Here is a 72,089-nt window from a genome sequence, read left to right on the forward strand (position 1 = left end):
CATATCAGTTAGTTTTGCTGCACCTCCTGATAGGATTGTCTTGACAATGTAGGGTCCAGACCAATTAGGTCTAAATTTTCCCCTTGGGTGTAGAACATTTTTCCTTAGTGCTTTTAATACCAAATCTCCTACTTTGATATTTCTTGTCGTGACCTTCTTATTAAAATGCCTAGCCATACGAGTTTGGTAACACTGAGTGTAATGTAGAGCTTCTAGTCGTTTCTCATCGAGTAGAATCAATTCTTTGTATCTTGCCCTAGTCCATTCGACTTCATCGAGTTTACTCTCTAACGCGATGCGTAGAGATGGTATTTCTAGTTCGACAGGTTGTACGACATCCATTCCATATACCAGGGAAAATGGCGTATTTCCTGTTGATGTACGGATTGACGTGCGATAACCCCACAATGAGAGGTGAAGCTTGTCAGGCCAATCCTTATAATTTTCTGTCATTTTCTCGATGTTAGTCTTTAGATTTTTATTAGCTGCCTCGACTGCTCCGTTTGCTTGAAGTCTATAAGGGGAAGAATGTTGGTGTTGAATACCGTATTTTTTAGCAAATCTTCACATTCGGCTTGAAAGTGAGTTCCATTGTCACTTATCATTTCATGTGGGACTCCATATCGACAAATAATATTTCTTTCGATAAAGAGTGCTACATATTTTGCAGTGAGTTTAGCGTACGATTGCGCTTCGACCCACTTTGTAAAGTAATCGATTGCTACTAGAATAAATTCGTAGCCTCCTGTTCCTGGGGAAGTGATTTTGCCAATGATGTCAATTCCCCATGTAGAGAATGGCCATGGCGATGTGTAGGTGTAGAGCAAAGATGGAGGGACATGTTGTAAATTGGCATAAATTTGGCACTTAGGGCATCTTTTCACGTATTGATGGCAATCCCTATTCATTGCAGTCCAATAATATCCTTCTCGCATTATTTTCTGGACTAACATTTTGTCGTTTACATGAGTGCCACAGATTCCTTCGTGAACTATTCTCATTACTCTTCGTGCATCCATCTTTCCTACACATAAGAGAGCTCGACCTTTAGGTACCCTTTTATGTAGCTCTTTGTCTATGAGTACATATTGAGAAGCCAAAAGTCTTAATGCTCGCTTTGCTCTTTTGTCAGCATGAGGAGGGTATTCTCCATTGGTGACATAATTGAGTATGTCCGTGTACCACGGTTCTTCTTCTTCTTCTTCTTCTTCTTCTTCTTCTTCGCCTTGGACTAAGTCGTCGTCTTCTATAGCCTGGATGTATGCTGGTTTGTGCCTTTTTTCAATAGTTATAGGCATTTTCTCGATTTCCATGGGAATCCTAACCATTGAGGCTAATCTTGCCAAGGCATCAGCAAATTGGTTTTCCTCTCTAGGTAGATATGTGTATTCTACCTTCTCTAACTGATCGGTAAGAGTTTCCAGATAGGTTTGGTAAGGGGCTAGGCTTTCACTCCTTACTTTCCACCTTTTAGATATCTGATTGATGATCAAAGAAGAGTCTCCGAATATCCTTAATTTCTTTACTCCCAATGCCAAAGCTGTTTCAAGGCCTACCACGCATGCTTCATATTCAGCAGCATTGTTGGTAACGTCGAAATCAAGCTTTATGGAGATTGGAACATGCTCCTCTTTAGGTGATACTAGTAGTACTCCAACGCCACATCCCTTTTGGTTTGAGGCTCCGTCGAAGTACAAGGTCCAAGTATCATCTTCAGTGACCATTAAGTCTTCATCTGGAAATTCATTGTCTTGTATTTCTATTGGAAAATCTGCTAGGAAGTCTGACACCACGGATCCTTTAATAGCTTTTTGTGGCATAAACCTTACATCAAACTGAGCTAGATTGACTATCCATCTTGATATGCGTCCATTGAGTGTAGATTTCTCGAACAGATACTTGAGTGGATCTAATCGGGAGACTACGAAAACGGTATGCACCAACATGTAATGTCTTAACTTAGTTGTGGCCCACACCAAGGCGATGCACAATTTCTCGAGCGGTGTATAGCGTGTTTCGTATTCGAGCATCTTTTTACTTAGGTAGTAAATTACGTTCTCTTTGCCTTCTATTTCTTGTGCTAGCATGGCTCCCATTGTCTCTTTGGTAACCGTCAAATATAACCTAAGAGGTATTCCGGGGAGTGCTGGTGCTAATACGGGAGGATTTGCGAGATAGGCTTTGATTTTTTCAAAGGCTTTTTGACACTCGTCATCCCATATTACTGGTACATTCTTTTTGAGCTTCTTGAAGATTGGTTCACATATTGTTGTCAGTTTTGATATGAACCTACTTATGTATTGCAACCGGCCAATAAATCCTCGAATCTGTTTCTCAGTCTTGGGCGGTGGCATTGACATGATTGCTTTAATCTTGGTTGGATCCACCTTTTATTCCTCTAGAGCTTATGACGTATCCCAAGAGTTTGCCTGAGGTGACTCCGAAAGCACATTTTGATGGATTCAACCTCATGTTATACTTTCTTAGCCTTTCGAAAAATTTCCTTAAGGCTACTTGATGGCCTGGACGGTCTTTTGATTTTACAATCATGTCATCGACATATACCTCGACTTCTTTGTGCATCATGTCACGGAGTAAGGCAGTTGCTGCACGTTGGTAAGTAGCACCCGCGTTTTTCAACCCGAATGGCATTACCGTATAGCAGTAAGTGCCCCATGGTGTTATAAAGGTTGTCTTCTCCATGTCTTCTTCTGCCATGAGAATCTGGTTGTACCCTGCGTATCCATCCATAAACGAAAGAAGCGCGTGGTTTGCCGTGTTATCTACCAGAATATCGATGTGTGGCAAAGGGAAGTCGTCCTTTGGACTTGCCTTATTTAGATCTCGATAATCGACACACATCCTTACCCTTCCGTCTTTCTTCGGAACTGGGACGACGTTGGCGAACCATTCGGGGTATTTGGATACCTTGATGAAACCTGCAGTTATTTGTTTTTGAACTTCTTCTTTTATTTTAAATGCTACGTCGGGTTTCATTCGACGTAACTTTTGTTTTACAGGTTTCATTCCTGGAATTAGTGGTATAGTGTGTTGAGCTATTTCTCTATTAATGCCTGGCATATCTTCATATGACCAAGCAAATACATCGATAAATTCTTTAAGTAAGTTGATTAAATCGGTTCTTTCTTGCTTATTCCATGTTAATCCGATTTTAACTTCTCTTTTATTAGTTGATTCATTCGAGATATCAACCGTTTCAGTTTCTTCAATTACCCGTGTTTTCTTTTCGAGTGTTTCCATTGCTTTAATAATTTCTTTGTCTTTTTCATCGTTAGCTAAGCAATGCTCGTCATCTTGGGTTAGGGAGGAACACAAGAAGTAAGGAGAATGAGAAATATTATTATACTCTGATATCATTACATCAAAGAGTGATATGTCTTCAAGGACTGGATCACTAACTATCTTAGGAGAAGAAATAAGAGGGGGAGGTGCTACTACTAAATATTTAGAAGACTCTAAAGGGAAAGACTCTGACTCGGACTCTGACTCAGACGACTCTTCAAACATCGGTCCCTGTCCTGTCATGATTGATATCTTCCGTCCGCTTGGAGTAGTCACTTTGATAGTCTTGCTCCACCCTTGTAGTGATCCTTCAGCATGAGTAATTAGCTTCGAGGGGTCGAAGCTTTCACTTTGTAGGACCGTTTGAATGAGCGAGGAGTTATCTTCTTCATAAGTTGGCTCATTCTTTTCTCGCCCAAACAGTAATCCCATGACGTTAAAGTCAAAGCATGGGGGTGCTTTCTCCTTATAGACGGGAGTTAGGATTTCATCAGTGAAGTAGCAATCCAAGAAAATCTTGAATCCTGGTTGTCTTATGCCGTTTACAACAAATGGCTCGGGAAATTCATGGCATGGATAGTCCTCTCCTTCTTTTATAAACTGACCATTAATCGTAAGAGGGTACTGGTCCATGGAAATTGCTTTCTTTTGAATGCGAGCTTCCCTACGTGCCTTCAACTTTTCCTGGGCTCGCTTGAGATCTTTCCGAGTCGGTTCAAAACCAAGTCCGAAAGTATCTAACTTAGGGAGGCCAGGTGAATCTAGTGGTTTTGCCATTCCTTTCTTCTTTCCTAAAGTCATCCCAGGAAAGTGTCCTTGTTTCTTCAGCATGGCATTGACAATTATGTTGGAATGGGGGTCATGGCAAAGAGATGTCCTTTAATCCTCCTAGATTAAGGAGACTTCTTCGTTAAAGCCCCATATGTCTTCGTCATCTTCGTCATGCTCCACATTGATAATTGGATTCTCTATGGATTTGATTCTCATAGGCGAAGCATCTATAGTGATTGGAATTCCTCCAACTATAGCCTTCACTTGTTGGTGGAGAGATGAAGGGACGGCCTTTAGATCATGAAGCCAAGGGCGTCCCAACAATAAGTTGAATGAAGCTTTGATGTCCACTACTTGGAAAGTAGTAGCATGTTCTATTGCTCCTGCCGTTATATTTAGAGTAATTTCGAGAGCTTGACGACGGGTATTATCGTAGGCTCTTATTCCTTGTGTGGACGGAGTTAAATCTTCATCCCTTATGCCGAGAATCCTCGCAGTTCTAAGTGGACAGACATTGATAGCCGATCCATTGTCTACAAGAGTCATAGGAACATTCATCCTTTTGCAGACTACCGTGAGGTTTAATTCTTTGTAATGTTTGTCACCTTCTGGGGGTAAATCTTTGTTAGAAAAGGTGATCAAATTAATCGGACTAGGAAGGTCACTTGTGAGGAAGTTGGCTAGTCCCTCAGGAGTAGTGTCAGAATCTATCCCGATTTTATCCAAGGCATTCATTACAGCCAACCTATGTTCTCGAGATGTTGCCAGAAGTTTCCACACATTCATATCAACTTTTGTCTTCTTAAACTGTTTAACAATGTCATTGTCTTCGATGATAGGTATGGGAACTTGATGTGCGGTTGGCATAGGTTGTGTTGAAACGGGAGGTTGCATTCTCCCAGATCTTGTGAGGACATCTATTGATGAATCTTCGTCAGCTCAAATGTCATCTGTGGTGTATGATACAGAATGTGAAGGTCCTACTATGTCCTTTAGATAGACATCTTCTTCATCACTGTCCCAAACTCCATTAATGGTTGTATCCTCTTATTGTTGAACTTGGACCAGTTTCTTTTCATCAATCATTTTATGTACCAAATCCTTGAATTTGAAACAGTTTTCTATAGTGTGACCCCCTGATTGATGATACTGGCAGTAATATCTATCTGTCCTTTTTAATGACTCAAATGGTCTCGGTTCGAGAGGTTTGACCTCGCCACTCTCGGAGAGCATTTCGAACATTTGCGCATATGGGATCCCAATTGGAGTATAGATTCTATTGCTCTTCTTGGGTTTTTCAGTGACTTGTAAGGGAAAGTGCTTTGCCTCATAAGCCGTTCTCACTGGTGTGAATTCTCTTTTAGGTTCTTATTTTGGAAGTGGAAGCTCATCATATTTCTTGTGGAGTTCGTTCATAACTTTGAGAGCTTCGCGTAGTAGTTGCGATGCCTCTTTCATAGACAACGTGAGCAATTGTATATCTTCCTTATTTGCCGGTTCTGGAAGGATTATCCTTGACATCGAAAAAGATCTCCTCTTCTTTTTCTATGGCGTTGATTTCTTTGACAGGTTTAATGAGAGATGAGGGGTCAATCTCGTTTTCTTCATCGGAGATAGCTAGGGTATGAGCTAGAGGTGCATTGTCGATTCTTGGCTTCTTACTGGCAGGGGGCAACGACAGTTTGTTATTGTCGATTAGGTCTTGGATAGCTTCCTTAAGCTTCCAACAGCTTTCAGTGGAATGGCCCCTACCTTGGTGATACTTGCAGTGTGCATTGGGGTTCCAGTTAACCGACCTCTTCTCAACTGGTGGGTCCCCAAATGGTCCAATAGGAGTTATAAGACCTTTTGCATTTAATCGATCAAATGCGGTGTCATAACTCATGCCAATAGGAGTGAAGTTCCTCCTAAATGGTTTCTTCTGTCCTTGGTTGTTCATGGCAAGAACTTCTCCTAAATTAAAGGTGCTAACATTATTTGAGTGGGCGGTTTTGGAAGAAGAAGGATTGTCGTTCTTCTTTCCTTTACAGCCACTGTTGGAGTTATTGTTGGCAGCTTTTGACTTAGCCAAGTCATCTTCAATATTGATCCCAATGTCATAAACGGCCTTGAAAGTATGGAGATTATTTTGATATTTAAGATGCTTGGAATAGTTTTCTTGGAGATTCTTGATAAACAGTCTCACAGACTCTTTTTCACTTGGCACCTCAATCATCTTAGCTGAGGTTTCTCTCCACTTGTTAAAGAAAGAGGTGAAGCCTTCATTCTCTTTCTGCTTGAGGATTTCAAGTTCTCTATGGTCAGTCTCGACTTGAATGTTGCACTTGTACCTATCAACGAAAGCATTTGCTATAGACTCCCAGGTAGAGGTCTTTTCTTTCTCGAGAGAAAAGAACCATTGTTGGCAAACGGTCTCGAGAGATAGTGAGAAAAGAGAAGGGAAGACCTTCTTATAGATACCCTTGATACTCATTATTGTTTCAAATGCTCTTAAATGGAAGTAAGGGTTGTCAATTGCTCTGAATTTTGGGATGTCGTTGGCGTTGAACTTCTGCGGAAGAAGATCCTTGTCCACCGAGACCCCTTGTGATGTAAGCTCTTGAAACTTGTAGTCGCTGGACAACTTGCTTAAACTCTCTTGCATGAGGTCCATTTGTTGTTGCTTCACGGGATCGTCGATCCTAAGTGCGAGAAGTTTCAGTGTCTCAGTCACAGTAGCCAGTTGGTTCTTAAGATCATTGACTTCTTCTTGAGTTGCCATTATAACCCTAGCTTTCCTCTTGCGAGCTATAGGTTTGTCGAAAAGTTGGACTTGTACAAAGAGGTTATCTTTGATTAATCGTCCTTCCTTTCTTGACCACGCGCTGTAAATTAAACCATTTTGCATTTTAATTACTTGACTCGAATCATCTCGACTTTATGGTTTATTTTAAGGGAAAAAAGAAAAAGAAAAGGGTGCATAATTTTGGCAAAAATAATGTACATATTTTTAAGGAACTAAGTATTATTATCTTTATTGGAGGATTAATATCCGAATTACCCCCTAAAAATGACGGAAAAACGCGCGCACAAGACTCTCTTAATCATGGTCAAAGTATGTGTATTGGTGTGTGCGTTGAGTGTAAGTGACATGCTTGGACTGTTGTGTAATACCATGGGACTTAGTGCCTAAACTCGATCATTGATTCCATTAAACATTATTGACAGCAAAATTAACTGAATTAAACAGAAAACTGGTTAATTAGACCCTAGGTGATGACTCGACCAATAATCCGAACTATCGGCCAAGCGACAGGACTGGCGTCACACTGTGGAGCTTGGCGCCAGACAACATAGCTGTCGTCAAGCGCTACACTCCATAGGGTGGCGCTACAGCTCAGACCTTGGCGCCAATATTTGAGCTTCAGTCTGGGACTGATTTCGGTGTTATTAGTCAACTGGGGTATGCCTAAAGTCGTACTAGGTCAATTCTGATTAAAATATTAGACTTTTTTGACTAAAATTAATTAATTAATTAATTAATTAATTAATTAGGCAAAGTTCTTTAAGTCATTAATTGATTTAGTCTCAACACAAGTCAACAAACGGTTAAGAGAAACATAGAATATATATGCACAACAAATAATGCACAATTAGTCAAGTAGGCACAACATGATGCAATGAGTTCGCAACCTAACCATGGCTCTAGTTCTCTAAAGTTCGGGATATGGTTTAGTCAATAGAGGGTCCATGTTTAATTGTCCGGATGCACCGCGCGGAAGCCTAACCGTGAAGGGTTGGCGCGAGTGGATGGGACACCGCGAGTTCTTAGAAAAAAACTCGCTTCCATGGTTTGGTGAATTCAACATCTCGGATGTACCCTTTGTTGCACGGAGCGTTCAATCGGGTAGATGTAGCATGAATTCCCAGAGGGTTATATCCATATGTAGAACACATATGGGTTTCAGAAAAGTGAGAAAAAAAAATTCAATCAGGAAGTAGGATCGAGCAAACAATACGAAAAACCGGTCGAAATTAGAACGCATATTTCTGGCTCGGTATTGGGGGAAATTGGCGCCAGCAATCAGAGACTGGCGCCAGCTTTTAACTATAGCGCCTGGCGCCAATACTGGTGTCTGGCGCTACGGCTAAAAGTCTGGCGCCAAGCTCTGGCCCCTGACGCTACTTCCCACATGCCTTAGCAGCTTTCTGTGCTCGATAAAATTTTCCAATTTCGCGCGTAGTTATTTCAGTCCTAGTTGTGAAAGATATTTCTCAAATTTCCTAGGTGTAAAATCCTATGTTTTTAACTCATTACAGATTGTCTTTCCAATGAGATATTTTTTATGCATATGACAATAATGTTAATCAAAATTACGCACATGAAATACTTAGAACTTTTCGAGTCTCATCCACTCATTCTAAATCATTGCCGAAACAAATTCAGGAATTAAAATAGAAATCTTCCCCAGTGGAGTCGCCAAAAACTGTAGGGAATAATTTCAAGCCTTTAAAATCCCACTAGCTTGAACCCCACTGTGGTCATACACTAAAGCACGGTGGCGTCCAAAAGGGAAGAAGATAGAGCAAAAGAGTCGCCAACAAGTTTTTTAGGAACTTGTAAACCGTTCACGAGGTGAAGGTTACACCCCTTAACGATCCAAGAGATCGTCAACTCCATAAGGTCATGAACCAAATAAGGGTTCCGGGATGAAGGTACAAATCCAACCTAAAAGAGATTAAACCTGCCCTAATAATAGGCCTTTTCTTTATTCTGATCGTATTCATGTGCGCTTTCTAATTAACATGCAATCAATAGGATTAACCCTAAACCTGTTTATCTATGTTGGTTGAATTTAATGCACAAATGAACTATTATTGGCGATCACTTGAATTATAATCAAATTAACCATAAACAAGATTATTAAATATCTTATTAAGCGTGATTACAAGTACCAAATTCCCTTTAAACATGCATAAAAGGTGTGATCAAGCAATAATTATAAATAAGAATCAAGCAACATAATAAATAATCATTATCATGACAATAAAATTATAATCAAAATAAAAATAATAATTTTCATGATCATGTTCATATTAATATTAAAGCATATTAAAAATAGCAAGATCCTAGGCATGATACTAACAAGATTAATAACAAACCCTAGCATGTCACTAAGCAATAAAAATCAAATCTTTAACCCTAACATGATACTAACAATCATAAATATTAAGAAGAACATAGGAAGCATCATAACAATCATATTAAATATTAAAAATACCCTAGACATGATACTAGGAATATCATAATGACAATATAAACATGATTTCTACATCATAATATCAATAAATCAATTAAAGCACTTACTTTGATGCCTCGTACCTCTTTCTAATAACAAAATACACACGTTAGTAACTTCAAGGAAAATAATAAACAAAACAATTAAATTAAATAATTGAAATAGAGATTTGAGACCAAACCCTCAGAAATTAAAACCTTTCACGGCTAGGGCGAAGGCAACTTCGAATATGGCTAGGTGTTTCTAGATCTTGTGAATGCGGAATTTTGTATGAAAAGAAAAGGTTTACAAAGAAAGAATTGAATGTTTTAAGAGAGATGAATGATTTAGAGAATGCTAAAGAAATAATGATTGTTGATGATTGAAAACGATTGGTGAGAATTGATGAATGATAGATGTAGATGATTGGTGAAAACGGAGTTTTTAATACGATATTTATAGAGAAAATCAGCCAAAAAGATAAATTAACAAAACAGAGTATGACGCTCAGAAAACAGGGCTGGCGCCAACCCTAGCTAGCTGGCGCCAGGCGCCAATGGCTAGCGCCAGGCGCCTGGCCTGGTTCCAGGCGCCAAGGCCTGGGGTTAGGCGCCAAACCTGATTCCAACGCGTTTTTAAAAATCCGATAAGTTTACCGTACTGGAGGATAAAAATAATATAATTTCCTCAAAAATGCTATTTGATTTTAATTAAAACTCTGAAAAGTCAATTTATCAATGCTAATTGGATTAGGAATGAATAGAACCTTCTAGAAGATTCTAGAAGACTAAAACCATTCCTAATTGCATTAGGAATGATAAATCATATTAGACCCTCCCCTAGATCATTGGGCCATATATAAAGCTCAAACCGGGCCCAGTTTGGTGAATTGGCCATAACTTCCTCAATATTCATCGGAATTGGGCTTATAATATATCGTTGGAAAGGTCTTTGCAAGCCCCATCCAACTACACTACTATTGGACCCATATCATGGACCAACCAAACTGGATTGACTGTTTTCTTAAAATAAGTTTTCAAAAACAGAGAGAAGAGAAAAGAAAATAAAACTTTCCGCAATCCGTCCTTAACGACGAAAAGTACAAAATAATATAAAAGTAATATGCAGTACGTTGTGGGGCCCACTTAAGCTCCTGATTTTATAAAATTTTGCAAATCAGGCTGATTGCCTGGGTTTAGCTCAACAAATTATAGTCGTTTAAGAGATTTTAGTCACAAAAATTATGTGACATCTAAAGTTGTGATAAGTGTCATTTTTTAACTTGTGCTTGTTTTTAAGTTGTGACTATTTACCATTGGTGCTTTTGGTCGCTGCTTTGGCATTTTGCTCCAAACAATCACTTTTTTTTTCTTTCTTTTTCTTTTGTTTTCTTGTTTACTTTCTGGCTCGTGGGCCGAGGCTTGCTTTCCTTTCCATAGAAAGGAAATGGTGGTTTCCTAATGATGACAGGATCCTTTTAGCAAACCTAACATCCATGAGGAAACTAAAAAGAAAACAAAAAGAGAGCAAAAAGAATAGATATCCTCTAAGAAAATAAGAAGAGAGCAAAAAGAATAGATATCCTCTTGAATGCTGGTGCTCTAGAGATGTGATTATGTATTTAGTAAACAATAATATTAGTGACAACTCTTGTGTTTAGATTAAAAAAAAAAAGGGATTATTCGTCGTAATCACTTATGTACTTGCACTAATTAAAGTGATATTAAAAGAATCGATAAAATAACATAAATGGTACGACTTTGAATAAATTCCAAATTCCAACTAAAAAGCAAATACTAAACTGTTTATAAACCACCTTCTACATCTTTAAGAGCATCAACTAAGCAAAGTATAGAGAGAGAAACAGACGCTCTAAGCTACTGATAGAGAGAGAATGGGCGGTTTACTGTCATCGCTTTTCGGCGCCGGCGAGGCGGTTGCGTCGGAGTCTACGCCGGAGGATTCATCGGAATCTCGAGTTCTTTCTTTCCACTCTACCAATCGATGGCAGCTTCACTACAATTCATTTAAAGATTCCGATAAATTGGTTCGATAATTTCTAATCCTTTTTTTTTTTTTTTTTTTGAATTTTGTTTATTTTTGTTGATGGAAATTTTTTGATCGGTGATTTGGAAAATGGAAATTCAGTTGGTGGTGGATTTTGCGGCGTCTTGGTGTGGACCGTGCAAGTTTATTGAGCCGGCGGTGAAGGCCATTGCTAACAAGTATCCTGATGTTGAATTTGCCAAAATCGATGTTGATGAATTGCCGGTAATTCTCTCCGATTTGCTTTATTTTGATGAATTTGTTCTATTAATTATGATTTTGTGTGATTTTTTATTTTTATTTTTATTTGTAAAGTGTTTCAGTGTTGTGATTAATTGCTGAGTGATATTAAATTGTTGTGCACTGTATAAGTATAAAAGTGTGGAATTGTATTAGCTTTTAGTACTCGTTTGATTTTAGGGATCATAAAACAAGAGAATTGTGAGTTTGTTTCGGTGTTATGGTAATGAAACAAGAGAATTGTGAGTTTGGTTCGGTGTTACAGTAATAAAACAAGAGAATTGTGAGCTTGGTTCGGTGTTGTGGTAATGAAACAAGAGAATTGTGAGCCTGGACGCCTGGTTCGGTGTTATGGTAATGAAACAAGGAGTTGTAAGACTTGTAACGGACTAAATCAGAGGCGAAGATAGAGGGGGCTGGTGGAGGTCTGGCCTCCAAGGCCCAGCTCCATGTAAAATTAATTATACTGTTAATAATTCTCAAGGTTTCGAGGTATCAATGTCTGCTTACTTTGACTATTTGTGCATCATGCTCATTTTTGTTTTGATCATGCTGTAAAGTATTGAAAATGGTGTCGGGGGTGGCTGTTATGACCAGCTTGCACCAAAAAGATGATGTCTTATGAATGGCTGAATTATGTTATGGTTTGCTTATGGATATGGATATAAAATTATAAATAGAAATTTATACATGAACTAAATACAGCTCACGGCATCTTATGCCCTAGATAAATTTTAATGGGCATTGATGTTTATGTAGGTTGAATTTTATAATTTAACGTGAATGGGTATTGATGTATTCATCTGTCATTTTGAAGTAGAGTTGATAGTCTGGAATTCTGGATATATGCTCTGTTAGGGAGTAGGAACTAGAGTTATGTACTGTATTTCCAGTAATAATCCCTTGTGTTTACCCTCTGTATTTGATTAGACTAGAAGATTGGAATTAAAAAGGGTTAAAAGAATTATTATGAATTAATAAACAGTTTTTTTGTGTTTCCTTCCGACTTATGTTTTCCTGTCATTTCTATAGAATCACCATTAAAGGATGTAGGATGCCACTGATTGAGATATGTTGAAGTAAAAAGAAAGGATTATGTTAAAATATTTTTAAGTTTGTGTTGCAAGTCATTCAAGTGATATCTAGGGGTATCCAGGTTTGCCTAATAAGTCTTGAAAAGAAACTGCTACTTGATTAAACAAATTTGAGGGAAATTTATCATCTATTATGAAGCTGAGATTGGGTGAGATTTGAGGATAATTTTTCTCATCAAAACAGACTATGAATCTAGGGGTTTACTGATATATTGGCACTGGACTGTTTAGGGCTGAGTTTAAAGTGGTCTCCATATTGGAGAAATTGTTTTTGTAAGTTTGAGAAGGTTCTGCTTTTATGATGGTTTATTGGTAACCTTAGAATAATCCATGGTGGCTGAAATATTTTGAGTTTGAACCTCAAGGTCATGAAAAAACTTGTCCACGAACAATTACAAAGATATATGGTCGGCCTTTCGTCCCTTGCAAAAGCTTGTACTTCGTATATAGTTTATTTGATTCTGGTCTCTCCCTAAGGTTTAATCTGAAGCAAGTTATTGAATTTGTATTGCTTGGAACCTTCTTTGTGGCATGAATGTGAGTACATGGGACTATGGGAGGCCTTAACTACATGGACTAAGGTTCAACGACTGTAAAGTTGGGAGAGTAGGCATGCATCTGTTTTATAAAAGAAAGAAACCTTAAGTAATGAAATTTATATCACAGCCAAGACCATTTTAGAAGCGACCATATAATACATCAAGTGAAGTGCTGAATCAACCAAGTATTTCAATTTAGGAATGCACCTAATATAGCCATTTGTACCACAAATCCTTTCTGTAGCAATAACGTGGGTGTAAGGGATGCTTTAATTGTGAAGCCAACATAAGTACATTGGCTGTAATTCTGGGAGAGTAAGCATACTGGAAACTCGACTGTCTACTGTCTAGTACATTAACTGAAGTGTATAGTTAATTATTTGAACTAAGAATGCACCAACACAAAAAGTCATCATGTCTTTTAAATCATATTGGTTATCCAGGGGATCTTAAAGAACATTCCTTGTATTCACAGGATGTGTGGAAATTTTGTAAGAATTTTTGCAGCCATTGCAGGCGGATCTGAATTGACTTCAGGCATACCTTTCTCTATAATTTTGCTGCTTTTGATATAGAAAGAATGCTGTTCTTTTTTATATCCGTATTATTGTTATTTCTACAATCTTGAGGTAACAAAGGAGCCATTGTTCTTTCACGAGTTTCACGTATAAAAAACGTAGGCTAATTTAACAGCCAGGCAAGTGCAAGGAATGGTATAGGCATTATAAAATGTTAATTTCTATTTGTGTTGTGGTGCACTGGTGCTTGTATACACAGTTTACCTATCAGCCTATCACATTTTTTTGTATACCCATTTAAAAAAGTCCACAATGATCAGTTATGGTTCTATAATTTTAATTCACGATTAAAAATCCATGATAGGTTGTTTGAACATTTAGCACCAAAACTAGTCATTTTGTAAATACATGGTGAGCTTTTGTTGTACTTATATTCCTTGGAATTCTTTGTAGGATATAGGTTTTATGTGCTCAGTTTGTATATCTTTTTCACTTGGTAGAAAAGTAGCCATAGAGAGTGCTATGTAGTGTTTTGATTTCAAGTATCTTGACTTTTTTTAGCATATAGAAAGTGCTATGTAGTGCTTTGGTTTCAACTCTTGTTTGCACTTTGTTTTTTTTGAAATGGTAATCGACAATTATGCTTTTGCCCTTTTACATAAATCTTCTAAATTTAATTTGGATCATGCTTGAACTTTCTTCCCTATTGCGCTCTCACCCTTTTCCTATCCCCTTCATTTTGGACTTCTTTACCTGATTAAGATATTTGGTCAGACCTGAATGCTATTCTTTTTTGCATTGTATATTCATGGTATTTATTCTCTGTTTGGGTGGTGGCAACTTGTATTCTTTTGAGTACCTGTTTATGAAATCTGGTTTATCACCAAGCACTAAGTAGTACCCCTTGCATTCAGAATTTTACATTATGGATTTTTTACAGTTGGTCTATTTCTATTCATATTAACTTGGTCAAAGTAGTGCATAGTGGAAAATCTAATTTTGTAACCTGTTAATTGATAAACTTTCTAATTCTGGACAGAGGGGGTTTATTTTATATTGTCACCTGTGAAGGAGAATTTGGGGGAAAAAAAATTAATATGCTGTTTTGAGAAATGATCTAAACTGATGTTAAGAACTAAGAAAAGAAATTTTTCACCATAGTACAAAAAAGAAATGAAGCAATATCTTATAAATTCAGGAGTATCACCATCAATTCTTGGCTTGGTAATGCATAGAGTGTACTAGTCTGTTATTTAGCACAATTGTAGACCTTTTACATTTTGCTAAATTTGGAAACGTATCCTGGAGGGATTAATGGCCATTCTAATTGTGAAGATTTATTTGGACTAAAGATTGGGAAACCATCAATGTACTTCGTATGATGATTTATGTATATGTTCTATATTGAAATTGTTTAAAATGGTACTGAAACCCAATTTTTCCTCTATAGGATGTGGCCAGGGAATTCGAGGTGCAAGCAATGCCAACATTCATCTTTCTTAAAAAGGGAAAGGTGGTGGACAAGGTGGTTGGTGCCAAAAAGGATGAACTTGAGCAAAAGATTGCAAAGTGTGTGTCCTCGTAATTAATGTTCTAGTAACTGGCATTAGGTGCTGCCCCTGAGGCATATGTACTTGGCCACTTGGGAGATTGCTAAAGTTGTTTTCTTCAGTATGATGGTGTTCTTACGATTATGCGCATTTTGTCAATATGTTTACATCCTTTGATACACCAGCATGTTATTGATTATGCAACTGTTATCCATACGTTTGAAATGTTATTGATTGTGCTCTTTCTCGTGAAATTCTGTCCATATGTTTGTTCATTTTTATCGTTCTTGCGCCATTCAGCTGGTTGATTCAATTCTAGGTATTTCATCTTTTCTTTGTGCGCGTTGTATTAGATGATATGTTTGCATTCATGCAGCCAGCAAGACATAGTTGTTTTGGGTTGATGATCGCATGCCTTTGTGTGTGTGTGTGTGTGTTTTTGGGGTCTGGCTCTAATTGTTCGTGCATTCGTGAACTCCCCAAAGGCGTCCATTGAATTCTTTATTTCTAACTTGGATGTATAATGCAGTTATAATTGTATGATATATTTTTTAATCACACGAACCTGAAATCCGCACAGCACACAACATTTTATAGAGCTGTCTGTGCTTGCTTATTAATTTACTTTCTCAGGGGAAAAAATTCTACTTCGTATTTAACTTAAATTTGGTACATGTAATCAGTATTGTTCATTTGTTTTTGCAACTGCAAATATAAGATGGCTATTCTACATGTCTTCTGAAGGAGTAATTTTGAATTGAGAGGCAGATATACAAAGGGTGTCTTTCCAATTGTGTTGCATATTAGCATTTGTAATTCCCCTCAAACAAAATTCAGTAAATAGCGACAGCCAGGACGGTTCGAAAGAATAGTAGAACACCTAAGAATTAAGAAAACAATTAAGTGTGATAATAATGATAATGATATGGTTCCTGAAAGCCATAGTATCACAAAATCCTTTTAAATATTCGGACTAATTTACATCACAAATATCACCACTTACCAGCTGATTATATGGCACATAAACTATTTACATTATAGTAGTAAACCAGCATTTGTTACATAGTAATTACTAGAATGAAGCAGAAAATAGTAGTGTAACCACTGTCCACTGGTACATTGCCACCAACAGATGCCATATTGATTCTTCCACAAAGGCTTTGCAATCTGGCTTTGACTGTTGTATTCTGCTTCTTGTCAATATTATAAAGCCACACGGCCCACACCAGATTATGTACAAAGAAGGGAAACTGAATCATCCAACTATAACCTATTCATACTGTGTATGCCTGCTGAATTGTATCAATATCAAGACCCTTCAGCTTAATCACCGACTCCACATGTCCTTTCAGAGTATGCAGCTCACGAAGCCTGACACAAATGAGGGAAAAATCATTCACGAATTTTGTACCAAGGCAAAGCAACTCTTTGTAGGAGAAGAGAAAGGTTCTACTCTGATCACAAGAATAATTTCCCATGCTAGGAAGGATTCGAGGTGATGATATTGAGGCTTGTTTGGACCTAAGTGACTTAAAATGGTACTATCTTCGTCCCTAAAAATATGCCACAATTAATTTTGGGTCTATTTTACAGAGTGAAGGACTAGGAGTCTAGGACAATAGTTATCTTTCAATATTTATAAAAATCAGAGTATGCATCACCATCAATCTCTTAATATTAAAAAGTTCAAAATTTTAACTCACAATGAGTAGAAAAGAAAAAATAAAATCATTGCCTACAATTTTGTTAGACTATCTAGTTTAAGTGATTAGTAAACATGCAGCGATGGACAGATAATGGCTTAGAACTTCAGACGGACAAGAAAGACATGCACAACTGCACATATTGTTACATAGCAGTTCTAACTAACTGGTTGGGGATCAGTGGCGGACTTGGGCTTAGACCTGGTGGGTCAAGTGACTCACCAGGCCCAAAAAAAAATTTTAAGTTAATTTTAAAAAAAAAAAAAAAAAAAAAAAAAATCAGTTTTCCCAAATTCACGAATTCAGTATTTCAGTTCATGGCCTTCAATCCTTCATGCCCTAGCCAATTCGCCTCTTCCCTAATTCCCTTCAAGGCTTCAATCCTTCGCCATCATCAATCACCTATTCACCTCCATAATCGCCTCCTCCAGTCCTCCTCTTCGCAGTTCGCAACTCGCAACTTCGCAAGTAAGCATCTTCCTCACTCCTCAGTTAGTCAGTTCCTCTTCGCAGACTCGCAGTTCGTGCCTTCGACCCTTCGTCTTCCTCTTCGCATAAATTCAGGTGAGGTTAGTCTTCCTCTTCGTCTTCCTCAGTTAGTCTTCATCTAAATTTGTTTAATTGTTGATAACTTGATAACTTGATTGTCTTGATAATTGCTTGATTGCTTCGCTAATCGCTAGACGCCCAGTGGCCCTAGACGCTGCCTAGACGCCTACTGAGTACTGATTATTGTTAATTGTTAATTTTGTTATATATTGTTGTGATTTTGTGAATTGTTCAATGAAATTCTGAATGGTGAATTTGTGAAATGTTTGACACTTTAGTTCCTCTTCGTCTTCCTCAGTTCCTCTTCGCATAAATTAATTAATTAACTTAGTCTTCATCTAAATTTGTTTAATTGTTGATAATTGATATTACTTGTTAGTTATGAATTAGTAATACTAAATTTGATTCTTTGAACCCTAAATCCCTAATTGTTCAATAATCAACTCAATTGTTCAATAATCAACTCAATTTCAATAATCCCTAATTGTTGTGATTTTGTGAATTGTTCAATGAAATTCTGAATGGTGAATTTGTGAAATGTTTGACAATTGACACTTTACATACTTGTTCAAGCTGTGATGCTGTGATGCTGGCCTGCTGCCCTGTGAGCTTGTGATTTCAAGCTGTGAAATGGTGAATTTGTTAATTGTTCAAGCTGTGATACTGCCTGCTGGCCTGCTGCTCGCCTAGTCGGCAGTCGCCTGCTGCCCTGCTCCACTGCTCGAGAGTCGAGAGCGTGCTCTGCGCTCACCGCTCTTCGCTTCGTCGCTTCTTCTAAAGTCTAATCTCCTATTCTCATTTTGCTAGTAAGTTGATTTCTAATTTTTAGTTTAAAATTCTAATCTTCAATTTAATCAAGTCTAATTAGTTAATTCTATTAAACTTTGGTTGATTTGTTAGTTGTTCACTTCAAGTCTTCAATCACTTGTTTGTTTGGTAAACTTTGAACCTTTTGTTAATGAGTAATGACCTTAATGTAATAATGTTGTTGGGTTTTAGATGAAGTTTGAACCTTTTTGACCATGTGAATATGTGATTATGTGAATTGTGGTTTGTTTGGTAAAATGATCTTTGTAAATAATTTTTCTGGGGAATTTTGCTTGCTTTAGTTGATTATTTATTCAAATTTCAGAATGAAGAGAAAACGCACTCCAAATGAACTGCAAAACATTACTAGCTTCTTTGCTAAAAAGAATCCTACTTCAACTTCTCTTCCACATCCCACACAAAATGAACAAACTATATCTCCACCTCAACAGAGTGAACAAACTATATGTCCACCTCAAGAAAGTGAACAACATTCATCTCCATCTAATTATTCCACTCAAAATTCCCCTCAAAATGAACAAGGCCAATGTTCTCCTAATGCCCCAATCTTTGGTGAAAGATTAAGTGAACATGAATTTGCTAATCTTCCACAAGATCCAGGAAAGAGGATACTTGATTATCGATTGTGAACATGAATTTGCTAATCTTCCACATACATTTGGTTGTATTTTGTACTGTTTTGAATATTTGGATGTATTTTTTAGTACTATTATTTGGTTGTTCGGTAAATTTTTTTTTTTAGATACTTGATTATCGATTGTGACTCACCAGTCGGAAATTCCTGGGTCCGCCACTGTTGGGGATAGGTTTTTTGTAATAAAGACTAACCTTGCAATTTCAGCTCGTCTCTTTGCCTCTTCGGCCATTTGGTTAAGCTCTGAAACACGGCTTCGGTCAGTAAACATCTTGGTTTCAGGTGGATGGAGCCCATGAAGTGTCCTTTGAGCATGAGCCCATTTGAGTTCCCTTGCTTCTTTACCAAAGTCCTTTTGTCTTGTGAAGGCAATCTGCAAAATCCAGATTAAGGTTTTTAATCACCCCTTTACTTTTTCATTCTATTTTATAGCAACTTTGAGATGGGCTGCAGTCTTACTCTTTGCTCAAGTAGAAGATCCCATGCCTTCCCGCTGAGAGCATACCGGGTAGCAAACTTGATAATATCAAGGGGAAAGTAGAAGACAAGGTTGTAAAGCCATATTACACCAGCCCAACCCCATCCAATTCCCTCTATTGCAGCAAAACCCCAATTTGCATACACAGCAATCAGGGTTGCGATCTGTGAACCAGAAAATATAATAATAATAATAATAATAATAATAATAATAATAATAATAATAATAATAATAATAATAATAATAATAATAATAATAATAATAATAATAATAATAATAATAATAAATAAATAAATAAATAAATAAATGAATAAACAACATGAATAATAATAATAAATAAATGAATAAACAACATGAAGAGGAGAGAGACAAGACTCTAAGCTTGTTGCTAAGAAAAAGTGGCTCAATTACCAGCTGAGCAATGATAAAAGCTGATACTAGCAGCAGACCAGGGCGCTCAACAAATGACCAGCTTCTAGACCGAGTGACAAATATTAGGGCCTGACTAATGATGCTGACTTGTAGGTATATCGCTGAGGCAAGCTTTCTGTAGTCATCATGAGCTGTTTTTTCAAGAGTTGGCACTCCAAATGTGCGCTGCATAAGCAAATGGACAAAAATAATCATGTTAGCTTAAAAAATATCCAAGAGGGAGAGGAGGAGGAGGGAGGTTCTAAATTTAAAGTGTCAAGTCATGTAAATGGAAAAATAAGAGATGTGGGGACTTTGTGAGATAAAAGGATCTTTATTGAGAGAGATATGCTCCAAGTTTAGGAAAAAAAACACAAAAACAAAAAGGGCAAGAATGCTGAATTGAGCCTTCGAAACGCAAGAATACTCCCTCAGAGATCAAGTTACTAAGATTTTATAAGAAAAGTCATGCAGAACTGCAGTCTGCAGAAGTAAAGAAATAAAAAGTTTTGGTATCAGTAAACTGAGTGTTTATTTCCAGAAATCACATTAGATTCCTTTATTCATTCATGACTGAAGTTCTCATCAGGAATGATAAAAAAGATTAATATAAGAGAGAGTAGGCTTTTTGGGAAGGTGATGCTTGGAAAAACATCAGAATCAACATATATTGGAATAATCTACCGTTTTGCACATGCAACATATACATAGCAAGAAGACTAAGGATATCGGAACTCTTGACCAAAACTGGTAACTGAACAAACCAAACAAGCACAGAGCGCATTCAGCGCAAAACAGATTTGCATGTCTCATATAGCTGAATAAAATTTGAAAAGAATATACAACATACAAAATTTTAGAAGATTCAGAAGGAATGAAGGTGAAGATAGATCTATATGATCTGATAATGTCTTACAGGGAAAAAGTCGGTTTTATATGCAGCCCAGAAGAAAATGACAGTCATCATTGCTAAGTAACTGCCAAGAACAATTCCAGTGGTAAATATTTCCGACAACTTCCAACTATCTGGCTGGGGGGAAGGTTTCACCCGATCTTTTGATATCGTCATGATTGTACCTGAACATTCCAAAAGGCATGAACCATATAATATCCTTCAACTTGGTTAATGGTAGCATATACTCTAATATAATAAAACAATCTCTTTAGTATTGAGGCTCAAGAGAAGGGGGGGAAAAACTGTTTTTTTTTTTTACTCTGGCCTATTAATTTTCACCGAAGCACTGTTCTACAAATCTATACTCCAACATTGCAAAGTACACAATAACAACTGAACATAATTATCTGTCACCAGCAATATCTGAAAATAGACAAAGAACAATAGTGTGCAAGAGTGGCTAAGCGTAGGAATAATATAGATGAAAGTACTTTAAGTTAGAAAATTAGCAGCATAATAATGAAGAATTAAATATTCAGTTTTTCAAACATTCGGGCAAAATACCATGAAAGTACTATAAGCAAACGTTTAAAAACATTTGCTGTTTACAAATATCCAAATATTCAACATCATACTTGATAGTTGTACGAATAATCATACTCAGTATTATACAGGAATGTTAGATTGCTAATGATAAACATGAAACTCGTGAAGAACAGCAATTAACAGCGTATAATTACCAACGAATGTCATGGGAGAGAACTACTAACCATCATTAAGGATTGCAATGATCAGTACCATGAAGGGTGGGAAGTCAAATTTCCATATGAGAGCCAGTAGCATGAACCCTAACTGAGAAAGGATCCAAAGAGATTATATAAGAAAAATAGATAAACATGCAGACCATAAAAAGCTGATTTAGTACTAGCATCAAAGAAAAAGAAAAGGAAAATTAAGGGAAAAAAAGGTATAGCAATTATCCAAAACTATACCAAAGATAAAAAGCTTACCACTATACGGATGGTAATAGAAACTGCATAGATCTGCAATAAAGAATGGCATGCACTTGATTAATTGTTGACATCATAAAATGACAAAGGTCACACATTCATGGATCCTAGAGGTTTGACAACCAATTTGGCAATCTTACCATACCTTACGGAATAAATGAGGAACCACAATTTTTCTATGCACGCAAGTACAAAAAACAATTCACTCTTAAGTTTGGAGCCCAGCTGCATGTTGCTAGGATCCAATGATGATAAATTGGTTTGACAATTACAACATCGATTAGTTACTACTTCATATTTCATCTTCCAAAAGGAGGCTTACCGTGTAATTCTTCATCCTCTGGAAAATGGCCCTACTTGTCAAGACTGCACTTATGATGACACTAAGCCCGGGTTCTGTCAAGACAATGTCAGAAGCACTGCGAGCTGCATCAGTTGCATCTGCAACAGCTATGCCTATGTCAGCTTTTTTAAGAGCGGGAGCATCATTTACTCCATCACCCGTCATTCCACATATATGTTTTCTTGCTTGCAAGCGTTTCACAATCTCATATTTATGCTCTGCAGGAAGAGATGTAAGTATCAGTCATCAGTGTATCATCTATAAGGAGACAAAATAAATGTGGTAACAGAAATACAGAAGCAGAGCAAGATCTGTGAAGTAATAAATTATCCTACAATCCTACATAGTACAATGACTTCATCTTATTTATCTTCTATAATGAAGTTCAAGGCTTCAAGCACTTTATTTCTAGCCTAAAACAATCAGCCATTCAAGTCTTCGTTTAGGTTACAGGCTGCTATCATACATGAGAATATTGATAAAAACAAGTTTTATCCACTTCTGATGTCAACTCACTCAGTTCACTCAGGAAACCATTTTAATAAATAAATAAATAAATAAATAAAAAATAAACAAAATGTATTGATAAAAGATGTAGCTCCAAGTACTTGTAGAAGTACATTTCATGTACATTACTCTGTCTAGTCTGGATGGAAACTCAATCCAGCATGAGGGAGCAGCAAAGATAAACATACCAGGAAAAACACCAGCAAAACCATCTGCTTTCTCGATCAACTCATCAACAGGTAAAGCTACAAGAGACTCATCCTTCTCCTGTCCTAGGAGTGCTGCAGAAGGATACATATTGGTACCCATTCCCAGACGACGCCCTGTTTCCTTGGCAATTGCCAATTGGTCACCTAGCATGATCATATGGAAAGATCAATAAATGGTAATACAGTCTAGACACCAGCATAATAAGAAAATTCCTCATCCATGAGAGAACTTCTTCTTGCTAAGACATACCAGGTGTACTCATTAAATAAGAGAAAAAATTTAATTGACACTAGTCTAACATATCACATATAATTGGAACAACAAAAGGAAATCAGGAGCAAGAATATTACATTTTAATCATCACAGACAGTCTACAACTTCAGATTTCACAGGACACATCTCTTTTTCAGTAATACTTGTATATGAAGTAGCTCTCCACATTTACTATCAATAGAGTTGAATACAGTACCAAAAGCCAAGCTAGGTAAACTGTGACCTCTAATTGCGATTTTGTGAAGTAACAAGAAGGTGACTGCTAAAGTTTACTAATTTGCTCACATCAGTGATAAAAAGCAAATGTGATATGTATAAAGGACAGTGAAAGGAAGGTATGCACCTGTAATCATTTTTACACTAACCCCAAGGTCTAGTGCCCTCCCTATTGTTTCTGCACTATCATGTCGTGGTGGGTCAAATAGAGGAAGGAGGCCAATAAACTGCCATGGACCTCCAGAGCTTTCCTTTTTACCATCAGGAACCTCCTGCATAAACATCTCAGACATACACCTCAATACATGTTCCAATAGAAAGAAGTCAGGACAAAATTAAAAAAAAATATAATAAAAAAAAAGGAGGAAAGAGAAAGAAGACATAAAGGAAATACATATAGGCAGAGAACAATGGTTACCTGGTATGCCACAGCAAGAGACCTTAATCCTCGCTCTGCATACTTATCAATCACTGCATGAACTCTGCGCTCTATCTCCGATTTATTATAAGCAAGATTTAAGATCTAGCAATAAGCCAAATTGTGAATATAAACGCATCAAACTTATTGAAAATAGAGAAAAAGGGTAAAATTTGATAATACCTGTTCTGGTGCACCTTTGCTAACCCTATGCATTTTCCCATCACTGTCAATGTATGTCAGAGCTGTACGCTTATCAGTTGGATTAAAAGGAAGGAAGTGAACTTCTTGAATGCCTAGGCGAGCCTTTTCATTGGGGAAAGAGTATAATGAGAGCAGGACAAAATAAGGTGAAAAACTGAAAAACCATGTTTCTTAATATTACTTAGATTACCTCCTTTGGATCAGCTAATGTCCCAACTATAGCAGCATCAATTGCATCTTGGTTTTCCATTCGAGAGGCTCGAGCAGCCATCAATACCATTGTATCTGCATCAATTCCTTTGACGAAAACCTGCAGTAATATTCAAGTTTAAATGGTGCTAATAACCTAATATTGTTTAATCTGGGGGAAAAACTAAAACAAGCAATTTAAAAGCAAACCAAACCTCAACAAGGTTCTTGTCAACAGACAATTTATTTAATGTCAGAGTTCCAGTTTTGTCACTGCAAAGTACATCCATGCCTGCCATTTCCTCTATAGCTGTCATTCTCTTCGTTATTGCACCCTAACGGATACAGAAATATAGCTCAGAGCCAATCAATCGAAGCCTTAATCCTATAGCTTAGAGTCTAGAATATAAGAAAACAAAATTAATTTACAACCATAACCTTTGAACTAAAATGTTACTGCTACTTGTAACCAACCTGCTCGGCTAAACGATGAGAACCTATAGCCATGGTAACAGACAAAACTGTTGGCATAGCAATAGGAATTCCACCAATGAGAAGCACCAATAAGTTATCAATTCCTACACGATATTGACGGTGTTGAATTGGGTACATAACTATGATCTCCACCAGCATTCCCACAGCAATAGAACAAATACAGAAGTTTCCTATAGCAGTCAAGACCTACAATAAAACCCAATAATATTAGACATGCAAATACAACTAAGATACCTCATCCTACTACGGTATCTGGGGGGCTTCAACACTCAATTGATAGAAAGGAATACAACAAAATCAACCAAAAAAAAAAAAGTAAAACACAATGTATAACATGTACAGTCTAATCATGCATAAGAAAGAAACCTTGAAACTCAAGAATCTAATGCACAAGACAGAAACTGGCCAATGATATCAGAACTGGTAAGCAAACTTGTAGCCTTGTAGGACCTGAGGCCCTGAGTAACTGGTATCCTTAATGAAACTCCTACTCAGTTCTTCGATAGCTTCTAGCCTCTTATCTCAACAAACTTATGAGAGTTGCCACATAGAAAGGGCATAACTGAATTCAATTGTAAAACAACTTTAACAACTAGATTATCATTACTTGTACACTTAAGACCTTAAATCTCTATAATACAAGCCAGCTCTTGATGATTTTTGTGTTAACATGGCCCTTATAGGTATTTTATGATATTTGAAGCATGCATTGTGTGCAGACCTAGTACATTAATCCAGGAGTAAAGTATAAGGCATGTAAATTTTTATACATCTAAAACTGCATTTAAATTATTCACTTATTTATACTTTTGGAACTCTAATATATCCGCTAACAAAATACAAGTTTGAAGAACATGTGGAATTGTGGACACATTAAACAAAGTAAATCACAGATTAAAACAGTGACACAAAATATGCAAGAATTACGATGAGTGATTTTATCAACATTCAACAATAAAGCTTCTGATATCTGCCTCTTTGATTAAAAATCATTTTACCAATTAAGTACTGTATATATTTATATTAGATGAAGAATACAAGAAATGGGTGAGAAACAAAATTATCCCATCAATTAAAGATGATTTCAGCTAAGCTAAGGCCCTGTTTGTCCTATACCCCATTGTAGATTAAGATTTTTAACGCATTACTTTGATACGTCAAGCAATGAGTCAGATAAAGCAGACCCTTCGACCTAGCTTAAGACTTCAGATAAAGGTTTTCTAACAAAACATATTACTTTGTTAAATCAATCATGTACAAGCAATGAGTCAGATAAAGTAGCCCTTCAGCCTAGCTAAAAACTTCACTCATACAAATTGATCCCTTCAAATAATAGACTTGACCTCATAGTTCTTTAGGTCATATAGTATCACTCACCGTTTGGAAGTGGCCAACTTGGTTTGTGGAGTCTACAAGGTGAGCAGCCTTGCCAAAGAATGTATGCACACCCGTTGCAATGACCACAGCTTCTATCTCTCCCTGTTTGCATGTAGAGCCTGAATAGACACCATCGCCAGTCTGTTTGGTCACCGGTAGTGACTCACCAGTGAGTGAAGACTGCACCTCAGACAAAAGAATGGTCATCAGAGATCTTAAGAGAAAGAAATTCGTCAATGTACATGGCATAAAGGTTACATCTCAAACACCTGATCAATCTTTAAAGGATCACCTTCCAGGAGACGAGCATCAGCTGGGATGATATCACCAAGCTTAATAGAGATAATATCACCTGGAACGAGTATAGCTGCATCCTGCTCACTCCACTTTCCATCACGAAGCACCTACAAGTGTACAACTTCACATGTTAAAAGGCCATCACACTATCATAAAATACCACTAGTAATATAGTACATTAAAACATACCTTAGCTTTAGGAGCCAGGCGTGCCATAAGAGCAGCTGCAGCATTACCTGCATTAGTCTCTTCTATATAACTAATTGTTGAGTTGATAAACAAAAGAGTGACAATTCCAACAAAGTCCTGCCAATCAGGAGGCTTCCCCTGCAAAATCAAGGTAGCTTATTGCTTCGAGTTCTCGAAAACTAAAGATGACCAGCTTGTCTAGAATCTTTTTTCACGAACAGCTTGCCATGAATCATGATATGGTATGTAATCTAAAAAACATACAAAGGCATTTACCCACTAGTGCCCACTATTTTTTCCTTTTATAGTATGAAATTAAGTAGAAGACCTTTCTATGGTCTAGAAGACCTAACTATGGTCTAATAACCCAATAATGTGATTGCCTTACACAACAAGCACCACCCAACCATTCTGCATTACTATCAAGTACCAACCCAATACAAGACGAGAATATCTTCCTATGTTCACGCACAGCTGCACACTCTTAAAACTGACAAGAAATTTAAGGGAGGGAAGGGAGCATTTTCTAATACTCTCTATGCCCTAAGTAATAGCAACATTTCAGTTTTAGACAATCTTAAAAATATTAGGCTACTATTTTTTTAAAAAAATGTATACAGTTTGATTTTAACTTATCCCATATTAAATAAAGTATTAACTTAATGATACCATTGACCTAAATTTTGAGCTCATTGATATGGTGGACATTTAAAATTTGAAAAGTCAAGGACAATTATTATATTTTTAAATATGATTCCTCTAAAATGAACCTCATATACTTTGTATATATGATGCACAATATTTTTAAAAGGGACCAAGGGAGTAATATATAAGCTACCAAATAAACATAGTAGAGGGCTTACTCCTCCATTAGCAAGAGCTATAGCCATTATCGCGGCAGCTTCCATCACCCAAGAAAGAGGATTCCACATGAATCCAAGGAACTTCAGAAACTTACTCTCCTGCATTATTAAAGTTCCAGGGGTGTAATATGTTAATTAAAGGGCAATCACAAAGTTCCAACTCTTAGCAACAAGAAATACTAGGAAGGAATGGTAAGACAAATGAACCTCCTTCTCTTCAAGCTTGTTGGGCCCAAAAATGTGAAGTCGTTCTTCAGCAGCCTCAGACGTAAGACCATCTCGACTACACCTTAATTGCTCAAAGACCTCTTCTAGAGGAACATTCTCCTGCAATTACATTATTCACATCAGGAAACAGTCCAGAGAACTCAACTGGTTGAGACGTTTGACTCATAATTGATAATTCAACATGCAAGGTTATCTAAAAATTAGGCAAAATTACACTAATATGAACTATGGTTCTACTACAACTAGGGACATGAACTTGTGTGCTTGTTCACATAATCAAATGGACATCAACTAAAGACACACAGCCATAAACTGAATATATAAAGCTAGCAACGTCACCAAAATGGGCTTTAATGACCAAGTTTAAGTAATTGATCTGTGTCTTTATACTGTTCATATCACTAATGATCTTTAATGACCAAGTTGATGTCAATCTAATAATAAAAATATGTTCATGTCAATGATTATATTTGGGTCATTGTGCATATCAATAAGTGTAACTAAGCCTAAATCTATACAGTAATATTTTCTGACAACAATCACAAAAATTTCCTAGACTTGGAAAATTAAAAATTAAACTTGTCAAACTTCATATGAAAAAATCTCCCACCTAAACTATTATTGACATCATCTTTTTTTTTTCCCTCCTAAGTTCCAAGAGTAAATAAATACTTCTAAAAAAATGAGATTATTACTACACGTTTTTCGAATATTGAATACTATTTTAAGCAAATAATAGTTATTTAAATTGTGCACTAAATCTAGTAAGGGCTTGTTCTGATTTACTGAACTGAATTAATTGGAGCTGATCTCATAAACTAAACTAAACTGAATAGAGCTTAAATGAATTGTTTATGAGAGTAGAAAATTAAGAACTAAACTGAACTGAATTTATTGAAGCTGAACTGGCAGGCCCTAATACTAATGCTAAGAGACTGAAATTAAAATGATGACATAAATTTTATTTTATTTTTCAAATATCATGAAACAGGGTAAGGATAATAAAAAGAAAATCCAGAATAAAAAAAAATGCTTAAACCCCAAAACATCACTATATCCCAAAAATCAAAACTGAGGAAGAAACTGCAGCAAGCTAGCAACAGAGAAATCAACAACAAAATTTGAAAAATAACGGTGAAACACATTATCATACCCAGAAACTGAAACTATGAAAATAGTAATAACCCAAAAACTGATCATGAAAACAGAGTAGACCTTAAACAAAATTAAAAACTCCACGAAAAAATCCCAGGATAAAAAAAAATAGAGAAACCCAAGACACATTAATATCTAATACGAAGCAAGTATAGTAGCCCATAAACCCAAAATAACCCATGAAACCCCAGAAAGCAAAAATCATGGAAATTACAAAAATGCAGAAATCATGAAAAACCCAGAAACAAAACCATGCAAAAACAGTAAAAATTAAAAGCAAAAACCATGAAAAATCCAGAAACCAAACCATACAAAACATTAAAAATTAAGAGCAAAACCATGAAAAATGATCATACCAAATCTACAGCTTCCTTCAAAACAGCTTCCATAGTTTCCTTAGAGTCACCCATTTTCAACTACTTCTCTGCAAATTGTTATTTTTAATCCCAAAAACAGAAGAACAATCAAGTAAAATTATATAGCAAAAAAGTTGAACATTCTGGAGATTATAAGATGAAGAATAATGTGATTTATCAAAAAGGAAGAAGTTACTGAAAAAATGGTGGGTGCAATACTTTGCTCACTTCACTGTTATTATACGTTTTTTTTTTTTTTCTATTTCCTTTATTTTGGGGTATTGTGTTGGTGTTGAATTTGGTTTTCTCTAGAAAGGAAATGGAGGATTCTAGTATTTGTCGTGAGTGTGAGAAATTTTGGAAAAGGGTGGGGCGTAACTAGTAACAGGATGGTAGGTACAACTATTTGATCACATTTTCTTTCATTTTCATTGTCCTGCAGTGCGCATATATTCTTTCACAATCATCAGTTTTTGTACTTCACGGGAGTGAAACAACATATAGTTATCAAAAATTTGTTTACGGAATTTCGTAACGTTTGATCATTTTTATTTAGGACTTGTTCATTATCGTTGTGATTTTTTGGCTAATGATGATAATATGGTTTATAAAGTACTCCATTATACAATAATTAATCAATCCATCAATCATAACTTAATACTAAAACGTACACCGGGAGGAACACGTGCCATATCCTAGTGTTGTTTTTCCCTCCAAAACCCTACTTTTCTTTTTTAATAATTTTTTTTATATAAATATTTCATACAATTATAATAATATCATTCCAAATCTTTATATTATCTTTATGACAAAAATATAGGACTTTTTATTTGGTTTCCATAATTCTTCAATACGCATTTACCTAAATTATTATTCCAACTCCTTTTTAATTATCTGATAAACGGAGTAATAGTAGATTTTGCTAAAAAGGTAATACTCCGTAACATAATTGATTCATAAAATTGAGGAAAATTTGACATTTGCTACTTGCGAAAGCACCTTGCTTCACATTTACTACCGCTTTAATTTTTTATTTTATTTTACTACCACCCAAATCCCAAAGTTATAGATATTGCTACCACTTAACGGAATTTAATTTATTAAAAAAATATTAAAAAAAAACTTTTTTTGAAACTCTTCCCAACCACCTCCCCCTCCCCGTCAACCACCATCCCCCTCCATGTGCCAAATTTCGTTGTTCGTGCCGACGCCCAAACGGTCCCCCGACACCGGCAAACTCCACCACCACCATTTCCCAAAGTCCACGCTGCCGAAACCACCCTGAACGTGTGAATTCGAAACCCTAAAATCCATTTAAGGTGGTTTCAAGGAATGGGTTTAAGGTATCTGGTGCTAGTTTTATGGTGGGGGAAGGGGAGGGGGTCGATTCAGATAGGGAAAGGGGAAATCTGCTGTTTCCAAGGCTCGATTCAGGTTGGGGAAAGGGGAAATCAGTCGTTTTCGGCTCGATTCAGGTTGGGGAAAGGGTAAATCGGTCTTTTCCAGCTCGATTCAAGTTGGGGAAAAGGGAAATCGATCGTTTCAGGCTTGATTCAGGTTGGTCAGCTTTGTGTCTGTCGCCGTTTTTGCAGAATTGCAGTGGTGTGGTGGTGTGGGTTGGACAGGTTGGTCATGGTGGTTTTGAGGCAGCATTGATGGGGTAAATGGATGGGTGAGGTTGCTAGCGCCTGAGAATCGTTTATGCACCGGCGTTGATGAGGAAATGGAGGTTGGACGGTGGCAATAAGGGTGGTTGAAGATGGAGCGGTAGCTGGAAGGTGGCATTGAAATGGTTGGATAGTGGTTGGACCCTACTAACAGAAATGGTAACGGCACAAGCCTAAAGGTAGTGATATCTATAACTTTGGGATTTGGGTGGTAGTAAAATAAAATAACAAATTAAAGCAGTAGTAAATGTGAAGCAAGGTGCTTTCGCTAGTAGCAAATGTCAAATTTTTCTAAAATTGATATTAAAGAAATTACTTTTAAGCATCACTTTTATTTGTTAGTTATAATTATTTTTTACATGGCACAGGGCCTAAGCTAGTGTTCCTACTAAGGTGAAGTGGATAGATTATTTTTTTAGGAATCTTAAACTACCCGCAAGATAGGGTGATTTGTAAACAACTACTTTTTTTTTTTTTACCATTACCCGCAAGTTTGAAAACGTTTGTATATCACTACCCATTAACGTTTTCCGTCCAATTTTCACGCATATTCTTAGGTGCACACTCATGCACCTAAAAATAGGTGTAATAAGAGCACATTATGAACATTAGCTTTTGAGAAAGTGAACATTAGTTTTCTTCTCCTCTATTTTTCTCCTTCGTTTTTTATTTTCTCTCTCCTCTGTTTTTTTTTTTAATTTTCTCCCTTTTTTACACTTTTTTAATTGAATTGTTACTTACAACATGAAAGTAGTTATTAAGTATGAATTTTTGTGTGAATTTCGATTTTGTGCTTTAATTTCGATTGATTAAGGTTTATATGAATCTTTGAATTCACAAATTATACTATGTTTTTTCTCATTCCTTCTTTAATTTCGTTTCCCTCTTCTTCTTTTTTTCTATTTTTCTCGTTTTTTCGATTTAACGATTGAATTTGTTCCTTACAATATGGAATTGGTTGTTTATCTGATTTTTTGAATTCATATGAATTGAATTTTTTTTAGCTTCGATCAATTTCATCTGTGTATGAATTTCATCTGATTTTCCGCATTTTTTTTATCAATGAACATAATCATGCAAATATATGAACATATGCATAGGTTCCCTTAAATGTGAACATTAACTGTTCAGAAAGTGATGAACATATGCATTTAAGAAAGTAAACATAACAATTCAAAATATGAATGTAAGCATTGGTTTCCTTAAAGTGAATATAACCATTTAAAAGGTGAACATATATGCGTAACAATTATGAACATATGCATTTAAGAAAGAGAACATATGCATAAATAGACTTAATGAGAATTTTTATGAACAACAAATATTGACTATGAATATTTACATTATGAACATATAAAATATTATTATGAATATAAGGCATTGAATTATGAACATAAAAAATTGAAGAAATAAAAAATAATATGATTATGAAACATATGCATCATAAGTATGAAAAATATGAACATATGCATTCAAAATATGAACATATGCATTGGTTCATTTTTTAATGCGTATGAACTTAATTAAGCACTTCAGTAGGTGAACATATACATAAAAATATATGAACATATGGATTTAGAAAGTTAATATAAGCATTTCAGAAAGTTTACAAAATGATTCAAAATATGAACATAAGAATTTCAAAATATGAACATATGCATTTCGGAATGTGAACATAAGGTATCCGTTTGATTTCACTAATTTTTTTTTTTGACAATTCCAATAAAAATTTCGAACAGTAGAGAGTATCGAATAATATTCAAACAAAATTAAGTAATAATCATATAAATTTAAACAAAGGAAATTTTGATTTTTACCACCTTCAAATAACGACTTTGTCGAATTTACCACCTCAAAAAAAAAACATTTACTTTACCACCTCATAAAAAAATTAAACATCAGTTTTACCACCAATCACCTCCAACTAACGGATTTCGTCCAAAAATCCGTTAATGGGGCCTACCTTGCACACGTGTCGCCATATTATTGGGTAAGTTATAAAAAAAAAATTTAAAAACAAAAAAAAAAATCCCCATCAAGCAATCGGTGGTTGCTGCCACCGTCGGGACCCCACCGCCGGACCGGCTACGACCATCCCTACCACCTAACCGTTACGACCGGCCCCCACCACCTAACCGCTACCAGCCACCATCGGGACCCACAGCCATCGCACTGATTTCGACCTTAAAACCCTAGCCACCACCTAACAGCTACGACCAACCCCACAACTTAACCGCTACCACCGCACCGCACACCACAGCCGCGCCGATTTCGACCCCCTTTCCACCAATTTCCGACCTCAAAACCCTAGCCACCACCTAATAGCTACGACCAACCCCACCACCTAACTGCTACCACTGCACCGCACACCACAGCCGCACCGATTTCTATCCCTTTCCACCAATTTCCGACCTCAAAACCCTAGCCACCACCTAACAGCTACGACCAACCCCACCACCATCCAAACCCAGACCAGAAACCACCGCCACCCAGACGCGAAACCACCGCGACCCGAAACCACCACCACCCAGATGCGAAACCACCGCAACCCACCCCAGCCTACCTAACCCCAAAACTAGCCTAACCCCAGACTAGAAACCACGCCACCCAGACGCGAAACCATCGCGACCCGAAACCACCACCACCCAGACGTGAAACCCACACGAAATTCCGACCAACCGAGGTAGTTGATGTCGTTGATGGTTGGTTGACATGGAAGATCGGGGAAGATGAAGAAGAAACGTAAAAAATGTGGGCCATACTAACGGATTCATGGACGGAATCCGGTAGTTGGTGGTAAAATCGAATTTTTGGAATTTTTGGTGGTGGTAAAGTAAATCTTTTTTTTTTGGAGGTGGTAAATTCAATTAAGTGGTTATTTGAAGGTGGTAAAAATTAAAATTTCCTTACACAAAATTAAGTGAAATTTACATAAAATTGCCTTTTTTTTTTAGACAAGATCCTTTTGATTTTGCATCTCTTTTCTAATGTTCATTGATGTTTTTTTGCAGTTTTTAGTGAGAGAAAATAAAATATAGGAGAGAGAAAGTGCAAAAGAGGAGAGAGAAAATCATATAGATCATGGAAGAAAAAGAGTTTTGAGTTTGGAGGTGACGTTACATTTATTGGGTGAGGGTGGGTGTATTGCAGTTTCCGTGTTTTTTAGTTTTAGGGCTTTTTTTAATTGGGTTGTGTATAATTGAGCTTCTGGGTTGTGTATAATTGGGCTTCTAGGTTGTGTTGTTACACCTATCTAAGGTGCACCACACCTTAGACTAATTGCAATTTCCACGTTATTGGGCTTACTTTTTAACCTTTCCTACCCAATTTACTCCCCATAACTACCTTCTCTCCTTTTTAATGTATTTTCTTGCAACTTTTTTTAATATGATTTTTTTTTAATCAAGATCTAATTTATTAACAAAAAATGATTTCTTTTTTTAAATCAATGTCGTATTAATACATGTCCATCGTGGGTCCTTTTAACGAATTCCATCTAAAAATCCGTTAGTAGGTGGTAAAATTCAATTTTTTGGATTTTTTTTGTGGTGTTATAATAAAAGTTTGAAAATTTGTGGTGTTATAATCAAAAGGAAATTTTGTGTAAAATTACCCTAAAGATAGGGTCATTTGTGAACAACCCATTTTTTTACATTTGTTTAAAATTACCCACAAGTTTGAAAAAGTTTTGGTAGCACTACCCACTAAAATTTTCCGTCCAATTAAGATGTTATTGGAGCCCACTTTTTTCACTTTTGCCACCCAATTAACTCCCCCAATTTGTTTAAAGGTTTTAATTTACCCAAAGTAACATAATTAGGATTTTAATTAGGAATCATTTTAAGGTTCATGAGTTAAGAATTATTTAGGGATTTTGATTTCAAAGGTTTGGGGTTTAATTGAATTCGGGTTTTTGCTTATTCTAGCATTAATTGACCATTGTAATTGAAAAAAGTATAAATTTGGGAAGTAACACTTTAATTGGATGGAAAACATTACTGGGTAGTGCTATCCAAACATTTCCTAACTTGCGGGTAGTTCTAAGCTTTAGGGCTTTAATTGAATTCGGGTTTTTGTTTATTCTAGCATTAATTGACCATTGTAATTGAAAAAAGTGAAAATTTGGGCCAAAGTAACACTTTAATTGAACGGAAAACGTTATTGGGTAATGCTACCCAAATATTTCATAACTTGCGGGTAGTTCTAAACAAATAAAAAAAATGGGTAGTTGTTCACAAATTACCCTATCTTTAGGGTAAATCTACACAAAATTTCCTAATCAAAATTCTGTATTTTTTGTAGTGTTATTTTCTAAAAAATCCTTTTGTTAAATATATCTCATGCATTGCACGGGTATACTCTAGTTACTTCAATTTACAACTGTACGGCTCTACCTATCGAATTTAAAACAATTTCCAAATAAATTTATGACAATGTCGATTTTTAATTTTTTTTTTTTTTTTGGTTTTTCTAAGCTATGCCCCTATAGTTGTTGGGTTTCTATGGTGTGCCCATACTTTTTCCAAATTACAAGATGTGTCCTCTAACTTAAGATGTTTATTTAATCGTACCCTCTGACGTTAACCTATCGTGAGTAATTGTGTTAACAGTTAATTACCCCGCTTTGGAGACAAATTTCACGCCCAAATTGGGTTACATTTTATTTAAAAAGATTAAAATTAAGCATTTTTTCCACATTTTTTTTATCTATCTTTTCTTCTTTCTTCTAAAAGCAATCTTTCTTATTTCAAGCTCTAGGTGTAATTTTTCTTCTTTTTTCTCATCCGCTTTTTAAACTACCTATGTTTTTTAAATTACTAACGTCGAGTTAACGTCAGAGGATACGGTACGATTGATTAAACAATACAATTTATGATCTAATATATAATTGTAGAGTAAGTGAATGAGGAGCCTCCAAAACCCCAACCAAGCCTCCTCATTCACTCTCACCTATAAAACTACTCCCTCCTTTTCCTTTAATTCAAAAACTCCTTTTCCTTTAATTTAAAAAACATAAAAAGGAATATACATAGAACACCCAACTACTCATCTAATGACTACTCTCCAATCAAACTAATCTTATCTAAAATTAACTAATTATAATTTCAACTTCAATTAAAAAAAAAAAGTAATAGACTAGATGCAGTTATCTCAACAAGTTTTCATCATTCAACTCCACTTTCATTTACACTACACACACATATACTATTCCTTAACTAGATAAATTATGAAACCTTAAATCACTACTATAGTATTCGATATCCGTAATTAAGCACAACAACAACAACAACAAAAAACCAAAAAAAAAAAACACCTTTGGGATAGAATACATTATTTGATAAGAGAGAAGTAATTCTACAGAAATATGCAAAGAAGTTCAGAGAAGATAAAAGAAGGAAGAAGAAGATCAGAGAGAATTTGAGAGAGAAGTAGAAGAAGAGAGTTAGAGAGAGAAGTTGTTTAATTCATTTCCTGATCTCAATTACAATTCACTTGTGCTTAAATAAGAATTAACAAGTGTAATTACAACCACACAATCAAAACAGAAAAAGATTTCATCTAATACCAAGTTTGAAAAACAGAATTGAAAATACAACTTAACAAAATTGATTAAAACCCTCATATATTGTTTTGATTGAAAACCTCCTATATCATACCCTTCGCCTTTAAAAAGACTTGTCCTCAAGTCTAGTAAGCAATAATAGCACAAAATTGAGCCCAACTTTGTACAACATTAAGCACATGAAGATAGGCAGAGATATGCAGCAAGGTTCATGATTGTGCTTCATGCCTCCCTTGGCATATATTGTGACCTCAACTTCAGCAAGAAGGGTGACCAGCAATGTTGATGCAGGGAAGCTTCCCAACATTGAAGCCATCATGACCATTTCAAATAAGGACGATATTCCACCCAACAACGCTATCTTCGCATCAGAAGCAATAGCAATATCAGCACCCTTAAGTTGTGTAAGCAAGACCTTAGTTTCCGAAGAATTCCCAAAGTTCTCATCCCTTGAAATTATGATAACCATACCAATGGACGCAGCACCAATTGGAACAACAGCCCCCATCCCAAATGTGACAACAAGCGGAGTGCTTAATAATCCAGCCAAAATATCAACTACGCCATTGTCACGGGAAATTGCCTTGGTCTTGGAGAAGGGCAGAGAAAGCCACTGCAGCTCAAATCCTTTCTTAGTGTGCGCAACAACAAACCATGATTCAAAGGCCAAAAACAGAAAGGAAGTGGCAATGAAACACTGCCCACTGTCTCCCTTACTAAGACCATAGACAGTGGCGGAGCCAGGATTTTCAACTTGGGGGGACAAAATGCTTAACTTACGAAAAGCTTAACAAAAAATAAAAACAAAAAAAAAACTCACACACAAATTGATTAATACTTAATATTAAAATTTCAAAATACAAATATATACTTAGTCATACAATTCAAAATGATGAAAAAAATTACATAAACATTACATTAAAATTACAAGTTCATTCTTCGAGTCTTCATACTTTGAAATCGATCAATAATCTTTTCGTTCCCGGATCATGAGGAAGAAGTTCAACATCATACACCAAATCTTCCTCTAATGGTACATTACTATTACTTGAACCACCCATTTCCATACTATTTTCTTGACTTTGAGGGGAGCTAACTGAAGGTGAGTTATTGGACTCATTTTCATTGAGTCTCGTTCTTTTAAACAAGAATTGTCGAAGATCGGGTTGTTTAGTTGCCTTGGATTTGTTTGAATTTGGTGAATCTTTTGATATTTCCTAGTTAAATTGAAAATTATATATCAATTTCCACAAGACCACAATTCACATCATTACATAATAACAAAACCTAAGATTTTAAATTTCTAATTCAACTACACATTTCAATAATTTACAATAATTAATAATTTAAATTCACATTTCACAAAAACAGCCAAACACTCAAACAGGGGAAACATTCAAACAATCAAACAAATATAAATCAATAATCAATACCCACAAGGCCACAAATGACAAATTCACAATAAAAATATAAATTATAAAACAATTAAACATTTAAACAAGTAATGAAATTCACTTAATTCAGATTTACATAATTACATAATCAATTAATCATACCTCCATTGAAATTCAGATTTACTCCTTATAGTAAATCTGTAAATGCGAAGTTGCCGACTTGCGAACTGCTGCTGCAAACACTTTACACTTGAACACCAAACGTCCAAACTGCTGGCTGTGCTGCGGTGGCGCGGTGCTGGCTGCTGGGCTGCTGCTGCAAACAGCAAACACGAACTCACGAAGACACGATTCACACGAATTGAAGGCTGTCCACTGTGCGCTGTCGTCTGTCGAACCTCGTCATTGGCCTCACTGCTGCGAACTGCCGGAGAACGGTGGACAGCGTCAGGCGACTCTGGCGAGGTGAGGGCGAATCGAAGAGAGAGAAATTAAAAATTGAAAGACTTAGGGTTTGGCTGCAAATGTCGCACAGAGCACTCTGTAATTGCGTTTTTTTGTTTTTTTTTTTAATTTTTTTTTTTAATTTTTTTTTTTTGAAAATGGGGGGACAAGTGTCCCCACTCGTCCCCTTCTAGCTCCGCCCCTGACCATAGATAGTGTTTAGAAAATACACATATGGGCTTTGTGGCCAATCCCCAGCCATCATAAGAGAATACACAAGAAGGTAATTGTTCCCAAAAGTGTTGATAGCAAGAGAAGCATAGAAGTAGGGGTGAAAGTAATACGGATTAAAACCAAAAACCGAACCAAACCAAACCGAATTAACAATTGGTTTGGATTTTTTAAATTTGGATCGGTTTGGATTGAAAAAATAAAAAAATATGAATTGTGGATTAGATTCGGTTTTGGGTTTTAAAAAACCAAAAACCGAATAAGAAACTGAATTTGGGCCTATAATGCTTAAGCCCACTGCTGAAGTTACACAAATAATGTTAGAATAGGCTTTCAGACAGAGTATATAAACTTAAAATAAAAACCCTAGCCCCTCTTTTTTATTCTCTATCCTCAAACGCAGCTTTAGAGCCTATCTCCTCTCTCAAGCAAAATTTGAGATTATCTCTACAATACCATCCTATTTCTCGCTTAGAGCTTCGATCTAAATGGATTAATCAACAACAAATTGTGATGAGCTACTAACGACTCTGATTAGTTCTTTCACCCTTAATCATTCATATCAATTTGCTACTGCTATTTTTTCTGAATGATATATCATTCTATAATATACTAATGTTGTCAATTATTTTTTGCAAATTTGTTTAAAATTATTCGCAGATTTGATTCATTGTTTGGCTACAGTACTTTAATTATTGAATTATTTTGCTTAGATGTTGTTTTATTACAATAAATAATATATGTTCACGCCAAAAAATTAGACCTAAAAACACAAGCCCACAAAATTCGGTTCAGTTTGGATTTATTTTCGGAAATCCGAATTAATACGGTTAGGATTGGTTTCGACTGAATTCAATTTCGGTTTGGATTCGGTTTTGCCCAAAATCCAAACCGAAATCCGAACTTTCATCCCTACATAGAAGCTATCTAGTTTCTGTAAGAATTGCAACCATAACCACTCACCAACTCGAAAAAACTCATTCAGACCCGTGTCTAATAGCCTCAATTCGAGGTTGAGAAATTTCCAACCGAGACTTGAGAGTAGCAACCAATAACTCTTTTCCAAACATGCCTCTATTGAAATTTGCAACAAGACTCCTCCCTACAGACTTAGAGAAGCCTACTAGCAGTGTTCTGGTCAAGGGAAATTTGGTTAGGTGTATAGTTGGTGTAGGGAGCAGGGGTGCCTTAGTGTAAGACATCAAGAGTGTTGGTTGTGTATTTGGTCTAGGTGTAGTCCAAGAAGAATGAGCTATATCTAGTTTAAAGGCCTTATTCAAAGGGTGTAGAAATTGCTTATGTGGTTTTGCAAATTCAATTGAAGCTGCACTAGTAGGTAGCATAACATCCTTCACAAATGGTGACACAATTGATTTCACTCCTACCATAAAATTCCCTAAAAGATGAACATCTAGTGACACATTGTTATTTAACATAACAGTATGCAAATTCCCAGAATTATCATCATAATCATTCATAACCGAATCAAGGTGATTCATTCTATCAATTTTCTCAACTACAACCAGATTAGAAGTATCATCAAAATCAGAATCAAGGTGTGTGAACTTATCAACATTCCCAAATTCATCAATGTAGGACTCAATAGTACTAGTCTGTTGAAGTTTATTTAAATCCTCAACCACATTAACACCTACTTCATCCTGAATTTATCATTCACATCAATAACAAAATCGTTCCATTCCACAACAACACGAGTAGACAAATAGCTAGAAACCCACTTTTCAGCTTTAGCAATCATATTAAGGGAAGTCAAATCAACTTTCTGATCATCTAGAATATTACAGAGAGTAAAATATTTGCAACATTTCTTAATTCACAATCTAGGATTAAAACCATCAAATTTAGGGATTTGGAATTCGGGAATCATACCTAAGGTCTCGGTAGGAGTTGATTCGACACCATGAATCGAAGAAGGAGGAGCCGAATTAGGTGAAGAATCCGAACAATTGTGCATATCAGATAGGATAGAACGCATCAAAGTCATCAATTCATCACACCTCTGATTGAACATCGTGTTCCGATCATCCATCCTTTTCATCAGATTTTGAAAGCGTTCCTCCACCCGAAGAACCCCAAAAAGCTCTGCCATGGAAGCCGAAGTAAGTCAGACGAGGAGGGCAGCAGTTTGCTCTGATACCACTAATAAGAGAGAAGTAATTCTCCAGAAATATGCAAAGAAGTTCAGAGAAGATAAAAGAAGGAAGAAGAAGATCAGAGAGAATTTAGAAAGAGAAGTAGAAGAAGAGAGTTAGAGAGAGAAGTTGTTAATTCATTTCTTGATCTCAATTACAATTCACTTGTGCTTAAATAAGCATTAACAAGTGTTGTTTTGGGTGTTTTTGTCCCTTGGGAGAGTTATGTCACGAAGCCTGATCCGGCTGAGCTGTACCTACAAAATAACGGAGACTCCGGGTGGTTGGAGCTCCGCCTCCGAAGATCAAGTCAGTAACTTGAAAGGAAATAAAGAGAACAAAAATTTAGGTGGGGATCTGCCTGGATTCCAAGCTCAGGTCTCTCTCTGATGTGAGAGAAGGCAGGTGTAATAAATGATTCAATGTGTGTCCCCAAAGTGGGGAAATATCTCCCTATTTATAGGGTCCTTGGATAACGTGCCCCTACCTAGGTCACTTGACCTAAATTTCAGTGGGCTGCGCCGAATAACGACGCTTCTAGGGATTTGAGCCCTTGAAGGCCTTCATTTCAGAGGCATATGTGAGGGCGCCAAGTGTCAAGAGGATGTTGAGCCACATAGGCCATCCTGAGCTCGACACGTGCCGTCCTCTCATTGGTCCACGTGTCTAGGGTATAAATACCCTAAACATTTGCCCCTCACAGGTCGCACGTGCATATCACGTGGGGCCTGTGACACGTGTCCACCTTTCATAGGTGAACAGTAACGGGTAAAATTTTTGAATTTCAAATCAAAATTTTTTGAATTTCATAGGTATAAATTTTTGAATTTCAAATCAAAAATTTTCCCCCGGTTTCACTTTCTATAAATAGAAAGTTACCCCCCCCCCCCCCCCTTTTCTCACCTTACATTCACATTTGACTTTTTAGAGAGAGAAAAAGAGAGATTATAGAGAGAGATTCTCTGCTTCTGTCTGCATCACAACAAGTTCAAGCTTTCGTATGCTAGCAGTTCAAAACCTGGTTTACCAGCTGTAGCGGTTTTCAGACTTTTCAGAGTAAAAGCGAGGTAACCGCCGTACCATTTTAGCTTTCCTCCCTTTCAATTTGTATACCATTTTTTCTCCGCCTGTATACCTAGCTTTTTAGAGAACATAAATGAGTTCTCGGTCCACTCACTCGGCACTGCCTAGGACACTCAGCCGATCCCCCGGAACGGCTGAGTTTAGAACAGGGGGTGCCTTTTCTGGACTGTCGGAACCAATATGCTCATCTCCGAATTTCTCCCTCTCTGTGTCTGTGCAAGACACAATGGACAGAACGAAACAAACGGCCAGAAGGTCTAAGAGCCGGCGCACTATGAGAGTGCCAGCCGATGAGGTTTTCCCAGACGGGGAACAGAGGGATTTGGATGAGAGCGGATCTGACGAAGAGGCTCCCTCTACTTCCGGGAGCTCCGGGGTACGAGAGGTAGGCGGCGAGGGTACCGCCTCCTCTAATGGAACTAGCAACGCTGAGGTTGGCGAAGGGTCAAGGGCCAAATCTTCCGGCTCTGACCAAGGCAATTTTGCGGCTGACTATCAGCAGCCGCCTAAGGTCGCTGACAACCCCAACCCTAAAAGGACCCGGATGCTGGCGGGCAACATCGCCCTCCTCAGGAGCGAATTTAGGGCCTTCAAAGAAAAACACCCCTTTGGAAGGGGCTGGGAGATTATCGTTCCTCCGGCAGACGCCGTAATGGCCTGGGGCGATGATATTGACCATGCAGACGACTACTTCATCTGCTACGAGGCGGTTATCGAAGCCGGCCTCCGGTTCCCCCTCCACCCCGGAATTAGGAAAATTCTTAAGGGGTACGATGTAGGGGTTTGGCAGCTCACCCCCAACTCGTGGGTGAATATTCTTAGTTACATCGCCGCCTGCGAGTTTCAAAATATAAACCCCAGCTTTTCCACCTTCGCTCATATGCACTACTTGAGCAAGGCCCCAGGCGGCCATGGGGCATGGTATACTCTAACTACCTTGCCCCAATACCTGATGACTTTGGACAAAGTGTCCAAATGGTCCGGGTGGAAGGACAAGTTTTATTTGGTTTCTTCCCCCACCTTAAGACACAACCGGACACTAAGCCGGTACAATACTGATCCGGCTCTTCTTGGACGTAAATGCCCTCTCCCGGTGCTATCTACTAAGGCCCGAGAGCAAATAATGGAGCCGGGATTTTTTGACACAACAACTGAGCCCATGGGGGATGGGACCCACGTCGTAGTTCCCAAGAACTGGATTCCCCATTCGGACTTTTTCAAGGACGAGTGCTTCTTGTCCGCCTGCGGGCTGAGTACAATGTTTCCCAGGGATAGAATACTTCTCATCCAGAATGATTGTTATTTCATTTTTATTGCAAACTTGCCATAATTTCTTCTAACCATAAGTTCTTGTTCTTGCAGACGACGCCTTGAGAATGGTCGACTCGGCAAAAACTCCGGCCAAGTCTGCGACGCTGCTGCGCAAAGAGGCTGCGCTTGCCAAACGTCGAAGCCAAAGACTCCAAAAAAGGCGGGGTAAGACCGCCTGACTTGATGTGTTTGCTTCTTTTTTTTTTTGATGGTTGGGTATACTTACCCTTTGCTTATTTCTCAGGATTCCGTTAATAAAATTCCACGATCTTTCTCCAAGCTGCTCAAGAGGCAAGGAGATGATCTGGAGAAAACTCCGGCTGCGAAAGCCACAAGAAGAGACCCTCCTCCCCATAAACAATCTTCTTCCCATTCCGATCGTTCAACAAATGGGGGCAAATCGCCTGCTGCAATGAAAATTATGAGCGAAAGCTCGGAACGCTCGCAGCAGAAAGCACCGGATGCCTCTACGGCATCGAAGGGTGGCGAGCCACCTAATGTTGCAGCCAGTGCGGCAACGCCTGGGGAGAGGTAGAAGCCGGAGACCCATCCGGAAACCCAAGGTAAGGGGCGAATTGAAATACCTTGGCCACTTGATTTTATGAGGATCAAGACCAAGGTTGACCCTTCTAAGGGGTCGGTCAGCAGCCGGCAACGGATGAATTCCAACTACGCTGCTTCTTTCTCACAGAGTATTACTTTTGATGCAGATCTGACTTCTGACGAGCCGGATCTTGCGGGTTTTGCAAAACGGATGGTGAGGACCCTCACCCGGTCCGAGAAGAACTCTATACCTAATCTGCGGGTCGTGGATTTCGACCGGATAATGGGTTAACTGGCTGAGGTGATAGATCCAACAACCTTGATATCTTTTATCTTTAATTCTGCTAAGTAACTCATAAACCAGTTGCTCATGTCTCAGGTGATGCTGAGAGTGGACAGCCTTCGGGGCCCCTTCAGGCGGAAACAGGAAGAGGTAAATGACGCCAAACAGAGGGCCCTTGAAAACCTCAACTCTGCTGAATATACTGATTATATGTGTAATTTAAAGATTAAAGCAGTAGAGTTGAAACAGGAGGAGCTGATACGGAGTTTGACGGCTGCAAACGACGAAGCTAACAGCCGGGCTGATGACCTTGATAAGAAACTGAAGGATGCCAAATCAGATCTCAAGGCATTAGAAGATGCTGATAAGGAAAATGCCCAACTCCGAACAGACGTTAACCGCCTAAGGGTTGAGCTTGTCAATCTGCGAAACAAGCAGTCGGACGAGCTTGCCCAAGAGCAAAAACGGCTGACAGAGGAGAATGAGCGCGACAACCTGGCCCGGCTGAAAATCACCTGGAGCCTCCTTTACCCAGAAATATACTTTGAGGTCTATAAGCTGAGGTATGATTACGCCACTGAGGTGTATGATGCCTAGCTACTAGGTGATGCTCCACCGCCTCACTTCAAAGATTGGGCTGCTGAGCAGGGATATGAAGTCTCTGACAACGAGGAGCCGGCGGATGAGCATAACGAGGGCCAAGCCAGTCAAACTCAGCCGGAGCAGCAGCCACCTCAGCCTTAGGCGAGCCTCTCTACTTTCTGCGGCAGTATGCCGTTTTGTTTCTTTACCGGCTTGTATGCCGTGTATTGTTGTATCTTTACCAACCATGGGGTTGGGTTAACAATTTATTTTGTTTCTTTACCGGATATAACTCCGGTTAACACAACTTCTTGCCTTTGAGCCACTTTAAATATTTAATGAAGTATTCCGACTCAGTCGGTTGTTTATACTTGTTTGTGTTTGAGTTTTTCAATTTGAAATTTTTTGCGTATGCTTGCAATTTAATATTTTGCCTAACTTAAAAAAGCATGCGCCAATTTGCAATCTGGGTGCTCTTGCCCCTGGGAGGCTGTGTGGTTGGTTTTATTTCAAATTGATTGATTGGCTTGAAAACACTTGATACTAGGAGAAGTATGGAGTGTTTTTAGGCCAATCAATCACAATGGTGATTGCCCCAAACCAAGTGCACAGCCGGCCATTAGAACGGGTGCTTTGAGCTTCTTGCCCAGGCGGTTGTATTCCGTCTGGGTTTAACGCGTAGCCATTACATATAATCTTTTGCCCCAATAGGGGGAGTGAGTGAAACTTTGGAATAAATAACCAAAGTAAGAACTTCAGCCGATGACCGACTGATGCCTCAGGGAATCCGGTTTTCGGTAAATTGTTCTCTGCGACGATTGCACCCGGAGGGGTGTCGCCGGACGCCTTTGTCCATGTTGGGACAGGCGGTTTTATAAAATAAGCAACCAGCTGGCCATATTGGCCTTTGGGCTGGTTTGAGACCGGTTGTATAGCCACTAAGCGTTTTTGTGCCTAGTTTTACGCGAACTTTGTTGGTTGAACGAATAATCCATTTGAGTATTACCCAGACGGATAAACAATTGATAATTTACACCAAGTATCAAACGTAATTAAATAAACAAAGAGTCCGTCTGAGCTTTACCCAGGCAGACTAGCAATTATCAAATTACACTAAGTATCAAACTTAGTGATTCAAACAAAGAGTCTGTCTGAGTTTACCCTGGCGGACAAGCAATTATAATGTTCAGCTAAACTAAGTATCAAACTTAGTAAGTTACACTCAGGGTCCGTCTGGGCATTTCCCAGGCGGACGAACAATAATAATGGCAAAATGAATCTGCAAACAAAGCCTGAATTTTCATTAATTGACTTGTTGTTTACATTCTCAGAAGTAGTACTTTTTTAGATTATCTACATTCCAAGTTCTAGGCAGGCGGCGACCGTCTGGGGTTTCCAGACGGTATGTGTCATTCCTGACTTCATCATAGATCCGGTAAGGGCCTTCCCAATTAGGGGTTAGCTTCCCAGCCTCATTGGCCCTACCGATTGCCTCCATTTTTCGCAACACAAAGTCATCCACTTTCAGAGGGCGCTTGTGCACTTTCTTGTTATAAGCTCTGGTCATTCTCAGACGGTATATCTCATGGCGCAGGGGCAGCATTGCCCCTGCATTCCGGGAGGGAGTCCAATGCTAGCCGCATGGCCTCCCAATTTGCCTCCTCGTCATAGAGCATAAATCTGAGAGTCGGCTCGTAGTGCTCAATGGGCAAGACAGCTTCAGAACCGTATACCATAAGAAATGGGGTTTCTCTGGTTTCCCCTTTAGCAGTAGTCCGGATGGCCCATAGGACATGAATTAACTCTTCTGCCCATAAACCATCGGCTCTTTCAATTTTCTTTTTTATGCCGTCTGAGATGAGTTTGTTGAAGGCTTCAACCTGGCCGTTTGCTTGGGGTCGGCTGACTGATGCAAAACAGTGTGAGATACCCTGATCTCCCAACCAAGTCTTGAGCTGGGGGGTCTCAAACTGAGGGCCATTATCAAACACCATAGACATAGGTACCCCAAACCGGGTGATGATATTCTTCCAGATGAAAGAGATGACATCCTTTGTCTTGATGTTCTTAACCGGCTCAGCTTCTACCCATTTGGTGAAATAATCCACAGCCACCAAAATGTAGCGCTTTTCGCCTGGAGCAGGCGTATAAGGACCCAAGATATCCATGCCCCATTTAGCAAACGGGACTGGGCTGTGGATTGCCGTCAGATCAGTAGCCGAGCGGTGGATAAGTGGGCCAAACCGTTGGCATTTGTCACATCTTTTGACTAACTCTTTGGCGTCTGCTTCAAGAGTAGGCCAGAAGTAATGCCGCCTATATGAGAGGCACAGTACTCAGCATGCAATTCTTCGAGAACTTCTTTTCCCTTTTCCGGGGTAACACACTTCAATAGAGGTTTGAGGAAACCCGCCTTGAAGAGCTCTCCGCTTCTCAACTCAAAGTTTGCTGCTCGCTTTTTCATGACGGCTGCCTCCTGCGGTAAATCAGGAAGTTTGCCGTCTGCTAAATATGTCTGGATGCCATCCATCCAGGTAGAGCTTTGGTCCAAAACTCCAATGGGCTCTTCATGTATGCTTCTCTTTTCAAGAACTTCCTAAAAGACCGACCGAGGAGTATCACAGCAGCCGGATGAAGCCAACTTGGACAACGCATCCGCCTGGTTGTTATCTGACCTAGGCACTTGACTCAGACGGAATTCCTCAAGTGCCCAGCCTCTTCTTTGACTGCCTGAAGATATTTGATCATAGCCGGATGAGTTACCTCATATTTTCCCTCATACTGGCTGACGACGAACTGTGAATCAGAATAGGCGTCAACTTTAGTTGCCCCTGCTGCCTTACACATGCGGATTCCGACTAGCAGGGCTTCATATTCCGCCTCGTTATTTGAGGCTTGAAACTTAAACCGCAGTGCATATTCAAATTTGTCCCCCTCAGGAGACTCATATATAATTCCTGCACCACAGCTGTTCTTCGTTGAGCTTCCGTCTACATACACTTTCTAACCCTGGTCAATGTTATTCGGTTGCACCGGTCGTGTCATTTCAACAATGAAGTCGGCAAACGCATGACCTTTCACTTCCTTTCTAGGTTCAAAAGTGATTTCAAGACTTTGCATTTCAATAGCTCATTTCAACATTCTGCCGGATGACTCCAAAGTAGACATTGGCCGTTTGAGGGGCTGGTCGGTGTATATTACCACCGGATGAGCCAGAAAATACGGTTTTAATTTCTTGACAGCCATATACAGGGCAAGGCCAAATTTTTCTACCATGGGGTACCGGAGCTCAGCATTTTTTAGAACATGGCTAATGAAATAGACCGGAAGCTGAACACCGTCTCTATCAGCAAGGAGAACGGCACTGAGGGCATGATCTGAGACGACTAGGTACATGTATAACACTTCTCTAGGCATGTATAACACTTCTCTAGGCAGTGGATTAACAAGCCTTGGCAAAGAGTGCAAGTGTTCTTTTAGCCGTTGAAAGGTCGCCTCAGCATCATCCCCCTATTCAAATCTGGTCTTCTTCCTGATTGCTTGGAAGAAGTAAAGGCATTTGTCACCTGACCGGCTCAGAAATCTCCCCAATGCCGCCAGGAAACCGGTTAGTCTCTGTGCTTCCTTGACAGTGCGGGGTGACTTCATGTCAATCACCGTCTATATCTTCTTAGGGTTAGCCTCTATCCCCCTTTGATCAATCAGGAATCCGAGAAACTTCCCAGACTCAACACCAAAGACGCATTTCTTAGGATTTGACATAACCTTATGTCGCCTGAGTGTGGTGAAGGATTCTCGGAGATCAGCAAGGTGATCCGCCTGCTGCTTGGATTTGACTATCATGTCATCAATGTACGCCTCTACATTCCTCCCAATTCGATTAATAAAGACCGTATTAATCATCCGTTGGAACGTAGCCGGCGCATTTTTCAAGCCAAACGGCATCACAGTGTAACAGAATAGCCCCTGATCAGTGACTAAGGCCGTCTTTTCTTGATCTTTCTTCCACAGGGGTATCTGATGGAAGCCGGAGTAAGCATCCATAAAGCTCATCAAGGCATGCCCGGCTGTCGAATCGACCAGATTGTCGATCTTAGGAAGCGGATAACTATCTTTGGGACATGCCTTGTTGAGATCAACACACATACGCCAGGTACCATTCGGTTTCTTTACAAGCACAACATTCGCCACCTAGTCGGGGAAATTACATGGCCGAATGAACCCAGCATCCAACAACTTTTTAATTTCGGCAGCTGCCGCCTGACTTCTTTCCTCGCCGTGATTTCTTTTCTTCCGCCGGATGGGCTTCTTTTTAGGATCCACGGCGAGTTTGTGGACAGCAAGATCCAGGCTGACGCCTGTCATCTCTTCCACTTCAAAGGCAAAAATGCCTTTAAATTCTTTCAGCATAAGGTGCAAGTCTGCACCCAACTTAGCAAAAGAAACCGTCCCATCCTTCACGGTACGCTCCGGACGACTGTCGTCCAGAGGTATATCAATATGTTCACCAACCGGTTGGGGACGGAGCTCATCTGACCGTTCACCGGTCAGTAATTGCTACTTTTTATCTTTCTTCACCTCCACCAGCATAGGAGCCTTTCTTTTCCTCCCGGCTGCTGGTGGGGCTGGTACTGGACCGGCATCCCTGACATTGTCAAGGTCTATTGGTTCCTGGCCGTCTGGGGCCATGGTATCTTTGACGGCTGAGAGATAGCACTCCCCATTCAAGGAACCAACTGAGTCGTCATCCCTCTCATACTTGATGAGCATGAAGGAAGGGATGATTACAGCCTTGGATTCGTTGAGGGTTGGCCGGCCCAAAATAATGTTGTAGGCGGTTAGCTCCTCAACTACCAAAAACTTGACGACCAGGTTCGCCCCTTTCCTTTCTCACCCAGCCGGATTGGTAGATCAACCCTTCCGACTGGGTAAACCATTCCACCCCCAAAGCCGACTAAGGGGTGGGTAACCAGATGCAAGCTGCTGTAATTATATTTCAGCTCCTGCAGGCACCGGAGGCTGATGATATCTGATGAGCTGGCAGTATCAATAAGGATCCGTCCAACCAGCTGGTTGGCAACCTTACATTCAATGACGACTGGATCATCATGCGGACGACGAACACTGCCCCTGTCCTTCTCAGTGATCAGAACATCTGGGAAGGAGGAGCTTGCCGACGCGTGCCCATCATCATCTTTGTCCATCTTTCGAAGATGGCTCTTGGTGCCCCGGATGGTAGGGCCACCACATGAGAACCCGCCTACTATTGTGTAGACCGACTCCTTGTCGGTATCCGAACTACTAGCAGGCTGGGGGGGTAGTCTTAGAGGACTGACCCTTATTCTTCTTCTTTGTCCCGTCTAGGGACTTTGAAATGTAGGACTTCAGCATTCCCTTGTCAGCCAGACGGTCCAACGCCCGTTGAAGGTTGAAGCAGTCGTTTTCATGTCCAACTTCCTCATGGTACTAACAGAATTTATTTTTGTTCCTTGATTGAATGGAACTTTTCATTGGATTTGGCTTCTCTAGGGACAATCGATCCTTAATTACCATGAGGATGGAGTTGCAGTCCTTGTTAAACTCGTACTTGGGGACATACTGTTTAAATTCTTTCTTCTTCTTCTGGGACGGCTGGTCAGAATCACTAACCGCCCAAATTTCTTTTCTCTTCTTGCTTTCTTCTTTCTTTTTGGCCGGCTGGGCAGGCCGACTGTCTTTCTGTTTGTCAGACTTCTTGGAGTCCGACTGGTTACCAGGCGAGCAGAGGTCAGTAGCTTGAATGTAGCTTTCTGCCTCCCTCAGAGCCGCCTGTAAGGTGAAAGCCCCTTTTATGACTATGTCGAACTTAAAAGTCGACCCGTCTCTCAGACCTTTGAAAAAGTCTGTAAAAGCTACCTCATCAGACAATCCTTGAATCTGAATTCTAATCATATTGAACCGCCTGACATAGGAGCGCAACCCTTCTCTCTCCCCCTACTTAATGGTGCTCAAGTCCAAGCTTGTTTTCTTAGCAGGGATGTTCATTGAGAAGTTGGAAGCAAATAGGAAAGCAACTTTCCTAAAACTATCGATGGACCCGGCTGGCAGATTGGCAAACCATTGTTGGGCAATGCCCTTCAACGTAGCCGGGAAGCAACGGCACCAAGTGGCATCATCCAACCCCTGCAAGTACATGAGGTTGGTGTAAGCCATGAGGTGATCTTCCGGATTGGTGGTACCGTCATAGGTACCAACCAATACATTCTTAACCTTGGCCGGCTGGGCCGCCTCAGTTATCTCCCAGGTGAACGCAGAAGGTTGTTCACCCAGGCGGAGCAGACGAAGCTGCCAGTCTAGTGGCTGGACATTGTGGTATGCCGCCTGACCTCCGAAGAGAGTCGGTTGCATATAGTAAGGTGGGTACTGACCATAGACCTGAGAAGGTACATATGGTGCAACCTCGATCATCTAAGGGCTAGAGTGGACGGTATTACCGCCTGTCTGACTCCCATGCAAGGAAGGTGCATTCCCCACAGAAGTATTGTTAAAGCTGTCTGGAAAATTCGACGTAGAAGCCGATGCAGACAACTGTTGATTTCTCTTCCGGTTGATAATCTCCCGGACATCAAGAGTTGATTTTTTACTTCCCACCGGCTGCTGAGTCCGGCGGGTGTTGTTGGTATTCCTCTTAGGAAGAAGAATTTTTGACCAATCAATGGTCCCGGCTGCCTTCTCCTTTAGATGAGGAATGGGCTGCCGTTCTCTGACTGACTTCCCCTTTTCCAGAGGAGTCTTCTTGGCCGACTGACCTTTACTTGGGCCAGCCTGGCTCTGGGTGATCAGCTCTTTAATTTCACCCTTGAAACTTGTCATGAATCTCATGAGCTCGTCTCGGGTAACAGGTGCTGATCCAGCGGCCGTATGGGTTTCCCCTTCTGGCTGCCCAGGGGGTCGACTTGTACCCGCCTGGGAGGCACCCTGCTCTAGAATATCTCTAGGCCGGATGCTCTTGATTCTAAGTGAGCCATCATCGGCTGTAAAGGTTTCGACCTGAGGATCCTCATCCTCCTGGTCTGTAAAGACTTCTGGGTCGTCGCCCAGACGGTTAGGGGGTGGTACAGACTCTTGAACCATCTTCGAGGTACTCTCCCCACAGGCGACGCCAAATATTTTGGGTGTTTTTGTCCCTTGGGAGAGTTACGTCACGAAGCCTGATCCGGCTGAGCTGTACCTGCAAAATAACGGAGACTCCGGGTGGTTGGAGCTCCGCCTCCGAAGATCAAGTCAGTAACTTGAAGGGAAATAAAGCGAACGGAAATTTAGGTGGGGATCTGCCTGGATTCCAAGATCAGGTCTCTCTCTGATGTGAGAAAAGGCAGGTGTAATAAATGATTCAATGTGTGTCCCTAAAGTGGGGAAATATCTCCCTATTTATAGGGTCCTTGGATAACGTGCCCCTACCTAGGTCACTTGATCTAAATTTCAGTGGGTTGCGCCGAATAACGGCGCTTCTAGGGATTTGGGCCCTTGAAAGCCGTCATTTCAGAGGCATATCTGAGGGCGCCAAGTGTCAAGAGGATGTTGAGCCACATAGGCCATCCTGAGCTCGACACGTGCGTCCTCTCATTGGTCCACGTGTCTAGGGTATAAATACCCTAAACAAGTGTAATTACAACCACACAATCAAAACAGAAAAATAATCCATCTAATACCCAAAATAACAAGTTTGAAAAACAGAATTGAAAATACAACTTAACAAAATTGATTAAAAACCTCCTATATTGTTTTGATTGAAAACCTCCTCTATCATTATTGTGTATTGGGTTTTATGTAGTCCGATTGGTTAAGCAATCATTTTTGCTTTAAGGGTATGTTCTCTTCATATTATTTTCAGTTCAGTTCTTAATTTCCTTCTCTTATAAAATATTCAGCTCAATTCAGTTCAGCTTAATTCAGTCAATCAGAACGGGCCCTAAATATTTGTTTAGTTATGATTACCTAAAATTTCAATTTTATGCAAGTATTTTTTAAATTTCACCATAAGTTCCACTATTTTTTTTCTGTTTTAATTTCATAAATTCCTATCAATAATTTAAAATGTGATATTTTATTACCTTTTTTTAAAAAAATAATGTACGTCATATTTTTATTTTCTTTTCTTTTTAATCATTTTTTTTTGTGTTATAATTTCATTTATTAAATCCCATTAATAGTTATAACCCGTGCATTAGCACGGGCGCATACTATTTTTGAAAAAAGAGTAGGCACACTTTAGAAACTCACAAGGGCACAACTTAGGAAAACCTTTTTTTTTTTGTTTTTTTAAGGAATGTCGATTTTTTATTCTTTTTTTTCTTGAAAAAAGTCCTAAAAGACACTAAATTACATTAATATAAGCTTTACGGCATCTACAATTGACAATGAACGATAATAAATACGAATTTAACAAAATCAAACAAGAATTAATCGGGGAAGGGCTAAGAATCCAAATACATAAATATAACAATTCGGCATATTCTCGATTCGTTGTCTCATACAACTTTTTGAGTGGATCCGTCGCCGCTTCGCAATTTTGTGAGAAAGTAAATTCTTGTGCTGATTCCGTAAGTCGAATCTGAGCCACAATCTATAGTAGTCCCGCACAACCGGAGACCAAATTAAGCACAAATAAAACCTTGTCTTTCGAAGGAGTACGAAAAACCTTGTCTTTCAAAGCAGATCGAAAAAACCTTGTCTTTCGAAGAAGATAAACCCTTTCTTTCGAGGGAGACATTATTGTAACCTAAAACAAAAGGCTTAAAAGAAAAATAAAGATTGGGGCTTGCCACCGGTGAAATCTGGAAGGGTATGGGCAGGGGTGGGAGATTTTCCAGTCCTTCACCCAATGGTCCATTGAAAATGGTAACCACTGCCTCCTTTGGGATCATAATTTTATAGGCCTTAGACCCCTCAGATCCATGGCCCTTTGAGACAACATGAAGAGTCACAAACTCTCAACTGTATAATTGATGAAGGGGGTTAGAACCTTCAAAATACGAGTGTAATTATTCCTCCCAACATCCAGCAGCAAATTAGATCCACTCCTTTTAACAGGAGAGAGGGATGACTTCCCCTTCTGTTCCCTATCAAAAGGCAAATTCTTTGATGCAAATCAAGCATATTCTTTCCTATGGGGAAAAACAAGTCCAATGCAGCTCCTTCTATCCCATGGGAGAAAATGTGGAAGGTGAACCTCTCCCCACAATAAAAAATGTTCCTATGGCAATGCTTGTGGGACAGACTCCCCACTTGCAAAAACCTCTTCCTGAAACACATAACACCTTCAAAATTTTATTGCTTCTGCCCTGGTAGCATTGAGGATGCTATACATGTGTTAAGAGATTGCCCAAGGGAAAGGGAAATCTGGGCAGTAGCTAACCCCCCCTCCAACTTTGATCAACCTGACATCCAATCCTGGATTTTCCAGAACTTAGAGAGCACTTCCCCTCACCTCCTGGGAATCCCCTGGAATTTTTCCTTTCCCATCATTCTTAAAAGAGTCTGGCTAAGAAGGAACAACTGGGTCTTCAACAACAAATCCTAACCCCTTCCCAGCTTATGGGCCTCTACCACTCACTACATCAAGGACCTTTTCTATTTCTCTATCAACAACCATGGCCATACCAACACAACCAACCCAACCCCCCACTACAGATTAACTTGTCTGATCAGATGGTCCAAATCACAGTAGATGCTTCCTTCTCCCTCAACTCTCTTTCCTCTGGTATAGCTTGTATATGTAGGAGCCATTCTGGGGAATGGATCCAGGGGCTGGCAGGACATTGCTTAGCTCCAAACTCTTATATGGCAGAGTTATTTGCTATCTTAGCAGCTGTACACTGGGCTAGGGACAATAACTGGATGAATTTCCTTATTATGTCTAACTGTCATCGGGCTGTCAATAGCATTTGTGATATAAATTCCCCCCATGATGAAGGACATTTATTCTCCATATGGTGCAGGGACCTAATGCCATCTTCAGGGAGCAGCGCCATTATGAAAGTTTTGAGGAAGCAAGTCAAGGAAGCAGACTTCCAGGCCAAGCAAGCCAGGTTGCATCTAACTCCTACCCAAATTAGAAGGAAGGAAGACAACAGTTGGATTTCAAAATTAATCTTTTGTAACCCCCCTCCTATCCCCAGTAATAGCATCTCTGAAGGAAACTGTAGTTCTTTTGGCCAGAAATGGCATGAATATTGGGGTGCTGCGCCACCATGATAACTTATTCTGTATGCTTTGACTTATGCTTGACTTTGTACACCTTTTGCTACCTCAGAGGGGTGGTCTAATTATTAATTAAATTCTGATCCTTTTAACCAAAAAAAAAAAAAAAAAAAAAGAAATCCGAAGAAAGCCACTTTAAAATTGACAATAGAGACTAGGTTTAGAAGAGAGAAGAGAGAAAAGGAGGCTAGGTCGATTTTTAGTTTTTTACCATCTTGATTACGGAGTACTCTGTAAATTATTTCGTCAATCCAAATACGTAGTAAATTAACTTGTATTTTCTCAATAAAAAATTGGAGATACAATTTTTTATTTTATTTTATTTTATTTATTTATTTCAATATGAGATTAAATTTTGACCGTTGATTATTAGATCTAATACTTCGTTTATGGGTGACATCATTCACATCAATCTTCCTTACGAGTGGGAATGAACACTGCATTCCTCTCTCTCCTCCATTGAAGCCTACTTTGAGTTCTCCATTGAAGCGCCTTCTGAACTCTCTCACCTCCATCGAAGCTTCTTCTGAGGTTCAATTTCTTTATTTCATTTTTTCGTGAACATCGAAAATTCATTTCACATTCTAGGGTTTAATTTCAGAGTATCGTTGATTTGATTTCCGGCAATTACTCAATTTAGGGTTCTTCTAAGGTGGATTATTGAACTATTAATTATAATAGCTGAAGAAATGAAAGCTCATAACGAGCGAAATTGTTGCTAGAATCGTGCTTTGCGCAATTGACATTGATGTTCTTAAGCAAGAAGAATTTTGTGTGATTTTTTTTTTAAACCCTAATTTTGATTATTGAGTCAAATTTGGTTGCTAATGCGTTGTAATTTTTATCCTAATTGAGCCCTAATAGTCGAGCCGATCTTAGGGTCCGAACATTAGGCTCGGCTTGAAGGTTTAGTACTCTTGTTGCCACTCTTGCCCTACTCAGGGCCATCAGTGGTGGCCCTTAGAGATATGGGTGCTCTATCGGAACTAATTCTTTGCGAACCGCGAATTACATTGTGAATTTGTGATCATGTTCTGGAGATTGAACTGATCTTGTGTGAAAAACCTTATGTTGATTGTGATCATCTTAGTCGCGATTCATAATTTTGTTGTAATGTTTGAAGCTTGTTTTTTTAATTGGTCTTCACTTGCAAATGCAGAAACTTTTTTCTGGCGATATCATTTGACATCTGTTAACTTTGCCACTGCAACTGAAGGCAGAGCAGGGAGGTGGCTAACTGTTGCTATGTTCATGTTGATATTGCCTCATAAATACTATTAAAGGCCTAGGTACACATAAGGTTAGCTGCTTAATACCCCGGCTAAGTGTTTCTTAACATCTGTTCATATTTAGTTGAAAAATATGGCGGGGCATTCTGCAATCCAAGGTTTGACAGCCTCAGCTGGTTTAACATCTTCGTTAGTCAACATCAGGCATTGTTCAAGCAGTCATTTGCCGTTTCTTCCTTCTAGATGTAAGAAACGAGCAGTATTTGTTAAGGCTATGTCATCTAATGCTGAGCAGAACCAACCTCCCTCTTCATCAGAACCAAAATCTGCAATATCTGCTATTCTAGATGTTCCTCGTAGTATCTGGAAGCAAACTTTACGTCCTCTCAGCGACTTTGGTTTTGGTAGGAGAAGTATCTGGGAAGGTGGTGTTGGTTTGTTTCTTGTCTCGGGTACAATACTGTTTGTGCTGAGTTTGGCTTGGTTAAGGGCTTTCCAGATTCGCAGTAGATTTAGGAAGTATATGGCAGTATTTGAATTTCCTCAGGCTTGTGGCATTGGTGCTGGAACACCTGTGAGGATTAGAGGAGTGAATGTTGGCAATGTGATCCGTGTTAATTCTTCTTTGAAATGCATAGAAGCTGTCGTTGAGGTTAGCACTTGTCATCTCATGCTTCTCTGTTGCTACATATAATACTGAATTTTGCTCAATTATGGCCGCTATTCTTTGAACTCTAACCCAATTTCTGTGAACTTACTTTTCCTTTCTTTCAGTTACTATGTGTGGACAGGGTGTGGTTGGGGGTTGGGGGTTGGGGGGTGGATTGGGTTGGGTTGGGGATGCACAGCATTTAAGTGTGGAGAAAGATAATAAAAAGGACCCATGTGTCAAGGAAAGTGATAGAGAGAACCATTGGCCAAATATAGTGATGTTATTTTGCAACTTCCCAGATACTGCAATCTAATATGAATGGAGGAACTATATTGATAAGATACTCATAATTGTGCTGTCTTTGCTTGTAGGTGGATGATGATAAAATAATTATTCCGCGAAATTCTACAGTCGAAGTTAACCAGTCTGGTCTCCTCATGGAAACTATGATCGACATTACTCCCAAAGATCCAATTCCAACACCTTCTGTTGGGCCTCTTGATCCAGAATGTGATAAGGAAGGCCTCATTGTTTGTGACAGGCAAACGACTAAGGGATTACAGGGAGTGAGTTTGGATGCACTAGTCGGAATATTTACCCGCATTGGACGTGAAGTGGAAGAGATTGGTGTTGCTAATACTTATTCATTGGCACAAAGAGTTGCAGCTGTTATTGAAGAAGCAAGACCACTGTTATCAAAGGTATGGTTTCCTGCTTGTAAGATATCTATGATTGCTAAGAGTTGCAGTTGTAACTTGTAAGAGTTTTAGCTGAGTAACACTAATTTATCAATGCAAGATTTATAAGAATGGATACTGTCTAATTAGACTTTAAAAAAGTTCAGATTTGGCTGACTTGCTGTGCTGTGCCTGTGGTGCAACTAAGTTGATGCCACCTCCTAATGTAATGCCCTTGTAATTCAAGGCATCTACTTGATTTGGATTGGTGTACATAGTCTGAATATATCCTTCTAAATAGCTTATTATGTTGGGTCATAATATGGAGAATGTTTTTTATAGGGTAGAAAATAAAAGTGCACCTCAACAGTGGATTGGAATCCTTCCTGTTCCACTTGAGATGAAGGCAATATCATGGGTCCTGTTGTACACCCAGAATACCTCTCACTAACTCACAAAGAAGTATTCATGGGAACTTGGGAAGTAATACGGGTAGCTAGCTTATAAAATATGGAGGCTTACTATAGGTTACCGTTTTCAGAATATTCATTTCCTTGCAACTTAACAAATTAAAATAGCAGGATTGTGGGGATTGCCAAAAACACACACAATATTGATGACCTGTAGATGCAACAAGAGGGATCATAAACAATGCCATTTGATTTTCCTAGTCTCAAAGATCTTATTTCATAGAGAGGCAACTATGTCATTATAAAAGAACAAGTTATTTTGTCTCACCACTTTTCAAGTATAAGATGGAACACATTCAGGAAAAGGCATTTATTAGGTTGGTTGCAGTTGTTGGATTTTGCGGGCAAACTTTTAGCTGGAAGTCTTAGGGATTTTTTTATTTATTTTTTTATTTTTTATAAAACCAAAAATTAAGTTTCTTATGGCATTGTTTCATGGCCTATGTTAGTGGTCTGAATGTTGTCTCTCTCTCTCTCTCTCTCTCTCTCTATATATATATATATATATATATATATATATATATATAGGGGAGGGATCCGGTGAGAATAGGTTCATATGTGAAAATTCATACTTATATGAGAACTGATTTTAAATTTAGAACATGTGATTAAAAGTTTAGAACATACGAGTAAAAATTTAGAACATCTTTGTGAGTAATATGTTTAGAACATTTGATTTAAGAATTAGAACAAGTGATTAAAAATTTATAAAATTTGCTTTATGAAATTTTAAACATATGAGTAAAATTTAGAACATCTGATTTAAGATTATGAACATGTGAATAAAAATTTAGAACAAACTGATATAGAATATAGAAAGTGTGAGTAAAAAATTTAGAATATACGAGTAAAAAAATAGAATATACGCTTAAAAATCTGGAACATATAATTAAAAATCTTAGAACACACATTTTAAAATTTAGAACATATAAGTTAAAATTTTGGAACAATTTATTTAAAATTTATGATATTAAACTTAACTCATTTATGGTTTAGAACATGTGAGTACTAAATTAAAACATTTGATTTAATTTAGAACACCTAAGGAAAAGTTTAGAACATTAGATTTAAAATTTAGAACATACTAGTGAAAATTTAGAACATAAAGAGTGTTCTCACATAAGAAAAATTTAGAACATTAGATGACTTTTAAGGTGGGACTGGGTTCTGTTACTTTCATTGTTGCCTTAGCCAGCTGTGGACTACTTACTTTAAAGAGTGTCTAGTGCATAATCTAACTTAAGACTAATGGTAAATCATGTCTTAGTAACCTGTCTTTTCTTTCTTCTCTTTTCTTTTGCTTCGAAGTACTAGGCTAGCTAGCTGTCTTTCACTCCACTTGCAATTCTTAGAAATAAGGTTAAAAGAGGCTCTTTGCGATTATGTGGGTGAAACTTGTGTGCATATCCTACTTTTAGGTGGGAGCTTTTTTAGAGGCATTGGGTATTGTGATGTCAGTAGTGGCTATAGTAAGCTATGGTTTTCATGGGGATGTTAAGTATTTTGGGGTATTAAAATCTATTGCTTCTTTTTTAATTGCAACGTTTGGATTTATACTCTAGTGCCTGTTCTTTTTTAATTGCAACATATTATGCCTTTAATATAATATAATTATAATTTAGTTTAAAAACTATATAAAGTTGATTTTTTGAAAATTGAAAGTATATATTGAGACAAACCACATGACTATATTTTTGATAATGTGTAAATTACAAAAGAGACGGTAAAAGGATTGTATGTGAATTAGTGTAAAATTCCCAATGTTGCAATAAAAAAAGGAGGTATATGGACTTCCATGGCGAACGTCATTATGAAAAACTTATAAAAAAGACTTCTTTCCCTGCTTAGCAATTTTTGTCTAAGTTTTGATCTACCGTGAATGAGCTTCCTGGCTATTAATGCACACAGATTAGTGTTTTTGTTTATGCTCTTATGACCTAGATGTATGATCTTGCTATGTCTAGGATCCAAGAGTTCACTTACTAATTAATTAGTAGATTAATGAGAGGAGAACTTTCGCCTTCATTGTAAACTATAGATCTTGCATTTTGTCTATTTGAAATTGACACATCTTAGGTATTTTTTACTAGGCGCTTTATCATAGATGCATATCAATAACGTTGACCATTTGATTTCTTTCATTTCTTCTTTTTTAATTATTTGATCTTCAAGTATGATTTTGGTGTTATGTGGAATTGTAGATTGCCAGACTGGTTTATATTTAATGTGTTTTACCGTGAAATATCAGCAACTAGGTTTATAATCAAGGATAACTGCCAATGAATTTCTTTGTAGTAACTCCTATCCACGGTGTAGTGATTCTTTAGATTAAAGCCATGTCTGAAGACATTCAACCTTTGTTGTCGGAGGTCCGTGACACTGGTTTGCTGAAGGAAGTTGAAAGTTTAACTAAAAGCCTTACACAGGCAACTGAAGATTTGAGGTAAACATTCCCATCTAAATATTATTTTCTGTAATTTCAGAGGGAGATGTCTTGTCCTCAATTTGTCTGTTTATTCTTTTCAAAATTATTCTCAAGAAATTGTTTACAACAAAAAAGAAAGGACAAACATTGGGTAAGATTGAAATGATGCAAGTACTCTTAATATCTTTAATTTTTTTTTTGTAAGCAGAACTCAAATATCGCTTTTGAGATTTTTGAAAACAGAAAATTACTAGGTGATTCAAATTTGGTACATAGTGACATGTGAATGTTTGGCTGTTTCCCCCAAAGAGATCAAGTGTAAAAGAGAACAATTACATAAAATGGGTTAATGCCGGAGTGAAGTGCCAAAATGTTGGGCTTATTTTGATGTTTTCTAGTATATATGGACTCACATCAATGACTTTGAATTCAATGGTGGTATTGGAAAGCTATACTAGGTAAGAAAACTCTTTGTGATTCAGAAGGATGTCAAAACAAGAGGACGATGGCCTTCTTTAGATAATATCTATCTATACTTAGTATTTAAAAACTATAACCAATAAACTAAGAAAGACACATGTCCCCATCCATTCTATTACACTTCTCTAACCATAGTGCCACATGTCATCTTACATTATTAATTTTTTTATTACACCCATTTTTTAAAATTCTTTCATTAAACTTATAATTCATCTTTCATACACACTTCATCTCTCCCCTTTAATTCAACCTTTTTCTATTCTCTCTTTAATTTTAGCCCTTCCACCTTCTATTTAAGCCTATTTTTCAATTAAAGCTCCAAAATTTTAATTTCTTTAATCATGTTTCCGATTACATATTTACCCTATAATGACTTACTGATATTTCCTCATTTATCTATCAATACAATTTTATATGAATAACCCGTGCATTGCACGGGCCAGAAGACTAGTTGTTATTGATACGCAATCAGGTTTTTTTTAATACGCTTTAGTAATCTTTAGTGTTAAAAGGTTTAAAATTTGCCTGATACGAAATAAACTATTTCTCAATGTTATCTGCATTATTTGGAGTAGTTGCTAACGGAGCTTAATGTACTGCAGAAGGGTGCATTCTTCGATTATGACCCCAGAGAACACTGAATTGATTCAGAAATCAATATACACCCTGGTATTTACTTTGAAGAATATCGAGGTATGACGTATGCACTATGCAGGAGTCAAATTATTATCTAGTGATTGAAGTATAAACAATTTTGTATAAACTTCTTCGCTGTTTTCATCTACTGCAGAGTATCAGTTCTGATATTTTGGGGTTCACGGGTGATGAAGCCACGAGACGTAATTTGAAGCTTCTAATTAAGTCATTGAGCAGGCTGCTGTGAGGAACTGGGGTTTCTAGAATATGGTGGTTGATTTTAACTAGTGTGGACAGTCAATTTCCTGGTGCTAAGTTCTACTGAGAATTTTTAATGTGTGATAATATCTGAGACACACATCAATATGAATTTTCTTGATGAAGAGTGGACAACTGAAGATCATTTTGCAACATCTTCTGATGTTTCTAAATTTTCCGAACCTTTTCTCCTCAAACTCAAAGTTGAATGTTAATGGAGAATTTGTTCAATTTCAGGTTGTGGAAGCTGCTACCGAAGAATTTGATAGCAGACTATATATATATATTTTTTTTTCTCTGTAACAATTGCTCCCTGTCCTTTTTGTTATCACTTAGAACAACTGTTATAATTTTTTTCACCTATGTTTCTATATTAGGTTGGTGGGTGTGGATGGGTTAAAATTAGGCGAGGCAAGGCAAGGGGTGTTTGTGGATCATTTCCTTCAAATTCTATTTTTGAGTAGAAGTTTGGCCCAGTAATAATTATTTTGTGTGATTTATTGTAGAAAAATCTTGCAAGTGCACAAGAGGTGTCACATATGTAATTTCTTATATTTCAGCCTTTCAGGTATTAATGCTATTAAGAAACCATGACTTGGAATGAGAATAATGAAGTGAATAAAATTAGTCTTACCTTGGTTTTATATTATGTGCAACATTTATAAAAAATGGTTAAGACATTATGTGCAATTTTTTTTTTCTTTTTTATGCAAACATTTATCACTATCTCTCCCCCTATCACGTGTATCATTATATGATACCAATCAAGTCTTGCATTTTTTTTTTCCAATTTTATCCTTGTTGCAATTTATATGGTGGTTGTGATCTAGTCTTGATAGGCGATGGCTGATGGGCATCCACACAGTTGTAAATTTCGGGGCTCATGGTTCCCAAACAAAAACTATCATATATAAATTAATTTGGGTTGCAATTTCGCAAATAACCAGTAGACCCTTCTTTTCTCATGTTGTTCCAATTTGTGATCATCAGTGGACCCTGTTTTTCTCGTGTTACTGCCAATTTGGAATGAAAATTCTTTGGAACTGATGCTCCCAAACATAGTGGATAAATTTAGGGCCTCTGTTTTTCAATTTCAAAATGATTCTGAGGTTTTAAAATGTGTGAAATGTTTGTATACCATTCGAGTTGTCTAGGAATATAAGGCCCTGTTCTATTCACCTTAAAAAAAAATATTTAGCAAAAATAATTTCACTTCAGTAAAAATAAGTTCAGTTTTCTTAAAGAAGAATTATATATATATATATATATATATATATATATATATATATATATATATATATATATATATATATATATATATATATATATATATATATATATATATATATATATATATATATATATAACACTGAAGCTAATCATACTGGTCCGGCATGTATTTGCCAAAATGTGCGCCTTCCGGACTTGTTCCCTACTTACCTTCCAAACAACACACCTTTGTAAGAGGTTCCCCTATTTCCGAAGTTCTCGTATTATCCAGTAGAAGCGCATGTCACCCCCTAAACGAGTTAAGAATCAGGTTAACCACTTCACTCGAATCCTTATAAACCCAAAATGTTGGTAAAACCTTTACGGATCGCCCACCGGATACCTTCTAGACAAGCCCTCAGCTCCGTACACAAAGCCGCACTAGCCTTGCAAAAACCACCCCCACGGCCCCACCATCTACATAAACCCCTACATGGGTAGCATAAGCCCAACCAAAGCCACCATTACCTATTTGTTTGTGCCACGACCCATCACATATGATTGTCACCTCTCGAAAATTGTCATCCCACCTATTGGACAAGTTACTACCACCACCCATGTGCACTCTATGAAATCCTGGTGGGGGCCCCTCCACGGGCCTCAACTCCTGTAAAATTCCCGCGGTTCCACCATCTGGCTTTAGGAAGACATTTAACTCCTTTCCAGCTAAGTCTAAGTGTCTTACCAGACTTGACGTGTGATCGTCCTCATTTCTGAAAACTCTCCCATTCCTAGCCATCCAAAGGCCCCACAGCACACCAATAAAAGTGTGTATACAGTCACTAGAAATACCATCCTCGTTATAAAATAGCAGGATATGTCTCTGGATCCATTGTTGCAAAGGAGTAGACCCATCAATTTCAGAGCTGATATGCAACGGACAAGCAAGCCACGCATACCTAGCCAAAGAACACAATCGAAAAAGATGTTGAGCATCCTCCTCAATATCGCCGCACACGCTACACAGAACGTCCACCGGAATTCCTCTATGATGCAAATTAGCCTTAATAGCTAACTCATTCAAAATGAGCTTCCATAAGAATAAGCTCCATTTGGGAGGAATTTTCAGCTTCCAAATGAGTTTAAACAATTGTTCCTCCCCCGGGCTACTAAGCTCCTCCCTGTTATCTTGGCATAAAAGACATATCCTATCTTAACCGTGTACCTCCCCGACTTGTGAGCTTGCCAATACAAAAAATCTTCATTTTCCACCACCGGAAGCTCCAGGTCTAAATTCTGTTGTGCTAAAGACCATTCGAATTTCTCACGTACCACCTCCGCCTTCCATTCTTTCACCGAAGAATTATTAATTAAGTCCCTGACCATGCCTAACCCCATTCCCCTCAGCACAAGACTAGACTTGAGGATCGGCACCTCTCCATTTACCCACTTCATACTCGCATATTTGACCTTCTCCCCATTCCCAATTTTCCAAGAAAAACCCGTAGAAAATTTGTTAGCTACATTGTGGAAACCTCGTCTGCCCCATGATGCATTACCTCTTAGTTCGGAATGAGGACGCCTATCACACATGGTGCAAGAGTGCATAGGCAATAAGATCTGCGGGTTGCAATGCATCCTAGCCACCTGTTGAAACAACAAAGCATCGTTGAGGTTTTCCATTCCCCTAACCCCAAGTCCTCCCATTCCTTTTGGGAGTTGTAAAGTTTCTTTCCCAACCCAATGCATACCCTTCTCCCCATTTTTGGCCCAAAAGAATCTCGCAATTAGTGCATCAATTTTACTCACAATGTACCCCAGAAGTTTAAGGAACTTCATAACGTGAGAAGAAATGCTTATTAGAACTGAATTTATCAGGATTAATTTTGCTGATTGAGAAATCCTCAACGTCCCCCAGGTTGTTATCTTCTGCACCACCTTATCGATCATATACTGAAAAGAATCCTTCTTTCCTCGGGCAAGATCGACCGGAGCCCCCAAATGGAGACCTAGATTCTGGACTTGACCAATCTTGAGAATTTCCTTAAACTCCTCCATCTGATTTCTCGGAACCAAATTCCTGAACTTCACAAAAGACTTCCCCAAATTTAAGCGTTGGCCTGAAATACCTCCATATCTATCAATAATATTCGTTAGATTCTGACATGATTCCTTAGTTACCTGCAAGAAAATCATAACATCGTCAGCAAAAAATAAATGTGAGATCGAGGGTGATCTCCGTGTTACCTTGAGCCCTTTAATTTGGCCTAGATTCCCTCCCATGATCAACATTTTTGAAAGGATATCCATACAGAACAAAAGGAGATAAGGGGAGAGAGGATCCCCTTTTCTTAAACCACAGCTTGGCTTAAAAGCTTCTGACACCTGTCCATTCACCAGGGTTCTGTATGACACCGTCGAGATACATTGAGAAATCCACTGCACCCATCTCGGAGGAAACCCGTAGGCCTGTAAGATTTTTAGGAGAAAAAGCCAGTTCACCCTGTCATAGGCCTTTGACATGTCAATCTTGATCGCCGCCTTATGAACTTCCCCTCTGTTGGTGTTGATTAAATGAAGTAACTCATGACTTAAAATAATGTTATCTTCCATGTATCTTCCCGAGATAAAAGCATGTTGATATTCCATTATAAGATTCTGAAGTAATCCCTTCATCCTATTCACCAGACTCTTAGCTATGCATTTGTAGATGGTGTTGCATAAACTAATCGGACGGAAGTGAGCTACCATCTCCGGATTATCCACCTTGGGAATCATAACCAAAATAGACGAATTCAACTCCTTAAGTAAGTATCCCGTGTTAAAAAAGGATTGCGACACAACTATACTTCCCACCTTGTCTCAATGTCGGTGAAATTTTTTTGCAATGAATCCATCCGGGTCAGGAGATTTAAGACTATGTATAAAGAACATCGCCTTTCTTATCTCCTGAGCCGAGAAAGGCCTGATCAGTAGCAAGCCTTCCTCTACATCTAAACGGGGAAGGTCCAATTCCCGAAGAACGAGATCAATTCTCTCACCCACTCCCTCTGGATCATCAATCACCGGATTAAAAACCTCCATTAAGGAGGTTGTAATTATATTTTGAACCTCTTGTTGCCCCGTGGTCCACACATCATTACCATCATGAAGGGTAAGAATCTCCCGACGCTTCTGGCGCTGTTTAACCCTATTGTACATCATTGAAGACGGCATGTCCCTACATTGGATCCATTTTTCTTTCATCCTTTGCTGCCAATACGTGAACCCCAAAGTAGCTTGGTCAAGGTTCTCATTGACTGTAAAAATAAAATTCGACCCTTGATTTAAATTGTTAATACTTGCACTCTGTGATGCTAGAATTAGGGAGGATTTTCTCCAATTCACTCCCCAAAGCTTCTTGTTATTTAAACACCAATCCTATAACTTGTGTCGTAACCATTTCGACTGTTGTAATAATTGAAACATATCCGAGCCCACCAAAGGCATATCATAAGCTTCTTCGACCATAGAGTTCACCGCCGGTAAAGACAAACACCAATTTTCCACCTGATATGGTCTATTTGAATGCGGAGCCGAAGGCATAGTATTATGCATGATAGCAGCATGATCCGAAGTAATAATTGGTTCATGAAAAACTTTTCCCTCGGGAAAATCTTGAAACCACTCCTAAGATGCATACGCTCTATCTAATCTTTCCATAATAAGCTGATTTCCTTGTCTTTTGTTTGTTCAAGTAAACCTTGGGCCCGAAAAAGCACTAGTAGAAAAGTAGCAATAGGCAGCCCCCATATGGCACTGGTTCAGGCCAAACTGGTGGCCGAAACCGGTCTAGAAATGGGCGAGATTTTAGAACAAGAGATATGGCACCGGTTTGGCCTGAACCGATGCCAAAAATAAAAAAGGCACCGGTTTGAACCGGTGCCAATTGAACCGGTGCCAAATTAAAAAAAAAAAAACGCGGCCTTTTCCTTCTTCTTCCTCTCTTTCTCTTTCATTCCCTTCATTCTATCCCTTAGCTTCACTGTTTCATTAGAGCAAACTGAACACCCTCCCCCTTTCCCTCTACCACAGCCGCCACCTTCACCGGCCACTAGAGGTGTCAAAAACCACCGCCCCTCTCTTTCAATCCTCCCCTGCCCTTCTGTTTTCCCTTTCTTTCTCTTTAAATCCCTTAGCATTGTTCGAAAACAACAGCCATCGCTGCTACCTCCACCACCGCGCACCGCCTCCACCACTCCACCGCAGCGCTGCCTCCACCATCGCGCACCACCGCTGCTTCCTCCAGCACCGAGGGTCGTCCTCAATCTCTCCTCCCCTTAGATTCTTCCACCTCCAACTAGTTTAGGGTAAGTTTTTATTTTTTTGTTAAAAAATTGAACAATTATTTTGAAATATGTAATTCTATTATTTTCAATAGCATTTTGAACAATTATTGTTAAGAAAATTAAAGTCAAGGAATGTATATAATTTACCCTAATTTTTTTAATTTTTGAATTGGTTGTTTTAGAAATTTTGAATACATATTGTAGATTAGAGTAATTTTGCATTACATTGTTCCTTAGTTGAAAATTTTGTATGTTTTAATGGGTTATTTTAAGGTTGATTTAATGAGTACTTTTGAATATAGTAGAGATTAGTAAAAATGTTACTTAATTAGTTGAATTTTGGTATGTTATTACGTGTAATTTTAGGTTGTTTTAATGGGTAATTGTGAATATATTAGAGAATTAGTGACCTTGTTAATAATAAGTTGTGAATAAATTAGAAAATTGTTAATAAATTAGAAAATTGTGATTGCATTAGAGAATTGTGAATAATTTAGAGAATTGTGATTAAATTAGAGAATTGTGCATAAATTAGAGAAATAGTGATATTGCCACTTAATTAGTTGTGAATAAATTAGAGAATTGTGAATACATTAGAGAATTGTGAAGATATTAGAGAATTAGTGACGTTGCTAATTTTTGTTTTTTTAGATTTGTGAATTGAAGCACGAGTTTAGCTTGAGGACTACATATTGAGCTCAAGTAGGTAGTTGTTATATTGGTATGACTTATAAACTTTACTTAGCTATATTTCTTTCTATTTATCCATTTAATAAAAGTTTATTCATGAAATTGCAACTTGTGTATTGTTTAATTGCAAATAAATACAACAATATATAGAATACTTGCATCATCATATGCCTAGATACCCGTTCAAGACTTTCTCATTAGGAGAAAGTCTTGAATAGTCCCCGGTTGGGACTGTTCTTGAATGTGTACTCTCACTTAGGTGGTGAATGTATGTTTTCTTTTCGATTTTAAGGGACATCTTGGCTTACCATTTCCTCACTATGTTCTCTAGGTACATATGTGGGTAATTAATTATCTACATCGTGTACTTGGAGAACTTGGGGGAAATGCTGCCGAATTTTCCTTAAAATTGGAAAGTTGACATACATTCACTAGTGAGAGTAGACATTCAAGGATGGGTTAGGTTGGAGTGATAAGGACCCTTTGGAAACATGCATTTTTTCACTATATGAATGGTATATTCACGTTTTGTACTTGAATTTGATTTACATAAAATATGTAGCAATTACACATTATTCATTATATGTTGCTATATATTTTTAGAGACAATTTACTAAATGGAGAAGGATCGTGGTTGGATGTATGGTAGACGCGATACATTGGAATTTTGGAATGTGGTTCAAGAGTTTTGCGAGAAGGCTTTAGCTTATCAACGCAAACTGGGTGGAAAAGGCCTTTATTGTCCTTGTGTTGATTGTAATAATGTGAATGTGGTCGATAGTGTTGAAATCATTAGAGATCATGTATTATGTCGTGGGTTTAGGCAATTATACCATGTGTGGATTTGGCACGGAGAAAGTGGAGAGTACAGTGGGGATCTTGATCGGAATGATGTGCGTGTTAGAAGCAATGAGATTCATGTGGACGAGGAATACGAGAATGATGACTATATTGTTGATAATGGTGATCATGGAGCCGATGATGATCAGGCGGATGAGGTCGAGGATGAACAAGTGGATGAGATGTTGCATGGTGTTGAAGGTGGAGTGTTTGAGTTATTATCGGAGGCTTCCAAAAAGCCTTTGTATCTCGGGTGCAAAAAATACTCTAAACTATTGGTCGTGCTAACACTTTTCAACATTAAGTCGAACCATGGGTGGACGGACATTAGTTTTACTTCTTTGTTGACCGCATTAAGTGATATGTTGCCTGATGGGAATGAAATTCCTAAGTCTTACTATTACGCAAAGAAGCTCATGTGTCCCTTTGGTTTGGAGTATAAGAAGATACATGCATGTCCTAATGACTGTATTCTGTATTGAAATGAGTATGAACAACTGCTAGAGTGTCCACGATGCAAGCGGTCGCGCTACAAGCGCATGAGTTGCAATCCTGGCACGGAGGGACCTCCTGCTAAGGTGTTGTGGTATCTTCCCATTATCCCAAGGTTTAAGCGTCTATTCTCAATACCAAAAGACGCTAAAAACTTGAGGTGGCATGCAGAGGGAAGAAAGAAAAACAGAATGCTGAAGCATCCAGCTGACTCTCCACAGTGGAAGAACATTGATTTGAAGTTTGAGGAATTTGGTGATGAAGTCAGAAATTTAAGGCTTGGGTTGTGCACGGACGGGATGAATCCATTTGGCACTCTTAGTACCCAACACAGCACATGGCCAGTGATTTATAATTTGCTTCCTTGGCTGTGCATGAAACGTAAGTATGTAATGCTTTCATTGCTAATAACTAGTCCTAAGCAACCTGGAAACGACATAGATGTTTACCTTGTGCCGCTTATTGACGACTTGAGAAAGATATGGGACGAAGGGGTTTCTTTTTATGATGCTCATAAGAACGAGATGTTCACATTGCGTGTAGCCCTTATGTGGACCATGAATGACTTCCCTGCATATGGAAACTTGTGTGGGTACAAGGTCAAAGGGAAAAAAGCATGCCCCATATGTATTGATGACACATCAAGCGTATAACTTACTCATTCTCACAAAGATGTCTACCTACGAACTCGAAGGTTCCTTAGGCGTGATCACCCGTACCGTAGGCAGAAAAAGGCTTTCAATGGAACCGTGGAAGACGATACTGCGCCTAGACCATTGACTGGTGCTAATATTTGTGCTCGGGTGAAAGGGATACGAACGGTGTTTGGAAAATCAGAAAAAACTGTGGTCTCAGCTGCTCTGTTTAAGAAAGAATCAATCTTTTGGAAGCTTCTGTACTGGAGAGAACATGATGTTAGGCATTGTCTTGATGTGATGCATATAGAGAAGAATGAGTGTGATGCTCTTTTGGGAACGCTTATGAATATCCAAGACAAAACAAAGGACGGAAAGGGTGCACGGTTAGATTTGAAAGAGATGGGGATTCGTCTAGAATTGTGGCCTCAAGAAAAGGTTAGAAAGGGGAAGGAACCGAGAAAATAAGATGAAAATGTTTCGAAAAAAGGGAAGGAGAAGAGCAAGGGAAAGGGAAAGGCCAAAGATGCGTCAAAGAAGAAAGTTGAGGGTAAAGGGAAGGATGAAAAGAATTATTTACCCCCGGCTTGCTATACATTGCCAAGGGTAGAGAAACGTATGTTTTGTGCATGTATGTACGACATTAAGGTTCCATCAGGGTACTCATCTAACATGAAAAGATTTGTAACCTTAAATGGAGAATTGAAGCTGACAAGTATGAAATCCCATGATTGTCACATTATGATGCAAGTATTCCTACCGATTGCAATCCGTGGTATTCTACCGAAACACGTGAGGGAAGAGATTACAAGCCTTTGTTCGTTTTTCAATACAATTTGTAGCAAAGTTCTTGATCCTTGTACACTAGATGCTTTGCAAGCAGATGTGGTTGTGACTTTGTGCAAATTTGAGATGTATTTCCCACCCTCATTTTTTGACATAATGGTTCATCTGGTTCTTCATTTGGTGCGTGAGATTAAGTTATGCGGTCCAGTTTTCATGAGGTGGTGCTACCCTTTTGAAAGACACATGGGTACATTACAAGATAAAGTACGGAACCGGGCTCACCCTGAAGGAAGTATGATGTAAGGGACCATGGGTGAGGAGATAGGTAACTTTGTGGCGGACTACATAGCCCTTGCTCAACCTATTAGTCTTCCTACTTCTCGACATGAAGGTAGACTTGATGGTCATGGCACAATTGGGTCGAAACGAATGTCACCAGACCGAGATCAGTTCTTACAAGCACACCTTTATGTGTTGCACCATGTTTCAGATGTGCACCCATATTTAGACGAGCACATGGCTAGTTTGCGTGACGAATTTCCATCGAAAGGTGAAAGGGCACTTATGCAGTTGCATAATAAGAGGTTTGTTAATTGGTTTCGTGATCGAGTAATGAGTAGATTGGATTATACTATGTGACCGATACAGTACGGTGGCTTGTGTATGGTCCTAGGGATGATGTTCGTTCATTTGAGGGAGATGACTTCAATGGGTACACTTTTTGGACCGAGGGTCGTGATTTGAAATCTTCCTCCACCAAAAACAGTGGTGTAACGCTTGTGGAATCGTCAAGGGAGTTTGCAAGTTCTAAGGATAAATCACCTGTCGGTGCAGAGTTGTCATACTATGGTCAAATTCAAGAAATATGGGAGCTTGATTATTGTGACTTCACGGTTGCTCTTTTCAAGTGTAAGTGGGTTGATAATATCAGGCGAAACGTCAAATATGAGGACTTTACTCTTGTAGATCTTGACCACTTGAATGATAGTGCGGAACCATTTATCCTTGCATCTCAAGCTAAGCAAGTGTTCTACGTAACTGACCCAATGGATTCAAAATAGTCTATAGTGCTAGTTGGCAAAAGAAGAATCCTAGGCATTGGAGATGTTGAGGATGAGGAAGAATATGATGCGTTTGATGATTTAGAACCTTTCACTGTTCCTAGACCTATTGTACTAAATGACATAGACAACGAAGCAGGTTATATGCGATCAGACCACAACGAAGGAATTTCAGATTGAGGTAGTTTGATTAAAAGTTAGTAATGGTTTCATTGCAAATATAGTTTAGTTATCATGTATATAGGAGTATAAGTAGGCAAAAATGACCATAAACTAACATATTTGTAGTTTGAAATTGCCTAACTGAACTCATTATCATGCATATACAAGGTTATAGGACCATAAGTAGGTGAAAATGGCTTAAATAGCTTCTACTTAACCCAATTCTTTTTTTTTTGTATGAACTAACATTTATTCATTCTAACAACCTATATTCATTATATTTAACATGTTTGTAGTTTGAAATTGCCTAAGTGTACTCATTATCATGCATATACAAGGTTATAGGACCATAAGTAGGTGAAAATGACTTAAATAGCTTCTACTTAACCCAATTCTTTTGTTTTGTGTATGAACTA

The 72,089-nt window shown here is 38.3% G+C and overlaps 4 protein-coding genes across 4 annotated transcripts; 2 read left to right on the forward strand and 2 right to left on the reverse strand.

Moving 5' to 3' along the window:
• The first annotated feature begins 11,130 nt into the window (after positions 1-11,130).
• LOC110723426 (thioredoxin H2-like) lies at positions 11,131-15,594 on the forward strand. The gene is made up of 3 exons (XM_021902786.1): positions 11,131-11,379; positions 11,481-11,603; positions 15,220-15,594. The coding sequence occupies exons 1-3, from the start codon at positions 11,227-11,229 to the stop codon at positions 15,352-15,354; spliced, it is 411 nt and encodes a 136-aa protein (XP_021758478.1). The 5' UTR covers positions 11,131-11,226; the 3' UTR covers positions 15,355-15,594.
• Positions 15,595-16,252: 658 nt separating this feature from the next.
• On the reverse strand, positions 16,253-29,743 carry LOC110723425 (ATPase 4, plasma membrane-type). The gene is made up of 21 exons (XM_021902785.1): positions 29,148-29,743; positions 27,616-27,735; positions 27,409-27,507; positions 26,546-26,683; positions 26,329-26,463; positions 26,060-26,239; positions 24,662-24,868; positions 24,403-24,522; positions 24,189-24,308; positions 23,978-24,100; positions 23,795-23,899; positions 23,504-23,648; positions 22,866-23,030; positions 22,150-22,388; positions 21,828-21,860; positions 21,588-21,669; positions 20,839-20,999; positions 19,923-20,108; positions 19,493-19,675; positions 19,228-19,406; positions 16,253-16,690 (listed from the first exon to the last, which is right to left on the reverse strand). The coding sequence occupies exons 1-21, from the start codon at positions 29,199-29,201 to the stop codon at positions 16,594-16,596; spliced, it is 2,871 nt and encodes a 956-aa protein (XP_021758477.1). The 5' UTR covers positions 29,202-29,743; the 3' UTR covers positions 16,253-16,593.
• Positions 29,744-55,002: 25,259 nt separating this feature from the next.
• Positions 55,003-62,114, forward strand: LOC110723428 (protein TRIGALACTOSYLDIACYLGLYCEROL 2, chloroplastic-like). Its single transcript, XM_021902787.1, has 6 exons — positions 55,003-55,174; positions 55,803-56,524; positions 56,896-57,225; positions 59,999-60,114; positions 61,179-61,269; positions 61,367-62,114. Exons 2-6 carry the CDS (start codon positions 56,006-56,008, stop codon positions 61,457-61,459), a joined length of 1,149 nt encoding a protein of 382 aa, XP_021758479.1. The 5' UTR covers positions 55,003-55,174; positions 55,803-56,005; the 3' UTR covers positions 61,460-62,114.
• A 983-nt stretch (positions 62,115-63,097) lies between these two features.
• Positions 63,098-65,430, reverse strand: LOC110723465. The gene is made up of 3 exons (XM_021902821.1): positions 64,927-65,430; positions 63,905-64,860; positions 63,098-63,860 (listed from the first exon to the last, which is right to left on the reverse strand). The coding sequence occupies exons 1-3, from the start codon at positions 65,428-65,430 to the stop codon at positions 63,098-63,100; spliced, it is 2,223 nt and encodes a 740-aa protein (XP_021758513.1).
• Between the last annotated feature and the right edge of the window lie 6,659 nt (positions 65,431-72,089).

The sequence above is a fragment of the Chenopodium quinoa genome, unplaced genomic scaffold, assembly GCF_001683475.1.
Source record: "Chenopodium quinoa cultivar QQ74 unplaced genomic scaffold, ASM168347v1, whole genome shotgun sequence".
Lineage (NCBI taxonomy): Eukaryota > Viridiplantae > Streptophyta > Magnoliopsida > Caryophyllales > Amaranthaceae > Chenopodium > Chenopodium quinoa.

Excerpts from the sequence above, each read along its gene's own strand:
- LOC110723428 (XM_021902787.1), top strand. The coding sequence starts at position 56,006 with ATGGCGGGGCATTCTGCAATCCAAGGTTTGACAGCCTCAGCTGGTTTA. Across the intron at positions 60,115-61,178 it reads CAGGCAACTGAAGATTTGAG|AAGGGTGCATTCTTCGATTA; the intron begins GTAAACATTCCC and ends AATGTACTGCAG. Across the intron at positions 61,270-61,366 it reads TTACTTTGAAGAATATCGAG|AGTATCAGTTCTGATATTTT; the intron begins GTATGACGTATG and ends CATCTACTGCAG.
- LOC110723426 (XM_021902786.1), top strand. The coding sequence starts at position 11,227 with ATGGGCGGTTTACTGTCATCGCTTTTCGGCGCCGGCGAGGCGGTTGCG. Across the intron at positions 11,380-11,480 it reads TTAAAGATTCCGATAAATTG|TTGGTGGTGGATTTTGCGGC; the intron begins GTTCGATAATTT and ends ATGGAAATTCAG. Across the intron at positions 11,604-15,219 it reads TCGATGTTGATGAATTGCCG|GATGTGGCCAGGGAATTCGA; the intron begins GTAATTCTCTCC and ends TTTCCTCTATAG.
- LOC110723425 (XM_021902785.1), bottom strand. The coding sequence starts at position 29,201 with ATGGGTGACTCTAAGGAAACTATGGAAGCTGTTTTGAAGGAAGCTGTA. Across the intron at positions 24,309-24,402 it reads TTGACAAGAACCTTGTTGAG|GTTTTCGTCAAAGGAATTGA; the intron begins GTTTGGTTTGCT and ends ATATTACTGCAG. Across the intron at positions 21,670-21,827 it reads CTATTACCATCCGTATAGTG|TTAGGGTTCATGCTACTGGC; the intron begins GTAAGCTTTTTA and ends ATCCTTTCTCAG.
- LOC110723465 (XM_021902821.1), bottom strand. The coding sequence starts at position 65,430 with ATGGTAGCTCACTTCCGTCCGATTAGTTTATGCAACACCATCTACAAA. Across the intron at positions 64,861-64,926 it reads GCCAAATTAAAGGGCTCAAG|GTAACTAAGGAATCATGTCA; the intron begins GTAACACGGAGA and ends ATTTTCTTGCAG. Across the intron at positions 63,861-63,904 it reads CAAGCTCACAAGTCGGGGAG|GGAGGAGCTTAGTAGCCCGG; the intron begins GTACACGGTTAA and ends CCAAGATAACAG.